The sequence below is a fragment of the Lolium perenne genome, chromosome 4 (genome assembly GCF_019359855.2).
Source record: "Lolium perenne isolate Kyuss_39 chromosome 4, Kyuss_2.0, whole genome shotgun sequence".
In the NCBI taxonomy this organism is placed as follows: domain Eukaryota; kingdom Viridiplantae; phylum Streptophyta; class Magnoliopsida; order Poales; family Poaceae; genus Lolium; species Lolium perenne.
This window is the reverse complement of record NC_067247.2, coordinates 285602222-285674310: the sequence shown is the minus strand read 5'-3', so window position 1 is coordinate 285674310 and position 72089 is coordinate 285602222. Positions and strand designations below refer to the sequence as shown.

At 43.6% G+C, this 72089-nt stretch overlaps 3 protein-coding genes and 2 long non-coding RNA genes across 12 annotated transcripts; 1 reads left to right on the top strand and 4 right to left on the bottom strand.

The window, feature by feature from the left end:
• Window positions 1-21140: 21140 nt before the first annotated feature.
• On the bottom strand, window positions 21141-21961 carry LOC127348950 (uncharacterized). The gene has a single exon (XM_051374798.2). It carries the CDS (start codon window positions 21895-21897, stop codon window positions 21343-21345), a length of 555 nt encoding a protein of 184 aa, XP_051230758.1. The 5' UTR covers window positions 21898-21961; the 3' UTR covers window positions 21141-21342.
• Window positions 21962-24259: 2298 nt separating this feature from the next.
• Window positions 24260-26161, top strand: LOC127347681 (uncharacterized). The gene is made up of 7 exons (XM_051373845.1): window positions 24260-24370; window positions 24458-24514; window positions 24610-24678; window positions 24794-25444; window positions 25537-25710; window positions 25795-25908; window positions 26003-26161. The coding sequence occupies exons 1-7, from the start codon at window positions 24260-24262 to the stop codon at window positions 26159-26161; spliced, it is 1335 nt and encodes a 444-aa protein (XP_051229805.1).
• Window positions 26162-33768: 7607 nt separating this feature from the next.
• On the bottom strand, window positions 33769-36331 carry LOC127295649 (protein FAR1-RELATED SEQUENCE 5-like). Its single transcript, XM_051325641.2, has 2 exons — window positions 36241-36331; window positions 33769-36139 (listed from the first exon to the last, which is right to left on the bottom strand). The coding sequence occupies exons 1-2, from the start codon at window positions 36253-36255 to the stop codon at window positions 34730-34732; spliced, it is 1425 nt and encodes a 474-aa protein (XP_051181601.1). The 5' UTR covers window positions 36256-36331; the 3' UTR covers window positions 33769-34729.
• An 88-nt stretch (window positions 36332-36419) lies between these two features.
• Window positions 36420-38987, bottom strand: LOC127295651 (uncharacterized). The gene is made up of 3 exons (XR_007847997.2): window positions 38505-38987; window positions 36566-36676; window positions 36420-36483 (listed from the first exon to the last, which is right to left on the bottom strand). It is a non-coding gene; the product is annotated as an uncharacterized lncRNA (long non-coding RNA).
• A 2211-nt stretch (window positions 38988-41198) lies between these two features.
• On the bottom strand, window positions 41199-44911 carry LOC127295648 (uncharacterized). Of its 8 annotated transcripts, XR_007847994.1 has the most exons (4): window positions 43792-44911; window positions 43458-43489; window positions 42222-43345; window positions 41199-41600 (listed from the first exon to the last, which is right to left on the bottom strand). It is a non-coding gene; the product is annotated as an uncharacterized lncRNA (long non-coding RNA). The 8 variants fall into 8 exon arrangements; XR_007847992.1 differs by having other exon boundaries at window positions 42222-42327; window positions 42615-44911; XR_007847990.1 differs by having other exon boundaries at window positions 42222-43112; window positions 43255-44911.
• Between the last annotated feature and the right edge of the window lie 27178 nt (window positions 44912-72089).

Below are 72089 nucleotides of genomic sequence, written 5' to 3'. Positions count from 1 at the left end.
ATCAACATGTTCTTCTTGGGCAACCAATGAAGCAAAAGGATCATTATTAGGATCAACATTAGATCTACCATTCACAAGCATAGACATGATAGCATCAATCTTATCACTCAAGGAGGAGGTTTCTTCAACAGAATTTACCTTCTTACCTTGTGGAGCTCTTTCCGTGTGCCATTCAGAGTAATTAATCATCATATTATCAAGAAGCTTTGTTGCGGCGCCTAGAGTGATGGACATAAAAGTACCTCCAGCTGCTGAATCCAATAAGTTCCGTGAAGAAAAATTCAGTCCTGCATAAAAGGTTTGGATGATCATCCAAGTAGTCAGTCCATGGGTTGGGCAATTTTTAATCAAAGATTTCATTCTTTCCCATGCTTGAGCAACATGCTCATTATCCAATTGCTTAAAATTCATTATGCTACTTCTCAAAGATATAATTTTAGCAGGAGGATAATATCTACCAATGAAAGCATCTTTACATTTAGACCATGAATCAATACTATTCTTAGGCAAAGATAGCAACCAATCTTTAGCTCTTCCTCTTAATGAGAAAGTAAAAAATTTTAATTTTATAATGTCACCATCTACATTCTTATACTTTTGCATCTCACAAAGTTCAACAAAATTATTAAGATGGGCAGCAGCACCATCAGAACTAACTGATGACCCACAAGTATAGGGGGTGTATCGTAGTATTTTCGATAAGTAAGAATGTCGATCCCAACGAGGAGCAGAAGGTGTTGACAAGCAGTTTTGATGAAGGATTCACTGTAAATGCTCACAGACAAGTATTCAGGGGGTTTTGATGTAGCAGATGAATAAAGTACGAGTGAGTAAAATGCGAGAGTAACAATTGCAGCGAGTGGCCCAATTCTTTTTAGCACAAAGGACAAGCCGGTTTGTTTACTTATAATGACCAAACGTTCTTGAGGACACACGGGAATTTAGTCTAATGTTTTTGCTTCATATAGCTAATTAAGCTTCATTGTTTTGATAAGTGTTGTGTGGGTGAACCTATGCTAATGCACTGCCCTTCCTAGGACTAATACATACTTGTGATTATACCCCTTGCAAGCATCCGCAACTACAAGAAAGTAATTAAGATAAATCTAACCACAGCCTTAAACTCTGAGATCATGCTATCCCTCCTGCATCGATATACCAACGGGGGTTTAGGTTTCTGTCACTCCGACAACCCCGCAATTGGCAAACGAATACAAGATGTATTCCCCTAGGCCCATAAAGGTGAAGTATCATGTAGTCGACGTTCACATGACACCACTAGAAGAATAACACCACAACTTAAATATCATAACATTGAATATTACTCAACCATAATTCACTACTAACATTTAGACTTCACCCATGTCCTCAAGAACTAAACGAACTACTCACGAGACATCATATGGAACATGATCAGAGGTGATATGATGATGAATAACAATCTGAACATAAACCTAGGTTCAATGGTTTCACTCAATAGCATCAATAACAAGTAGAAATCAATACCGGGAGAGTTTCCCCTATCAAACAATCAAGATCCAATCCAAATCGTTACAGTGGTGATGAGGTGCAGCGGTGGAGACTGCGGTGATGATGATGGAGATGATGGTGATGGCGATGGAGATGATGTCCAGCTCGATGACGGTGACGATGGCGTCGATTTCCCCCTCCGGGAGGGAATTTCCCCGGCGGATCTCAGCCTGCCGGAGAGCTCTTTTCTCTCTTGTGTTTTCCGCCCCGCAGAGGCGGCTGTGACTCTTCGCGACTATCCTCTGGAGCTTAGGTTTTCGGGACGAAGATGTACGCGAAGGAGAGGAGGCCAGAGGGGGCTGTGGGCCCCCTCCCCACAAGGCGGCGCGGCCAGGCCTTGGCCCGCGCCGGCCTGTGAGGTGGGCCCATGGCAGCCCTCCTCGGCTCCTCCTTTTGGCTCCCTTCGTCCTCTGGAAAAATAGGATTTTTCATATAATTTCCTTCAATTGTTGATCTTCCGAAATATTGCATTCTGACGGCGCTTTTTCCAGCAGAATCCTGACTCCGGTGCGCGATCCTCCAATAATCATGAAACATGCAAAATAGATGAAATAACATAAGTATCATCTCCAAATATGAAATATATCAATGAATAACATCAAATTATGATATAAAATAGTGATGCAAAATGGACGTATCAACTCCCCCAAGCTTAGACTTCGCTTGTCCCCAAGCGAAACTGAACTCGGTAAACAGGACCACATGTTTATGGAGTGAAGAGTCGATAAATAAAATACGGACAAGAAGCATCATATTCATTCACACAAGACATTCTAGTAAACAACTTCCTCATATAATTCAACTTGAAACAAGTATAAGGTAATCACGAATAAGGTGCATAAGAAATCATAATTGGCGATGGCAAACTTCGTTCTTGGTCAGAGAACAATTAACAGATTGTACTTATCTATCGAGTAGCGCTCTCATGTTAAAGTTTATATGGCACAACTTGCATACTCAATCATAATAATCTCCTCATAATCATTGATAACTTTCAAAGCTATATTCATTCGGATAAAACTTGTACCAAACAAGGAAGAGTAAAAGACATGATGAAGTAAATCACAATATAGATGGTTTGATCACAACAACTCAAATGCTTGCTTAAGATGGAGGGAAAATAGGTTTACTGACTCAACATAAAGTAAAAGACAGGCCCTTCGCAGAGGGAAGCAGGGATTAAATCATGTGCTAGAGCTTTTTCAGTTTTGAAATCATATAAAGAGAATAAAAGTAACATTTTGAGAGGTGTTTGTTGTTGTCAACGACTGGTAGCGGGTACTCTAACCCCCTTGCCAGACAAACTCTCGAAGAGCGGCTCCCATAAAGTTTTATTTTAGGTTGGCACTCCTCCCAACCTTTGCTTTCACAAACCATGGCTAACCGAATCCTCGGGTGCCTGATACGTCTCCAACGTATCGATAATTTCTTATGTTCCATGCCACATTATTGATAATATCTACATGTTTTATGCACACTTTATGTCATATTCGTGCATTTTCTGGAACTAACCTATTAACAAGATGCCGAAGTGCCGATTCTTTGTCACTGTTTTTGGTTTCAGAAATCCTAGTAAGGAAATATTCTCGGAATTGGATGAAATCAACGCCCAGGGTCCTATTTTGCCACGAAGCTTCCAGAAGACCGAAGAGGAGACGAAGTGGGGCCACGAGGTGGCCACACCCTAGGGCGGCGCGGCCCAAGCCCTGGCCGCGCCGACCTGTAGTGTGGGCCCCTCGTGTGGCCCCCTGACCTGCCCTTCCGCCTACAAATAGCCTTCATCGCGAAACCCCCAGTACCGAGAGCCACGATACGGAAAACCTTCCAGAGACGCCGCCGCCGCCAATCCCATCTCGGGGGATTCAGGAGATCGCCTCCGGCACCCTGCCGGAGAGGGGAATCATCTCCCGGAGGACTCTACGCCGCCATGGTCGCCTCCGGAGTGATGTGTGAGTAGTCTACCCCTTGACTATGGGTCCATAGCAGCAGCTAGATGGTTGTCTTCTCCCCATTGTGCTTAATTGTCGGGTCTTGTGAGCTGCCTACCATGATCAAGATCATCTATCTGTAATTCTATATGTTGCATTTGTTGGGATCCGATGAATAGAGAATACTATGTTATGTTGATTATCAATTCATGTCTATGTGTTGTTTAAGATCTTGCATGCTCTCCGTTACTAGTAGATGCTCTGGCCAAGTAGATGCTTGTAACTCCAAGAGGGGGTATTTATGCTCGATGGTGGGTTCATGTCTCCGTGAATCTGGGGAAGTGGCAGAAATCTCTAAGATTATGGATGTGCTGTTGCCACTAGGGATAAAACATTGGTGCTATGTTCGAGGATGTAGTTACTAATTACATTACGCGCAATACTTAATGCAATTGTCTGTTGTTAGCAACTTAATACTGGAGGGGGTTCGGATGATAACCTGAAGGTGGACTTTTTAGGCATAGATCCATGCTGGATAGCGGTCTATGTACTTTGTCGTAATGCCCAATTAAATCTCACAATACTCATCATAATATGTATGTGCATGGTCATGCCCTCTTTATTTGTCAATTGCCCAACTGTAATTTGTTCACCCAACATGATGTTTATCTTATGGGAGAGACACCTCTAGTGAACTGTGGACCCCGGTCCAATTCTCTATACTGAAATACAATCTACTGCAATACTGTTCTACTGTTTTCTGCAAACAATCATCATCCACACTATACATCTAATCCTTTGTTACAGCAAGCCGGTGAGATTGACAACCTCGCTGTTTCGTTGGGGCAAAGTACTTGGTTTGTGTTGTGCAGGTTCCACGTTGGCGCCGGAATCCCTGGTGTTGCGCCGCACTACATCTCGCCACCATCAACCTTCAACGTGCTTCTTGGCTCCTACTGGTTCGATTAAACCTTGGTTTCATACTGAGGGAAAACTTGCCGCTGTACGCATCACACCTTCCTCTTGGGGTTCCCAACGGACGCGTGCTGTACGCGTATCAGTGCCTGCCAACAATCTCATACCATGAAGGAGTGCCTTTTTATTTTAGTTTTATTTAGATGACACTCCTCCCCTCCTTTGCTTTCTCAAGCCATGGCTAACCGAATCCTCGGGTGCCTTCCAACAATCACATACCATGGAGGAATGTCTATTTTGTAAAATTATGAAGGTTAATTAATCGGGGCTGGGAACCCCATTGCCAGCTCTTTCTGCAAAATTATTGGATAAGTGGATGAAGCCACTAGTCCATTGGTGAAAGTTGCCCAACAAGATTGAAAGATAAAACACCACATACTTCCTCATGAGCTATAAAACATTGACACAAATAAAAGATAGTAAATTTTGAATTGTTTAAAGGTAGCACACGAAGTATTTACTTGGAATGGCAAGAAATACCATGTAGTAGGTAGTTATGGTGGACACAAATGGCATAGGTTTGTGTTAAGGTTTGGATGCACGAGAAGCATTCCCTCTCGGTACAGGTTTTTGGCTAGCAAGGTTAATTAGCAAGCATAAGAATCGAGGGAAACAAACAAATATACATGTGATAGAAACAATCATGCATCTTCCTTGTAAGCACAAACAATTTTAACTTCAGAATAATAAGCTAAGGAGCTAACAAGAAAGATAATGAAACAACATATCTACATGTATTTCTCTTTTCTACTTAAACCTCAAAGTGTTGTTGCTATTGACCAATGCTAAGTTTTCCAAAACCAAATAGATTTACTCAATGCTCCCAAAGTGATACCAATACTAATAACAAGATCAATCATATAATAGAGATTGCAAACTAAAATAAGATGTGCAATATGTAAATGATAAGACTTCTCATTAATATTTTATAACGATAACTCACACCAAGGGATACATAGACAACCAACTAAGGAGAGATACTTCCACACTGCAACCCATCTTATATGATAACTTCCCTACTCATGATATGACACTACTTAATAGTAAAAAGTAAAAGATAGTGATGATGTGATACCGCGGCACTCCCCCAAGCTTGGAACAAACCAAGGGGATGCCAATACCGATGATGAATTACTCCTTCGGCGGTGGTGATGATGAATTCTTGACAAGTTTCTCAACAAGCTCCTGAAGCTCATCAATTTTGTACATGAGGTTGCGAATCATCTCCGAATTGTGCTCCACGTGGCTAAGAAGTATGTCCGACGGTGAGTCCCAACTCTTGGAGTTATTTCCCCACTCTTCAGCTTCAGGCTTCATCCTTCCTGCAGTGTTAGAACGATCTATATCCCAATTGCTAGGCAATGCTGCCTTGGGAGTCCTTTCAATTTGACTATTGTAAATTAGATTGCGGAAGGGATGGTAAGTGCCTGAAGAAGACGTCTTTGGAGCTAAGTAGTGACGTGGAACCCTTCCTCCGGTGCGAATTCTTGCGCTCCTCCTGGCACTGAAAGGGTTTTCCACCACCTCGATGCTTGCGATGGCAGTACGCGGGTACGCACGCGAGTCTTCCTCCACTTCTTCTTCATCTTCTTCCTTGACGCTCTCGTCCACCTCTTTCCACTCGGGATCTTGAATATCTTCATCCGAAAGCCCCTTGCCCTTGTTGTTGGAGACCATGGTGCTTCTAGATTGAGAACAGATCCTGGCAGAAACAGCTTGAAACAAAACACGTCGAGAAAACGATATACGGACCTCCAGGGGTCCGGGGGATTATATAGCAAGAATTTTTACGACACAAGGAAAGTACCAGGTCGAACCAGAGTCGGAGAGGGGCAACGAGGTGGCCACCTCATAGGGCGGCGCGGCCAGGCTGGGGCCCGCGCCGGCCTATGGGGGCACGCCCTCGTGCGTCTCCTCCACTCCGTTTCGATCTCGTAATTTTTCATATTTACCAAAAACAGCAAAAACATTGTTCGGAAAGTAAATCGCGAACTTTTTATTACCAGTAATGTTACCTATTCAAAGTCAAATTCTGCCGAACTGTCAATTTGACCTTTGATGAAAGCTTCCGGAGTTTCCACTCGGATAACATCAACATCTTCATTATAAGAATCACCTGAGATATATTGCTTGAGTCTTTGTCCATTCACCACTTGTGAGGCATCGCCTTGGAGAGAACTAATTTTAATCGCCCCTTAGCGATATACCTCCTCAACGACATATGGTCCTTCCCATTTTGATAGTAATTTCCCTGCAAATAATCTGAGACGAGACCGATACAATAGGACTTTATCCCCAATATTAAATTCTCTTTTGATAATCCTTCTATCATGCCATTTCTTAACTTTCTCTTTAAAGAGTTTAGCATTTTCATAAGCTTCACTTCTCCATTCATCTAGAGAACTCAATTGTAGCAATCTCTTCTTACCGGCAAGTTTAGGATCTTTATTTAGTTCTCTTACAGCCCAATAAGCTTTGTGCTCTAGTTCTAAAGGTAAATGACAAGCTTTTCCATAAACCATCTTATACGGTGACATTCCCATGGGATTTTTATAAGCAATTCTATAAGCCCATAGTGCTTCCTTCAATTTACTAGCCCAATTCTTTCTAGTTTTATTAACAGTCTTTTGCAAGATAGATTTAATCTCTCTATTTGATAGTTCTACTTGCCCACTAGTTTGACGATGATAAGCAGAAGCAATTCTATGACTGATACCATATTTAGCAAGAGTTTTTCTAAAACCACCATGAATAAAATGAGAACCTCCATCAGTCATAATATATCTAGGAACTCCAAATCGAGGAAAAATAATATCTAAAAGCATTCTTAAAGAGGTCTCACCATCAGCACTTTTTGTGGGTATGGCTTCCACCCATTTAGTAACATAATCAACAGCGACAAGTATATGAGTGTTACCTTCTGAAGAGGGAAAAGGTCCCATGAAGTCAAATCCCCAACAATCAAATGGTTCAATAACAAGAGTATAATTCATAGGCATTTCATTGCGTCTGGATATATTACCAACCCTTTGACATTCATCACAAGATAAAATAAACTTCCTTGCATCCTTGAAGAGAGTTGGCCAATAAAAACCTGATTGTAGAACCTTTTGCGCGGTTCTATCTCCGGCGTGATGTCCTCCATAAGCACTACCATGACATTTACTCAATATCTCTTGTTGTTCATATTCGGTAACACATCTTCGTAGAATACCATCCACTCCTTATTTATATAAGTGTGGGTCATCCCAGAAATAATGCCTCAAGTCATAAAAGAATTTCCTCCTTTGCTGAGCTGAAAAGGTTGGAGGCAAGTACTTGGAAACAATAAAGTTAGCATAATCAGCATACCAAGGGCTATCTCGCGAGCTCACCTTTATTACAGCCAATTGTTCATTTGGAAAACTATGATTAACAGGAACAGGATCATAAGCAATATTTTCCAATCTAGACAAATTATCAGCAACAGGATTATCAGCACCTTTCCTATCTGCAATATGTAAATCAAATTCTTGCAACAGAAGCACCCATCTAATAAGCCTTGGCTTAGCATCTTTCTTTTGCATAAGGTATCTAATTGCAGCATGATCAGTATGAATTGTAACTTTTGAATCAACAATATAAGATCTAAACTTATCACAAGCAAAGACTACAACTAGCAATTCTTTCTCAGTTGTAGCATAATTTCTTTGAGCAGCATCAAGAGTTTTACTAGCATAATGAATAACATTCAATTTTTTATCTACTCGCTGTCCAAGAACAGCGCCTACAGCAAAATCACTAGCATCACACATAATTTCAAAAGGTAAGTTCCAATCAGGAGGTTCAACTATAGGTGCAGTTGTTAAGGCTTTCTTTAGAGTTTCAAAAGCTTCCTTACAATCATCATCAAAAACAAAAGTTACATCTTTTTGAAGAAGATTAGTAAGAGGTTTTGATATCTTAGAGAAATCTTTAATAAATCTCCTATAAAACCCAGCATGACCAAGAACACTACGAATACCTTTAACATCCCTGGGATAGGGCATCTTCTCAATTGCTTCAACTTTAGCTCTATCAACTTCAATACCTCTCTCGGAAATTTTATGTCCCAATACAATTCCTTCATTAACCATAAAGTGGCATTTCTCCCAATTAAGAACAAGGTTAGTTTCTTCACACCTCTGCAAAACTTTATCAAGGTTCCGCAAGCAATTATCAAAAGAATTCCCATAGACAGAAAAATCATCCATGAATACCTCTACAATATTCTCGCAAAAGCCATGAAAAATAGCAGACATGCATCTTTGAAAAGTAGCAGGAGCATTACATAAACCAAAAGGCATGCGTCTATAAGCATATGTTCCATAGGGACAAGTGAAAGTGGTTTTCTCTTGATCCTTAGTTTTAACAGCGATTTGTGAAAACCCAGAATAACCATCAAGAAAGGAAAAAATGAGTATTTTTGGATAACCTTTCTAACATTTGATCAATAAAAGGTAAAGGGTAATGATCTTTCTTAGTAACCTTATTAACTTTCCAATAATCAATGCACATTCTATACCCTACAACTACTCTTTGAGGGATGAGCTCATCATTATCATTAGGCACAACAATCATTCCTCCTTTCTTAGGAACACAATGCACAGGACTAACCCATCTACTATCAGCAATAGGATATATAATACCAGCTTCAAGAAGTTTTAATACCTCATTTCTTACCACATCCTTCATCTTAGGAATTAGACGACGCTGATGTTCAACAACAGGCTTTGCATCATCTTCCATATTAATGGCATGTTGGCAAATAGAGGGAGAAATCCCCTTCAAGTCATCAAGAGTGTAGCCAATAGCTCCTCGGTGCTTCTTCAATATTTCCAATAACCTTTCTTCTTCAAACTCTGAAAGCTTAGAACTAATAATAACATGGTATATTTTCTTATCATCAATATGAGCATATTTAAGATTATCAGGCAATGGTTTTAAATCAAAGACAGGATCTTTCTTTGGTGGTGGTGTTGTACCCAGATCTTCTACCGGTAAGTCATGCTTAAGAATAGGTTGACGAAGGAAAATTTCATCAAGCTCATTTCTTTCTTCCCTAAAAACTTCACTCTCACTATTCTCCAAATGTTGCTGCAAAGGATTATTAGGAGCAAGAGCAATAGATGCACACTGTTCAACCCTAAAATCATTATTAGGCGAATCAGCTTTATAAGGAGTTTTGGCAAATTTAGAGAAATTAAACTCATAAGATTCACCATCAAATTTAGTCAAAAATTTCTCTTTCTTGCAATCTATAACAGCTCCACAAGTATTTAGAAAAGGTCTACCAAAAATGATAGGACAATACTTACTAGCAGCAGAACCAAGTACCAAAAAGTCAGCAGGATATTTAATCTTACCGCATAGAACTTCCACATCTCGAACAATACCAATTGGAGAGATAGTTTCTCTATTAGCCAATCGAATAACCACATCAATATCTTCAAGTTCACAAGAACCAATTTCGTGCATAATCTCCGTGTAAAGCTCATAAGGAATAGCGCTAATACTTGCACCAATATCACATAAACCATAATAGCAATGATCACCAATTCTAAGAGATAGCATAGGAACACTAGTCTTTCTAGACTTATTAGGATGTGAAACAATATTAGAAGCATCTTCACAGAAAATAACAGCAGGTTCAACTTTTATTTGCTCTTCAGGTTCTATAGGTTTCTTTTCACTTTTATTAACCACACTATTTATAACAGAATACTCCTTCATCTTAGCAGGGAAAGGAGTTTTTTCAATATAAGCTTCAGGAATAACATGATCAACAGTTTCAATTACAACACATTTATTTATAGATGAATCAATTTTATATTTATACGGTTCATGATACTTATCAAAGTTCTTCTTAGGCAATTCATAATGAGAGGCAAAAGCTTTATAAAGATTTGCAACGACTTGAGAATCAAGACCATAAGTAGCACTAATATTACGAAATTTATCAGTATCCATAAAAGCTTCAATGCATTTATAATCATATTTTATACCTGACTCTCTATCTTTGTCGTTCTCCCATCCTTCAGTATTCTCCTGGATCCGATTAAGAAGGTCCCTTTTAAACTCTTCTTTGTTGCGTGTAAATGATCCAGAACAAGAAGTATCCAGCAAGGTCTTGTCTTGAAAAGAAAGTCTCGCATAGAAATTATCAATAATAATATTACCAGGAAGCTCATGAATGGGGCATTTGAGCATTAAAGACTTCAATCTCCCCCACGCTTGGGCAATACTCTCTCCATCATGATGCCAAAAATTATATATGCGGTTCCGATCCTTGTGAATTTCACTTGGAGGATAGAACTTAGAATAAAATCGGGCACAATATCATTCCATTCAAGAGAATCCCCATTATCCAGTAATTTATAGCAATGCACCGCTTTACCAGACAGCAACATAGAGAATAGCTTCTTCCTCACTTCATCCATAGCAATACCTGCACACTTGAATAAACCGCATAATTCATGTAAGAACAGTAAATGATCTCCTGGATGGACAGTTCCATCCCCTGTATAGCGGTTATCCACAACACGTTCAATAATTTTCATAGGTATTTTGTATGGTACTTCTTCCTCACCTGGCGCCTCATCCACTACCTTTGTAGTAGTAGTAGATTTTCCAAATAAAAATTCAAGAGAAGATCTCTCCATAATGAATTATAGCAGCATGCAGGAATAAAATCAGCAATAACAGTAAAAGTTTCCCTTACCAATTCCACTTACCAATAGCGCTTCACTCCCCGGCAACGGCGCCAGAAAATAGTCTTGATGACCCACAAGAATAGGGGGTGTATCGTACTATTTTCGATAAGTAAGAATGTCGATCCCAACGAGGAGCAGAAGGTGTTGACAAGCAGTTTTGATGAAGGATTCACTGTAAATGCTCACAGACAAGTATTCAGGGGGTTTTGATGTAGCAGATGAATAAAGTACGAGTGAGTAAAATGCGAGAGTAACAATTGCAGCGAGTGTCCCAATCCTTTTTAGCACAAAGGACAAGACGGTTTGTTTACTTATAATGACCAAACGTTCTTGAGGACACACGGGAATTTAGTCTAATGCTTTCGCTTCATATAGCTAATTAATCTTCATTGTTTTGATAAGTGTTGTGTGGGTGAACCTATGCTAATGCACCGCCCTTCCTAGGACTAATACATACTTGTGATTATACCCCTTGCAAGCATCCGCAACTACAAGAAAGTAATTAAGATAAATCTAACCACAGCCTTAAACTCTGAGATCCAGCTATCCCTCCTGCATCGATATACCAACGGGGGTTTAGGTTTCTGTCACTCCGGCAACCCCGCAATTGGCAAACGAATACAAGATGTATTCCCCTAGGCCCATAAAGGTGAAGTATCATGTAGTCGACGTTCACATGACACCACTAGAAGAATAACACCACAACTTAAATATCATAACATTGAATATTACTCAACCATAATTCACTACTAACATTTAGACTTCACCCATGTCCTCAAGAACTAAACGAACTACTCACGAGACATCATATGGAACATGATCAGAGGTGATGTGATGATGAATAACAATATGAACATAAACCTTGGTTCAATGGTTTCACTCAATAGCATCAATAACAAGTAGAAATCAATACCGGGAGAGTTTCCCCTATCAAACAATCAAGATCCAACCCAAATCGTTACAGCGGTGACGAGGTGCAGCGGTGGAGACGGCGGTGATGATGATGGAGATGATGGTGATGGCGATGGAGATGATGTCCAGCTCGATGACGGTGACGATGGCGTCGATTTCCCCCTCCGGGAGGGAATTTCCCCGGCGGATCTTAGCCTGCCGGAGAGCTCTTTTCTCTCCGGTGTTTTCCGCCCCGCAGAGGCGGCTGTGACTCTTCGCGACTATCCTCTAGAGCTTAGGTTTTCGGGACGAAGATGTACGCGAAGGAGAGGAGGCCAGAGGGGGCTGTGGGCCCCCTCCCCACAAGGCGGCGCGGCCAGGCCTTGGCCCGCGCCGGCCTGTGAGGTGGGCCCATGGCGGCCCTCCTCGGCTCCTCCTTTTGGCTCCCTTCGTCCTCTGAAAAAATAGGATTTTTCATATAATTTCCGTCAATTGTTGATCTTCCGAAATATTGCATTCTGACGGCGTTTTTTCCAGCAGAATCCTGACTCCGGTGCGCGATCCTCCAATAATCATGAAACATGCAAAATAGATGAAATAACATAAGTATCATCTCCAAATATGAAATATATCAATGAATAACATCAAATTATGATATAAAATAGTGATGCAAAATGGACGTATCACTAACACCAGAAAATTGCTCTCTCATAACAAGATTTAGTAAAGCAGGTTTAATTTCAAAGAATTCTGCTGTAGTAGCGGGTGGAGCAATAGGTGTGCATAAGAAATCATTATTATTTGTGCTAGTGAAGTCACACAACTTAGTATTTTCAGGAGTACCCATTTTAGCAATAGTAAATAAAGCAAACTAGATATAGTAAATGCAAGTAACTAATTTTTTTTCTGTTTTTAATATAGGGAACGCAAACAAGATAGTAAATAAAGTAAAGAAAGTAACTAATTTTTTTTGTATTTTGATATAATGCAGCAAAAAAATAGTAAATAAAAGTAAAGCAAGACAAAAACAAAGTAAAGAGATTGGAAGTGGAGACTCCCCTTGCAGCGTGTCTTGATCTTCCCGGCAACGGCGCTAGAAAAAGAGGCTTGATACGCGTACAACACGCGTCCGTTGGGAACCCCAAGAGGAAGGTATGATGCGTACAGCAGCAAGTTTTCCCTCGGTAAGAAACCAAGGTTTATCGAACCAGTAGGAGCCAAGAAGCACGTTGAAGGTTGATGGTGGCGGAGTGTAGTGCGGCGCAACACCAGGGATTCCGGCGCAAACGTGGAACCTACACAACACAACCAAAATACTTTGCCCCAACGTGACAGTGATGTTGTCAATCTCACCGGCTTGCTGTAACAAAGGATTAGATGTATAGTGTGGATGATGATGTTTGCAGAGAACAGTAAGAACAATGTTTGCAGTAGATTGTATTCGATGTAAAGGAATGGACTGGGGTCCACAGTTCACTAGTGGTGTCTCTCCGATAAGAAATACCACTCCTGGTCACCGCTGGGTTAGCCGCCTTCTACGTCTCCAACCGTCCCGACTTCGTCGCCCGTGCCATTGCCTCGTCCCCGTCTACACCACCTGCTACTCTACTCTGAGAACCGCAGGCAGCATCGGCATCTCTCCGTCGATCTGCGACCACGACGCTTCCGGAGGCCTCCTCTGCTAGTCCCTCTGACATGGCGACAAGTTCATGATGGTCCCTTGATACGCGTACAGCACGCGTCCGTTGGGAACCCCAAGAGGAAGGTGTGATGCGTACAGCAGCAAGTTTTCCCTTAGTAAGAAATCAAGGTTTATCGAACCAGTAGGAGCCAAGAAGCACGTTGAAGGTTGATGGTGGCGGAGTGTAGTGCGGCGCAACACCAGGGATTCCGGCGCCAACGTGGAACCTGCACAACACAACCAAAATACTTTGCCCCAACGTGACAATGAGGTTGTCAATCTCACCGGCTTGCTGTAACAAAGGATTAGATGTATAGTGTGGATGATGATGTTTGCAGAGAACAGTAAGAACAATGTTTGCAGTAGATTGTATTCGATGTAAAGGAATGGACTGGGGTCCACAGTTCACTAGTGGTGTCTCTCCGATAAGAAATAGCATGTTGGGTGAACAAATTACAGTTGGGCAATTGACAAATAAAAATGGCATGACAATGCACATACATATTATGATGAGTAGTGTGAGATTTAATTGGGCATTACGACAAAGTACATAGACCGCTATCCAGCATGCATCTATGCCTAAAAAGTCCACCTTCAGGTTAGCATCCGCACCCCTTCTAGTATTAAGTTGCAAACAACAGACAATTGCATTAAGTATGGTGCGTAATGTAATCAACACAAATATCCTTAGACAAAGCATTGATGTTTTATCCCTAGTGGCAACAGCATATCCACAACCTTAGAACTTTCTCACACGTCCCGCATTTAATGGAGTCATGAACCCACTATCGAGCATAAATACTCCCTCTTGGAGTTACAAGTAACGACTTGGCCAGAGCCTCTACTAGCAACGGAGAGCATGCAAGATCATAAACAACACATAGATGATAGATTGATAATCAACATAACATAGTATTCCATATTCATCGGATCCCAACAAACGCAACATGTAGCATTACAAATAGATGATCTTGATCATGTTAGGAAGCTCACAAGATCCGACAATGATAGCACAATGAGGAGAAGACAACCATCTAGCTACTGCTATGGACCCATAGTCCAGGGGTGAACTACTCACACATCACTCTGGAGGCGATCATGGCGATGAAGAGTCCTCCGGGAGATGATTCCCCTCTCCGGCAGGGTGCCGGAGGCGATCTCCTGAATCCCCCGAGATGGGATTGGCGGCGGCGGCGTCTCTGGAAGGTTTTCCGTATCGTGGCTCTCGGTACTGGGGTATTCGTGACGAAGGCTATATGTAGGCGGAAGGGTAGGTCAGGGGGCGTCACGAGGGGCCCACACGCCAGGGCGGCGCGGCCCTAGCCCTGGCCGCGTGGCCCTGCTGTGTCGCCGCCTCGTGGCCCCACTTCGTATCTCCTCCGGTCTTCTGGAAGCTTCGTGGAAAAATAAGACCCTGAGCGTTGATTTCGTCCAATTCCGAGAATATTTCCTTACTAGGATTTCTAAAACCAAAAACAGCAGAAAACAACAACTGGCTCTTCGGCATCTTGTTAATAGGTTAGTGTCGGAAAATGCATAAATATGACATAAAGTATGTATAAAACATGTGAGTATCATCATAAAAGTAGCATGGAACATAAGCAATTATAGATACGTTGGAGACGTATCATCCCTGCCCCTTGCATGCCCGGTACTGGCAACACCGGAAGTGCCTTCGTCCCCGACACGTTCCCGAATCTGGCAAACTCGCGTCGGACGTCTCGTCTTCATCGGCTTCGACAACGTCTTCTTCGGCATCACCTCTACGACTGCCTCGACCGCGTTACCGACTTCTATGTGTACTCGGTTCTGGCAAAACCGAAGTATGCCTTCGTCCCCGACGTGCGCCTGGTACTGGCACAACTAGGTCCGCACCTCGTCCTCGACGGCTCGGACTGCATCGACTTCGGCATCGACAACCTCCATGACTGCCTCGACGCGTCTCCGTCACTCTCCTCGCGCACTACGCGCTTGCGGCTATATCGACACCGGCACCCGCCCACGACATCGACCACGGCAATCCCTCGCGCGGCTCCCTCGACCAAAGGTTGCAGCACCCACGCTCATGGCTACCTCTACATCGGCACAAAGGGCTACCACCTCGCCTGAGACTCACCAGCTTCCTCTACAATCCAAGCTAGTGCGCCACGACACCGTCCACGAGGCAGCTCACTGGTTCTACTTCGGTTTCTCTCCAGTCTGACCGTCCGCGGCGTTCCAGTTGTTCACGACGCTACCGCTACGACTGCGGGGGGGGGGGGGGGGGGGATGTTAGAGTATATGTCGGTTAGGGATAGATTAGGTAGGGATAGATTTGTTTCTTGTCTTCTACTCCAAGTCGGTCCCTTGTACTCCTATATATACTCGCCCATGAGGCTCAATAATACATCCATCATATTCTGCATATCTCTCTCCCTCTCTATCCTTCTACACTTTTTAGTACCATGTTGGAGTGAAAAGTACCGTGGTATATTGATGCATGTAAAGTATATACATGAACTTTTAATTTTATTGTTACATATTTTCAATATTTTTCATCTTATACAATGTTATATCCATGTTTTACATTGATTTTTGGAGATTTATCAATGACCCTCTTTATTTGGATTATAACTCTCCAGGATAGGAAAAACGTGTTTTGCGTATATTTAACTTCTAGGGACCTAAGCGGAATCAAATAGACCTAAGATTTTTTGAGGATTATTTTTCATGAAGACAAGCACCTGGAGCACTGGAACCTCACTAGTGGAGCTAGGAGGCCCAAAAGATCCCAGGTGGCGCGGCCCAGGGCTTGGCCGTGCCACCCATGGTCGTTTCCTCCTCGAGCGTCCTCAGTCATCCATCTTCAATCCTAACCCTGAGTCCTGACCTAAGAACTTGTATAAAAAGGTCCCATGATGCGATCTCAGAAATGGCAGACCGGAAGCACAGAACCACCAAAACAGAGCTAGAACTAGCAAAGATTGGAAGGGGAAACATCCATCCCCGGATGGATCTCCACCATCATCATCACCGTCTCCATGATGAAGAGGGAAGTCCACATCTAGACTATGGGTTTGTGGAATTAGTTTGATTTGTCTCTCTTTTATGCTACCATTGTCTCCAACCATATGAGCCGCCTTAAATGATTATGGTCATATGTGTAATTTTTATTTGGTGGATCTTTGTTTTGTGAGATGATATTTGGGATTAGAATTTTACTATGTTTGAGTTGTATTGATAGATGCATATTATGTACCCCGGTCATAAGTGTTTGTTCTGATCAAACTTGTATGCAAGGGCGTGGGAGGGGAACGTGTGCATTAGATGGAGTAATATGGTGGTAGTGATTGCATATTGACAAAAAAATTCGAGATCCACTATGGTTTTTACCTTTTTTGTTACCTCACTAGGGATAAAGTGAATGCATGTGTTACAATCATCTAGTGATAACAAAGATAATCTTGTTTTCTCAAGGTATCACATTATCTATTCAAACATCATGTCAAAGTACCTAAGGGTATATTCTATTTATTCTTGATTCTAGATTGCATTGAGTTTTCCCTTTCTAGAGGAGTAACAGTGAGATGTGTTGCATCATCTTTATATTAGGACATGATGCCCATATGAATGATCATCGAAATCATCTTGAAGTTTCAGCAATATTATATTATTCCTGAGCTGCTTTATGTCTACCACACATTATGAGAGAGTAGATAAGTGAACTCATGAATCCTGGTCAACTTTTTATTATAAGAAATCACCTTTATTTGCTTTTACTGTCCTTTACATTTTCTGCAAGAATTAAATCCGAAAATACAAAAACACTTTTACTTTCTACAAGCATAAACAATTGCATACTCACATATATATTTCGACCGGTAGCATAATTTAGACATGGATTTATTATGTTTCATTGTCGAACGACAATTATATGTTGTCATGTTTTATGAAAAGTAACTCTTTTAAATCAACTTAATGTTGGAAGATCCTCCTACTATATTTCTGTTAACATAAGATATAGCTTGCGTCGTCAGTTTGTTAAACAAACAACTGCCTAGTCACCAAGATTTTCTAACAGACGTTCAGGTTTTATTTTGACATTGTGAATCATGATGATCTTTTTTTGTTCCTAGAAGGAAAGCTTTCGTCCGGCTTCAAATTAGTATAGGCCGAATTGGCTATCATCAATGCAACCATCCATCTTGCAGTGAAGGTACTAGAAAAAACACAAAAGAAAACCAAACAACAAAAGAAAATAATGACTAGAACTCGAAGTCAGTCGAATTGAACAATAATTTTCAACTGTCCAATGCAACAACTTCACATCGCCACCCGACATGAGCCAGCCGTGAGCAGCGAAGAACCAAAAGCCACCACAGGGCCTCCCGACTCCAAAGCGACGCCTCCAAGTGGGAAACAAAACTTTAGCACCGCCATTACCCGATCAACATGGATGGAGACAATAGGGTGCAGGGGTATAGGGTATATGGTAATGCCGCCATGGATGTAGACAACATCTAGGGGGTGTCGTTATTACCAACATTGGGCATGATTTCCATCTTGTGATGATCTTATTTTATCTATCTAGTTTTCCTAAACTTTCCATATGTTCAACTACCCTTTTATATTTTGGTATGTTACTGTTGTGTCACACCGAGCATATCATAGTTTAGCAATAGTAATTTGAACTTTACACATAAGTTTCCCTTCATTCAATTTTTACATCAATCCACAATGCTCAGACTTCTAACTAGTAAATCCTACAATTACACATGAGATTTTACTTGCATCTCATCAAATGCAAATTACATGTTTCGTTATAGATGTATTTGACGGACTTAGACGAGAAGCATTTTTGTGAATTAAAAAAGAAAAAAAACAAGGGATAAAAAATACTTACTAGATCCCTATGACAATTTAAAGAATCCTACTCGGCTCACCTTCTCTAGTCATCCATCGAAAAAAGGATTTACATCTTTCTTATGACCAAGCTTCTGATCATATCTTGCTCAACACTTAGTCTTCTTCACATCCATTATTGGCACCAACAAATGGTTCAAGTATGGACTAAGGATAAATCCTACAAATACAACTTAACACAAACATTAGTCTACATAGATTGTTATTAATTACGAAAACCACAATAGGTTCTCCATGCACTTCCCACCACATGATAGAGAGCGTATTGCGATGATCATACTCCCTCCATTCTAATGGATAAGGCTTATAAATTTAGTCAAAAGTCAACATCCTCTAACTTCGATCAATGTTATAGACAAACATATAGACATATACGATACCAAATGCGTTCTACTAGACTCACTTTAAAATATATTTTATTTTTATTGTGGATGTAAATATTTTATAGTCAAAAGCTTTGACTTTTGACTAAATTTATAACCCTTATTTATTGGAACAAAGGTAATATAAAATAATAAAATTAATGTATGCAAAAGTACTAGAAGCCATAATAATATTTTTTTTCATCGATGCTAACTGTAATCGATGTTATTTCAATAACAATTATAAAACACTAAATGTTGTCAACTTACTACTCAGCTCAATGTAAACTCTAAGGCACATTTGAGGGCAAGAAATTTCTAGAAGCTTTGCATCGATGCCAATGGTTCAATTATACGCTAGAAGTTTCTATCAATTATCTTTACCTTATCATATACCGTATAAAACTATTAAGATATTATTTAGGTTTTATGTTTTAGAATCTCTACCAATATGCTTGATAATATTTAATTAGAGAAGATATTCACTCAAAAATATACACAGAAACTATATAGTTCATCAATTGTAAAAAAATATAATTAAAGGAGGCATGTGTTTTCATCCTTTTTTCGTATTTAAGATGATTCTGTCTTAGTATAACTTTTATTACAAAGTGTGTTTTAAATTTAGCACAACTCATATGTGTTTTAACATATAATTAAGAACACGATAATTGATGTTTCGCAACTTTGTAGTGTGGTTATGAGTGTGAATTACTAAGTAATTACATTATACATTCAGGAATATCGCAGCATGATGACTTTTATAATTAAGCATAAAACTTTAGTGTAATTATTTTTTCTCTTAGTTGCATTGAAAGGCTCGAGATTGCTTAATAGTTGTCTTGTTCGTGTCCATTATTGTTTCCAAGAAGATACGTCTTCTTACAACAAACATAATCACAAAAGAAGAGAAGAATATCCAAGCAAGAAAAGATAGTTGTGACTAGAACTCGAAGCCAAGCCGAAATGAAAGGCAAGGATGTCCGCAGCTTGAGATCTTCATTGGCCATCCACATGACAGGACCACACAACAACATATGAATACCGTACCATCACCTAGATTCAAACGAGACGACCTACATGAATCGACTATAGACAGCCACAAACGAAAAGCCACTATAAGGCCACCAAACTCGAAGGCAACGTTTAGAAGTGTGAAACAATATTATAGCACCGCCGTCGCCAATGATCATGGATCTAGGTTTTCACTCGGAGATAGGAGAACAAGATCAAGTGAGATATGGTCTACGGGTAACATCAGCATGGAGGAAATCGACATCCACGGATGTGTCGTGATATTGACATCGTGTGCGCGACTTTCATCTTCCAATGATCTCATCTGTCTATCTAGATTTTCCATAAATTTTTCATATGCTTGACCATCCTTTTATATTTTGACCATCCTTTCATTTTAGCAACAGTAATCTGAACTTTACACATAAGCTTCGCTTCATTCAGTTTTTACATCGACCCACAACGCTCTGAAGTCTAACTACTCAATCCTACAATTACACGGGAAGGCTCTGATTGTTGAGAATGTACTGCACGAATTCAGACAGAGAAATCCTTTTTGGCTGTTGCTTGTAACATCGAGCGAGTGTTCCTAACAATGCAGAATCTGTGTGAAACTGATCGGCGAGATAAAAAAAATATTCAGGAAATATCAACAGGTAGGTACTAGCTTTTTTTTTTTTTGCTGAGTTACGTAATTGGTTCTTTGTAAGTGCATCTCAATCATACTTTTATCTATTATAAAAATATTGGCAACTTTTTACTTCTCTTCATTTTTTAGATTGAGTAGTTTCTACCTAGATTTTGTCGATGAATAATTGAAAACTGCAATCTAGCTTGAGACTACATAGTTCAATAAATACTCTGCATATCCTCGAGTATCTCATCAAAATGTGTTATATCCTCGAGTATCTCATCAAAATGTGTTATATCCTCGAGTATCTCATCAAAATGTGTTATCTTTGTTTGAAGTTATTGTGTCATTTCCTCTCTTTTATGTTTTAAAGGAGAGTTCATATTAACAAATCAACAGAAATATTTTATGAAGGATGAATGAGCACCAAATTGACGTAAGATAAATTTAAACTTTAATATTTTTGTTCCTGCGTTTTTCTCTCCCGATGCAACGCACGGGCATGTTTCCTAGTCTCATCAAATGCAAATTACATGTTTCGTTACGCATGCATTTGACGGACATAGACAACAAGCATTTTAGCGAAGAAAGAAAGAGAAAAGGAAGCAAGGGAAGAAAAAGATTACTAGATCCCGACGATGACAAGTCAAAGAAGCCTACTCGGCTCACCTTCTCCGGTCATCGATCGGACAGAAACTCAGAAGAGCCAATGGGAGACCTTCTTGGGCATGACTCGCTCTTCGATGGTGTTCAGGCTGGGCTTCCACCCCCTGCACGACAGCTCCCGGCTCAGGAACTCCGGCCGGTGCTCCTCGAACCCGTCCGTCTCCGTCGGCACCGGCTCCTCCCTCCTCTCCATTTCCGCCACGGCCGCGGCCGTCGCCGCCTCGTGTTTGGCTGGCTGATCCATCGGCGTCGCGGCTCTCCTGGACGACATCTTCCTCATCAGCCGGCCGGGCATTGACTTGGACCGCGCCTCGTCGGCGGACACCTTGCCGCGCGTGGCCGGCAGCAGGACGTACAGCCCGCCGGTGCCCAGCACGTGGTCGGCCGGCAGCGGCGCGACTTTTCTGGCCCCGCCGCCGGCGCCGCCCTTCCGATGCTGCAGCACCCGCGCGTCGACGACGAAGTGTCGCGGGTGGTCCATCATTAGCTCCGCCACGGACACGGGCTCAATGAGCGCCCGCATGCTCCCGTCCGCCATCACCACCTTCCCTCCGCTCGGTGCGGCCGCACCCGCGCCGGCCGACATAGATTAATGTTATTTCTTTTACACTTTTGCTGTTTATCACTCAGGTTGTTTTCTAATTTGCCATCACTCGAATTTTGTAGCGTGTATTTTTCATCTGGCAAAAGTCATGTTTTGGCTCACACATGGTTTGACCGGTTTTTCGTTTGCTGGTTTTTTTTTCGCTCGGGGGCCCACATCAGCTTCAACGGATCCTCATTCGCATCGAAGTCATTCCGACCCAAATCGAGGCGGGGAAGGGGAGAGAGCGGCGCGGAAGGGGAGAAATCGCCGCGGCCGTGGTCGGAGACGAGCCCGTCCGCCGCGGTCGGAGAAGTCCGTCCGCCGCGGTCGAGCGCAGGTCTCTGCGCCCTCCCGCAACCTGCGCGTGGGAGTGGGGGTTGCGGGGTCCTCGGTGCTGGGGCGCATCTCCATTGTTGTACGTCGAGCTCATCCTCAAGGTAAGCGTCGACCCAAAAATCCCTCGCTGTTTCTAGCCGTCAACGACTTCCGTGAGTGTGTAGGCGAGCTGCGTGTAGCATTTTCTAGTTGTCTGGGTGGCGGATTTGGTGCTTTTTGGTGGCGGATTTGGTGCTTTCGGTGTCGGATTTGGTGCTGTGGGGTGGCGGATTTGGTGGTGTGGGTGGCGGATTTTGGTGCTGTGGGTGGCGGATTTTTCCTGGATCTGTGGTTTTTTGTTCATGACGAGTCGATTTCGTCGGCGGGTTTCAGTCGATTTCGTGGAGATAGTGTGCAGGAGAACTGTATCGGAGTGGGGAAGTTCCTAGTATAGCTCTGTGTGGCGTAGTCCCATGTACTCTGTGTTGTGTGTGTGTTGAGTGATCTGGAGTTTCATAGCTTTTACCTAGAGGTAATTTGAAATGTAAATGCCTAAATGCTGTGTATATACATAGTGATTTTTGGTTGTAAATGCAGTGTGGGTGGAGTGTTTATTTGTGTATATATGCCCATGTGTATTGTAGTCATTGTAGTCACAAAGCCACGGTACTCCGACACCCTGCGTGGTTGAGAGAGATGGTCCATCTTCCTCCTACATTTCGCTCCTACCGTTCCTAGAAGCTCTACACGGTGCTATGTGCACATGCACCAGACGCATGTTTCTTTTTGGCATTCCCAAAGGTTGTCAGTTGTCACTAAGACAATCCCCATTTGAACTTATTTTCCTTTTTTGGTAGTCACAGAGGTTGTCACTCACACAGTTCGACGTTCCACGTTTGAACTGGACATTTCTTCAGTGGTCTTTCACCGAGCAAATCGACCCACTGCCAGATGGGTCCCAACGGGGCCGGCCCACTGGGTGGTCCTGGCCAGATGTCACTTGCTGTCTCACTCCCTTGTACCCGACAACCGCATACCACACGAGAGAGTCCTGTCTATATGCATTCCCTAGGGGAAAATTCAGTGTGTTGAATTGTTTTCTCTGTGGATTTGTTTTCTGTCTATGTGTAGTTTTCTGAACATTTTTACAGTTGGCATTTATACAATGTAGTGTATATGCAATGTAAATAGAGTATATATACAATCGTAGATACAAGTGTATGGATACAAGTGTATATGCAGTTTATATACAAGTGTATATGCAGTGTAGATACAATGTCCGGTAGGAGTAGATAAATTGTATATGCAGTGTAGATACAATTTGTATATGTAGTGTAATGAGAGGGATGGAGATGCAATTTGCAAAGATAGTGACCATATCACAATTCTACTTGTTGATTTGTTCCTGTTTGTTGATTCTTCCAATTCAAGCGATAGTTGAGGATCAGGTTTGATCAACTTTAGTTATTCTTGTCCTGCAAAGCTGGATCTATGGTTCGGTTGTTTTGAATGTCTGGTCCGCCGGTTGGTGTAGATAAATTGTATACCGTGACCATTGAATAAGTTTCTTCAAGTTCCTGCAATCGTGTGCGGGAAGGGTGTTTCCCGTGTGTCGCTTTTTTTGTGGAGTGTTGTGGATTGCTGGTGGTATTCTCTGTGTTGTGTGTGAAATGCATCGACGTGATGTAAATATAGCGCATATAAAGGTGTGTATATACTGTCGTAGATGCGGTGTATATATGCATTGTAAGCCTTATATGCATTGTAAATAGTGTATATGCAATGTAAATAGAGTATATGGGTATATGCAATGTAGTGTATATGCAATGTAAATAGAGTATATATACAATCGTAGATACAAGTGTATGGATACAAGTGTATATGCAGTGTATATACAAGTGTATATGCAGTGTAGATACAAGTGTATATGCCCGGTAGGAGTAGATAAGTTGTATATGCAGTGTAGATTCAATTTGTATATGTAGTGTAGATAAAGTATATATGCAGTGTATGTTCTGATATCTATTTATTTCAACTTATCATAGCTATGGGTAAACTTCACACAAACTTTGCAAGTAGAGACATAGTGGAAGATGATTTATTAGAAGATGATTCATCAGAAGACAATGAAGAAAGCTTCTGCAATCCTGTGTCTAAGGTTTTTTTTTGTGTATATGAATTTCATTTTACTTTGTACTCCCTCTGGTCAACTGCTCATGAATGTATTGTTTCTATTTTTGAACAGGACAATGTGAGAGATAGCAATTTTGATAAGGCACTCATTGAGTTTTACATGAAAAATGTTAGTTCTTCACACATGTGAAAGTTATATGTAAGTTATTCATTGAGATATAACTTATTTTTTTCGTGTACCTGTTTTTGTTTCTATTTTTGCAGAAAGTTAAGAGCCTTAAACGGAAAATAATGCAAAGCAACATCCGTGATAATCCAATACCTGCATATCAGGTGTGTCTCCAATTTTTTTATTAGTTCATTTTAAAGATATCAGCAGCATCTCTCAGCAACTAGATTCTGATTTCGGATAGTTTTTTTTAACTTTCAACATGTATTTAACTTGTAGTCTAAGAAGTCAAGGATGGAGACCGCAGACAGAAAAGTGTGTACAAGGTACTCCGGAAAATTGTTTTCAACAGTAATCAAAGCATTGACAGATAAGCAGGTTTATGTAATCAAACTCTATGGAATGGAATGCATGTTGAAATTTGAGAAAACAGATGTCCCGCTTAGATTTGTGAAATGGATAGCAAGTGTTTTTGACACCAATTCCTCAGAAATTCAGTTAACAAAGAAATTCATTCCTGTTAATAAGCAAACAATCCATAATATTTTGGATCTTCCTATTGGTGGAATTGAGCTTGTCCCTGATTGCGAAGCTGGTCGTGAATTTCTGTTATCTCATTTCAAAGTAACTTCCATTCCAAATGTCAACTTATTTGCCAACAAGCTAATCTCTGGGGAAGAGTTGTCAGATGAAGATATTTTCATTTGCTTCATGTTAGTTTGTTTCACAAGCTTCTTGTGTCCAAACTCAAGCCTCTTACCAAGCACACAGTACTTTCACATTTTCAAAGATTGTAAAAGTTTTGCGAGATATGATCTATCCAAGTTTGTATATGACTGGCTAATTACTAGCATACGAAGTTTCAAGCTGGCTACAAAGAAACTATCAAAACGTACAATCACTTTTGGAGGGTGCCACTATGCTCTAGCTGTGAGTGTTTTGTTCTGGTCCTTTAACATATAATAGCTTTCCTAGTTGTCAATTTTTAATGCACTAACTTCAATTTTGTTTTCTTTTCTTAGGTTTCATATCTTGATAGTGTTGAATTTGGATTAAATTCACTTCCCGATGAGTATCCACGAATACTTGTTTGGAAAGGTAACAGAATTAGGCAATACTCCGAGATGGATAAAAATAGCAGCAAATCATTTGGGAAAAGGCCATTAAAGCGATTGGTTCCTGCTTCAGTTTACCAGGTTCTCTAAATGTATTTTTACTTATTCTTTTTTCTGAAAATACCATGCTAGTGTTCTATATCTCACACACTTATTTTCTTCAAGGTCGAAAGGTCATTTGGAAAGGATTCATGCAAGAAGTTCTCAAAAACTTTTAGTTCTCCTTTCAACCTCAATGGCAAGCTTAAGGGTTTGTTTTCATCTTTCCTTACTAACGAGGTATTTGGTACTATTCTTTTTTATAAATTGTTTACCTATATATCCTTACTGGTACTAGTCTTTTTTCATTCTCCTTCCTTTTGTGTTTTAAAAGGTCATTGATGATATTGTACAAATCATACACACCAACAATATTGGCAAACCTAAAGATTTTGAAGCCTGGTCACATTCTTTAGTATGCGATGTGCTTAGCTGTTTGCAAAATTCCCAGCATGCTCCTCAGCCTTCATGCAGCAACAATTCAATAGGTTAGCCTTTTTGCATCTTTTTTATGCTTTCCGAATTATTTTTTTGTAAGGACTTTTGCTGCACAACCCTTCCTGTCAGCTATTTTATAAGAATTCCTTTGTCTCATCTTCTTGATTTTAATTTGTACGGGAAATCTTTTTCAATTTAAATTTCCTCACGGATTGCAAAACAATGGCACTGATAAGGCGACAAAAGTTCGCAATGAAGGTGTTTATTTTTCACTTGTGCATGTTTTTCACTTCTGCAAATGAAGGTGTTCATGCCATATATATTTAGTATGCCACATAAATATTTTTACATAGTTTTACATTAAATTTTGACTAGGGATTCATCAAGAACGAAACAAGCAACATAACATTTTTGAGACGGCAGACATCCCTGACTTAGATAGTGGTAAGTTTGTTACTCTCTTCTCTTTTTGTGTTTTCCGCAAATGTGTCTCTTTCTTTTCCAGCGCTCATGTGTGTTGCTTCATACTGACTTATATACTGTTTTATTTTTTCGGTTAACAAAGGTACTATAAGTAAAGGGAAGCTTGCATCCGGTAAATACCAACATTTGGCGAAGCTATTATCCAAACATAAAGGTCATGCACCGCTTGATAAATCTGGTACAAATTCCCTGTTTTTCCCATATCAATTTTCTTGTAAGTATAGTGTAAATACATCAATTTTTTTCATAAATCAAGTGTATATACAGTATACTGCATCCTAGCTGTGTGTATATGGAATGCATATGCATTCTTGGTGTCGTTTTGTAGTCATTGTGTATATATGAAATGCATATGCAATCTATAGAGCATGAGTACATATGGAGGAAGCTTTCTTTTCTATGAAGGAACCTTACAACTGTAAATAGAGAACGACATACCACTGTAAATCCCCATGTAAATCTAGAGTAAATACAACAATTTTGCATGAGTAGCTTACCACTCTAAATACAATGTAAATCTAATGTAAATACTTATGTAAATCAAGTGTATATGCAGTGTACATACTATATTTCTTTTCGATTTCCATATAAGAGTTTCTATCTAGTTTTGAGGGTTTATCTCTTATGACTCAGTATTGTAATTTTGTAATTACAGATATTCCGGAAACAGAAACAATTTCCAAACCACCCGTGGTAGATTCATTTCAAGAAAACAATGGTAATTTCTATAATACATTTCTAAGTGAATTTTTATACTACTTTGATTTTCACTTTCTCTAGGCTTTATCTCATGAATATTACAAATTTTCTTTTTCAGCAAAACCAGTTCCTATTTTGAATGAGGGCAATGGTTGTGTAGTAGATGTTAATGTTCAGGTTCAACCAGATGTTGCCATGAAAGTTCTTTCACCAATAGTTCCTATTAGACTATCAGATTTTTTTTCGATAAAGGATGTTTTATTACTTGAAGAAGCAATTACATCCAGCCTCTGCATAACCAGGATGCACACAGCCATTTGTTGTCTCAAGTGACCAAAGTTACAAAAAAACAAAAATAGGCGAAATACATATCGGAACGATGAATCATATAACGCCTAAGAGCTAGGTGGAGCAACTATCCGTAGACTATGCTGCCAATGTAGGGAAAAAGTATCCCTCGCCGTATCCTCCAACCGTGTACAGACCTCCGTAAATAGGTCTCGGTTCTCCACACGCTGAAGAGGTAACCACGAACGGAGAATACCTGTGCATCTGTAGATAACCTGCAACAAAGAGCAATTTTTATCGTTAAAGATCTTGTCATTTCTACATAGCCAGAGCGCCCAGATAACTGCTAGCGCCCCCATCCTAAGAAGCATTTTAAACCTTGAGCTGATACCATGAAGTCAATTGCCAAAGACATTAGCGACACTAGTCGGAGGATACAAGGTAGACGCTACTTGGATGACTGACCATATAGATCTCGCAAATTGGCACTGGAAGAATAAATGATTGATGGTTTCATCATGATGACAAAAAACACATCGTGTACTTCCGTGCCAATTCCGCTTAACAAGATTGTCTTTGGTGAGAATAACCCCTCGACGAAGATACCATCCAAAAATTTTAATTTTTAATGGTATCTTCATCTTCCAAATTTTCTTATTATTATCAACTGGTAAATCAGAAAGTAGCATCGCAATGTATAAAGATTTTACAGAAAAAGAACCATCTACGTGGAGGTTCCATCGAAATTCATCTGGCTCTGGCGATAACTGAATATCTCCAAGCCGCTGGATTAGGTTGTTCCATGCCACGAGCCTTTGTCCTAGTAAAACCCGTCTGAACGTCACATTCGGGGGTGAGGTAGCCATTACAGTTGCAATGGTATCACCTTGGCGACGCGCAATTCTATACAAAGCGGGATACTGTTCACATAGGGGTGCATTGTTGAGCCAAGCATCTTCCCAGAAACGTATCTGTGCTCCATTCTTAATGGAGAAAGTCCCATGGCGAAAAAAGACATTTTTTGTCGCCATAAGACCAGCCCAGAAGTGTGAATCCCCAGGTTTCCAAACCACCTGAGATAATGTCTTCGAGCCGATGTACTTTCTCCGAAGTATAGTTTGCCAAATCCCATCCTCAGTAAGTAGCTTAAAAAGCCATTTACCCAGAAGAGCTGAATTCTTGACCTCCAGGTCATGAACTCCAAGCCCTCCTTGATCTTTGGGACTACAAACTATACTCCATTTAACCAGCCGATATTTCTTTTTCTCGTTGTCCCCTTGCCAAAAGAATCTGGATCGATAATAATCGAGTTTATGCAGAATTCCTTTTGGTAGGATGAAGAATGATAACATATACAGTACCATATTAGTTAGTACTGAATTAATGAGTACCAATCTTCCACCCAGGGACAACAATTTACCTTTCCAACTACTGAGGCGTTTTTGTAATCTTTCTTCCACTAATTTCCATTCCGCAATTGTCAGTCTCCGATAGTGAATCGGAATACCCAAATAGCGAATCGGAAATTGGCCTTGCCCACAACCAAATAACTCTGTATACAGAGCTACGTCGGCTTGGACATCACCGAAGCAGAACAATTCACTTTTATGGAAGTTAATTTTCAATCCTGATAATTTCTCAAAAGCTGCTAAAATTAATTTCAGATTTCGAGCTTTTTCAAGATCATGATCCATAAAAAGAATTGTATCATCAGCCTATTGAAGGATAGATAAGCCACCATCAACCAGATGTGGAATCACACCTTCCATCTGACCATCGGACTTGGATCTCTCTATGAGTACCGCCAACATATCCGCTACGATGTTAAATAACATCGGAGATAGCGGATCTCCTTGGTGTAACCCTTTTCGTGTTTGGAAGTAGTGTCCGGTGTCATCATTAACCCGGATTGCAACACTACCTCCATACACGAAGTCATGAATTAGAGCTCGCCACTCAGGCGAAAAGCCTTTCATCCTGAGTGTCTGTTGAAGGAAAGACCATTTAACTTATCATACGCCTTCTCAAAATCAAGCTTTAAAATAACCCCATTTAATTTCTTAGAATGCATCTCATGTACCGTCTCATGCAAAACCGCCACTCCATCAAGGATATTATGTCCTTGCATAAAGGCTGTCTGCGATGGTAAAACAACATGATCTGCAACCATATTAAGTCTAATGGTGGCCACTTTCGTGAAAATCTTGAAACTTACATTTAATAGGCAAATGGGTCTATATTGTTGGATCCATTTTGCCTCATTAATTTTCGGTAACAAGATAACTTCACCAAAATTTAGACGAAATAATTCTAGTTGTCCAATGTGTAAATCACTGAACAAATCTAGAAGGTCCGATTTAATAGTATCCCAGAAAGTTTGATAAAACTCTGCTGGAAACCCATCTGGACCCGGTGCTTTGTTGCATTCCATTTGGAAAACTGCCTTCTTAACCTCTTCCTCGGTATAAGGTGCGGTTAGCAAGCCATTTTCTTCCAAAGAAACTTGGGGTATATCATCCGTTAAGTCCTCGTTAAGAGAGAAAGTACTTTCCTCCGGAGGACCAAACAAACCCTTATAATAATTAGTAATGTAAGACTTGAGTTGCTCATGGCCTTCAATCAACCCTTCATCTTGAATGAGAGAGTGAATACGTTTTTTTCGGTGTCTCCCATTAGCTAAGCCATGGAAATACCGCGTATTCGAGTCTCCTTCCAAGATGAATTGAGCTTTGGATCGTTGATACCATTTGAGCTCCTCTTCGCGAAGAAGACCCGCCATCTGTTCATTGGATTGATTTTTAAGCTCAATCTCATGTGTAGACAGGGGTCTAGTCTCCGCAACAGCCTCAAGCTCATCAATCACATTTGATAAGCGAGACTTTTTTTTAAAGAATACCAGCTGTATGGGCAGCCCAACCAGAGAGATGTTTGCGCATAGAACACATTTTATTATTCCATCTCAAAATGGGCGTACTCCCCCCGACTGGTCTATCCCACACCCTTTTAACCATATCATGAAATCCCTCTCGATATAACCAGCCAAGTTCAAATTTGAACGGCCGTTTACAAACACGTGTGGGATTCCCGGTGGTTAAAAGGATGAGAACGTGGTCAGACAGTTTTTCAATACGTTCTAGTGCGCGGACTGACACCAGAGGGTATTTATTTTCCCATTCGGTATCCATCAACACGCGATCTAGTTTCTCGTATGTGGGCTCCGGCAAGCTGTTCGCCCAAGTAAACTGTCTCGCAGGTCTCGCAGAATGATTTTGTAAATTTAGTGGTATTAAACTTCTGCAACTTTTTATGTAATTATTTTTTCTTTACATTTGCTCAACTTCTTTCTCACACTTTATATTCAATTTAAGGATTCCCCGACAACACCATTGGTGACAAATTCGAAGATACAAGCTGTTGCCACACACATAGCTAAGCAACTTATCGATCTTTCATCTCATGTTTGCGATCCTCAACTCATGATCATTGATGATGTAATGTCCATGACCATTTCATAATTTTTTTTGTATACTATAGATTGATTCATACTAAAAGGTTCATATTTGTTTTTTAACTTCTCTTTTTTTTGTTAATTTCTTCTTGTTTAGTCTGTAAGTCCAGAAGTAAAAATCATAGGAGATTGTAACTTCAAGGCTAAATATGAAGCTATGTCAAAGGAAACGGAGGAAGCTTACAACAAACTGAAGAAAATTGCAACAACAACAATTGAGGTACGAATTTTCATCTATTTTTTGCTTCATATTTTTCCCCATGTTCAATAAGTGTGGTATTTTCTATCTAATCTGAACCTCCAAACTTCAAACAGGAGCACAGTAATATCATATCCAACCATACTGACAACAACATATTCAAACACTCATCAAGCAACTCTATTCCATCTTCAAGCAAAAGTCAGCAAAATATTGTTCCCGGGAGATATGTTGCTCCATGTAAGAGGTACACTGACCCATTTGTGCCTTTTGTCACCAATGCTAGCCGTTTTCCATGCTTGCCATCCGAAAGAAGGTATTACAGTGCAATCTTAGCTATTGGGAAGGATCCAGAAATGCAAAGGTCAGTACATTTATATTTTCTCCATGATTTTAACAATTTTGTGTCAATGTACATGTGGTTTTCCATTAGATCTAATACCTAGGGTTTTTCCACAGTAATGAAGCTGTTAGATATGAGAAAGCATACTGCTCGTTTCAGTCACTTGCAACTTTGGAGCCTTATGGCCACATCGATAATTACCTTATACTATGCTATTGTCCCAAACTTTTCCATGACAAGCACCCAAGTATTTCCAAAAAGCATTTCTTCTTCCCCTATGTTGGGGTAAGTTTTTCAATTTTCATTTTCATTTAAAACACAAAATAAAATTGTTTTCATTCAAAGAAATTTTATATGATGACAACTTTTCTTCTAGGAAACTATCCTTAGGTACAATGGCAATAATGGAGACATTGTTCAAACTGCTTTTGAGGGCGCCAACTCTGCTTTTCGCCTATGGAAATCAGATCAGGTATTAATATCATTATAGATAATCCATAAACATTTTGTCAATGTTGTTTAAGTTTATATGTTCATCTAGGATTTAAGCAATTTATTTTACTTCTATTTTATTTGCAGATTCCATTCTCAATAGTTATAGCCAATCATTGGTTTCTGTTTGCTGTGTGCTTGAAGGCAAAAGTTTTTGCTTTCTGTGATTCGCTGTACGATGAAGGAGATCCTTTCCACAATGCCATTAGACAACCACTGGTTAAATTACAATTTTACTAACCTCTATTGTAGTCTTTATTATGTACCACATTTGAACTGATAATTGATCATCCCTTTTTCTTTTCATAATAGATTCAAAACTTCATTGCCCTGTGGAATATTCTTGTAACTCCTCACATGTCCTACCAAGTAGATTTTACTGAATTCCAAACAAGATATACAGCAGTCCCAAAGCAAGACAACAGGTGCACTTTTCTTTTTTAAAAAGTTTCAACAGGTGCACATATACATGATTCTTAACTTCTTGTTTTTATGTTCTCTCAAAAAAAACCAGTGACGATTGCGGTGTGTTCACAATGAAGTTCATGGACATCCATGATCCAAGAACTCAAATGCAGAACGCTTTTTCTCAAGCCGACATCATAAATCTGAGGATCAAATTCGCAAATCAAATTTACTTCAGCAAGTTCAACACATTAGACAAAACCGTTGTATTGGAATACTTTGGTGATGTATGTACCAATACTTTACCATTTTCTGCTTATGTATCTACCTGTTCTTTTTCTTCGGAATTTTAAATCTTAATTTTTTCTCCATAGGTTGGGATGTGAAGATGATATCTAAAATGACGAAACGCAATGACGGGAGATGGGGACTGCACTAGGACCTTTTGCTTATTTTTTTTCTTTTTCTCAATGCAAACTCAAGACCACAGACATTTTCACTTTTGTAAAGTTGGAACCAAAGATGGTTGGATTTTGAATGCAGTAGGGATTTGTTGCGTACTATGTGTTTTGTGTAATCGTCTGAGCTCAGATGTTGTTTTTGTACTAAACTTCTGTGGTTTCCCGTCTACTAAGATGTTGTCTATCCTGTTTTTGTCATATGTTACTCAGATTTTTATTCTTCAATCAATATTCTTCTATGAAATTTTTATGATTCCAGTTAATGTTGCTGACCCATATAATGTTTTCCAGTAAGCTCATTTTGCATAGCAGCGGAACACAATGAAGAAGCATAGCAGCGGAACACAAGGGCTCAAAATCTCAGAGTAAGCTTATTTTGCATTCAATGTCAAAGCAAACATAATGTTCATCATTTTCAGCAATCAAAATCTAGATTATTACATCATTTATTTGAACAAGATAAAACTGCCTTGTTATACACATCTGTTTCTGATTCTTTTTCTCCTGTTAACTCTTCTTGAACAACTCCTTCAACTACTTGCTCATTGCTACTGCTTGCATCTTGTTTGGAATTCTTCTTACTTGTGTTCTTAGGCTTACTGTTCTTGCTCTTCTTGCTTGCCTCACCTGCAAAACATAGGGAGAAGTAAGACATGATTCCTCTGTCTTATTTATGTACCAAAATTACCACCAACGACAATTAAAAACATGAGCAATTCCGTAGTGTTGCTCAAATACTAAAAATAAAGAACTACAGATGGTTCCTTACTCTTTTTCTGATTCATCGGGTTAGGCCTTGACCTCTTGCGCTTAGGTAGATCATAGTGCTTGTCCTTGTTTGTGCACTTCTTTATAGTGTGCTCATTAGAACCACAATGACTGCAACTGTAATTTTTTTTTGCTTGATTGCCTCTCTTATTGTAAGCATCCGAGGTCTTCCTTTTGTGTTAACAACATCTGGGTCTTGTAGCTCAATGTTAGCAGATGTAGCATCACCATCATTCCCTGAGCTAACATTTGTTACTGTCCTTGTAGTCATAGTTACTGCATCTGTTGATTGCGCATCCTCATTGTCCATGTCAATCATAACTTTCTCTATACTATCTATTTCTTGCAGAAGGTAACTATACTTTCTTTTCTTCTTTGAAGCAGTTGAAGCTGTTCGAACAAGCCTTTTCGACAGTACATTGAACATAAGCGCAGGGTTATCTCCATGTATCTCTGGCTCTTTGATCAACTGTACCTTTATCGACTTTTTCCTCCAACGATCAATGAAATACTTCTCTGGAATTTCAGGTATGTTCAAATGAACCATAACTTTCAAAATGTGTGAACACAGAATGCCATCTTTCAGAAATTTGCAACATATGCAAGAGTACTCTTGAGCAACTGTATCAACAAGCACAACAAAATTCCTTGGCTTGTGCTCTTTCAGAGGATAATTAGCTGCCTGGAAAACAACATAGATTTTATCCTTTTCTTGCTCGTGTAGCTGCAGCCTTGTAATATCTTGTAGAATCCATTGAAATTTCCAGAAGATACCAATGTTATAATAGTGATGTGCTTGTCTTTCAAAGTATAACTTAGACCAATATTTGTCCTGAGCAACTTTCTTGTTCCTTGATCTGTGATCGCATTCATCCTCTCTATCATGTATGGTGTCTAGAATCCTTTGATACTCCCTCATGAAACTTGTCACACTAAATTTTGCACCAACACCTCTTTTGAAGATAGCATTAGTACCTTCACTTCTGGCAGTTGTCTGAATAAATGGGAAAAACCTTGATTTGAAAAAAAACGGGTGCCCAGTACTGCCTGTTTTCCCAAAGTGTTCCAAAATATTCAATATGTTCAACTCCATGGTTCTGAATCATTTGCTGCCAAAGTGACTCAAATTCTTCTACTGTCAAAGAGTTGTCAATGATGTCTTGAAAATCTTCATACAATCCTTCATTGGCTTGAAACCCTGTAGTGATTTTCTCATCTGCTTTCTTCTTGATGTGAAAAAGACACCATCTGTGGAAAGCATTTGGAAAAACTTCCTCTATTGCAGCTTTCATAGCTCTGTCTCCATCTGTTATGATTGACACCGGTGGAACACCATGCATTGCTATCAAAAATTGCTCAAACAACCATTTGAAGGTGTCTGCTTTTTCATTGACAATGAAAGCCCATGCAAACAAATATGTGTTCCCATGAGGTGAAACTCCTACAAATGGCGCAAATGGAAGATTGCATTTGTTTGTAAGGAAAGTTGTGTCAAAACTAAGACAATCCCCACATTGCTCATAGTATAACCTTGATTTCTGATCAGACCAAAATATGCTTCTAACTTTGTTATCACTGTCCAGCTGGAATGAATAGTAGAAACCAGGACTATCTGCCTGTTTCTTGTTGAACATTTCTACTACTTCCATCATGTCAGTATTCTGTAGCTCTTTATTTATTTCAGTGCCATAATTGCTGACCATCTTCTTTGTGTATGGCAAACAACCAATTCCACCTCTCACATATGCTAAGATATCAACAATCTTGCCTGTAGGTGTGTTTGTGTACTTCAGTGTCCTTATGAGGTCTTTTTCTTCAGGTGACATGTACTTGTGAGACCGGAAGAACCTGCTATTTGGTGAAAGCTCATGGTTGTGTTCAAGATTTAACCGGGTAACTTCCCAAACTCCGTTCTTCTCCGTAATCCGCATTTCCACTTTGCAACCTGTCTTTGTTATGACTGTGCTTCTCCTTTGAGGTACCAATTGCTCTCTATCAACTTGTGCTGTCCTACCATGCTTGTTGCACTGCATAACAACTTTAGTTATCTCATTGTTGCGTTTCTTACTTGTTGTTCTATAACTGTTGACAACAGCAACAGAGAAACCAACAACACTGGAGTAGAAGTTGAAAATTTGCTGGCCTTCTTCTTTGGTACTGAACTTCATCCCCATACAAGGTTTCAAATCTTCTTCTATGCTGCTTTCAGTAACACATTCTATTTTCTTTCTTTCATTTTCAAAGAAATCTTCAATATCCTCTGATGAGAGCATTCCTATTTGATTTCCATCATTTGATTCAGCACTAGCATACATTGTAGCTTCTTCGTTAGCACTCTGTGAACTTCCAGTACTGGGAGCAGCAACTTGTGGTTCTTCACACACTACCTGTCAAGAAATAAGTAAGGTAAAAGAAATTTTCTTCATCTATGGAATTTTTCGCTTTTTAACACTGGAACAACACATGTCTTTTGAACTTGGTAGTTTACCTCTTCTATTGCCATGTTTTCAAACAAACCAACTCCCCATGGATTATCATCCAGAAGTCCAATGTCGGATTTTTTTTCCTTCAATGATGCAATATGCCTGAATGTTTAAACAATTATGAATTAGTCTAATACAATCAAACACTATGGTGTTTTGAAACATGTAGAGTGCAAACTTACATAGTCGCAACCATCAGCCAATCGAACACCATGGTGTGCATCCTGTGTGTCCGACATGATTTCATTCTGAAATAAAAACAACACACAAAATATTAAATTGGTTTTTGAAATATGCAATGTGTATTTACTTATTTCCCAAAACACACACCTAATTTGATGGACTCACACCAAGCAATTCCAAATATGACATGTTCTGTAAAGAAGGATCTCCTTGACTGCCAAGAAATATCATGTCCTGCATCAGCTGTGTATACTGACCCTGTAAATTTTCATTTTTCTCTGCCAGAATTCAGAATATTGGGAAGAACATCCAAGACAGTACTGAAAATAAACTTCATGAGACACCTGATGCTTACATTCTCTGTATGTAAATTTACATGAGGTGAGTATGTTGTTCAACCAAAGATGCTTACATTTTTTCAGCAATTTTTCCATATGGTGTATCATAAATTCATTTGCAAAATTCAAATATATGAAAAGCACTTTAGCATGCATTTACACTATAAGTAAAGATTAATTAGTGTATCATATGGAAGATCATACTCAGTAATAAACTAGTTAGGATTTTTCGTTCAATCTTGGATGTAACGATTGGACTAGTTTGATGTTTGTTCTGTGAGAAATGTTCTTATGTTAGTTTCATTGTTTGTTTAGGCGCAGCAGCCTCTAACACTAGTTTTCGTGGAGACGAGGTATTGGCCATACAACAAAGGTTTCCCCGCAACAGCAATTCATGTTGACAGAACACAAAAGGTATTGGCTATAGGACCAAGATTAAATTTCCATGATTCTTGCTTGAGTTACATATGTGTGCATCTCTTTGCTGACAATTTAACTAGTGTTGCCTGCCTATTGTGTTCACTTGCTTCATTTAGCTGTATAACTGAACAAATAATTTGTATCCGTCATTTACAGTATCAATGTTGACTATTTGTAGTTGATCCAGAATGTACTTCACTTTCTTTTTTACAAAGAGATACTTGATAAAAATTATCGGACCATATTTGCATGCCACAGTAGCACATGTAACTAAGACATGTACTTCCCAGACAGCTGCTAGTTGATTTCCATGTAACCATACAAATAGATTTTGTGTGACATAGTAATTCTTTGTCATTTTCTTTACTCTCGACCAGTACATATGTTAAGCAGCTTATATGTCTTACTATAGACTGATATTTGTATGCTTGTTATATGAAACAGATGGAAAGCGCATTGAGATCCTTCAAGTGTGGCTTGACTCCTAACATAGTTGCCACTGAATTAGTCGCCCGTGCCCTGGATGTTCCAAATGTTAGTCATGTGATCAACTCCTCCCCGCGACCTCCTAATGCACAACACACACACACACACTCACATTTTGTCCATTTTTTTGAATGGGTGCAAAATGGTTTGCATGCCATCTATGATGTTTCATCTCTTTAGCACTAACTCAAAATTATCTGCTCTGACTCAAAATTATCTGCAAACTGGTCTGTATTATCATTGTCACTGTTTTTCTTGTATATTTTGGCATGTCAGTGTATGCTAGTTTCTAGGAAAATCATATCCCCTGTGTATACTGTCAATGTTTTCTTGCATTTTTTTGGCATGTCAGTGTATGCTCGGTTTCTAGCTCAACACAGGTTATGACAAATCATTTTCTCCATATAACTAGCAGTACATTAACCACTTTCCCAGCATTGCTGTTAGTGTATGCTAGTTTCTAGCCAAAATATGTGACAACTGCTTTGCTTCATACAAGTAGCAGAACTAGCATGCATCTAGCACTACATGAACCGCTTTCTAGAATTCCTGTTAGTGTATGCTAATTTATAGCCAAAATATGTGACAAGTGCTTTTCTTCATACAAGTAGTAGAGCAGCAACCATTTTCATAGACTCTGCTGTCAGTGCAAGTAGTATCTAGACGAAATTAAATGACAAATCATTTTGTTCATAGAAGTAGTAGAACAGGAAGTCTACAACAGCAAGAAGAACAGGAAGAAGTAGAGTGAAACTTCTTACTGGTTTCTCATGGGAAATCAAATCTTTGTTCTTGCAGAAAAGGTAGAAGAACAGGCAAGGATCAGAAAAGAATAGACAAACCTGGCTGGCTTGCTGGTTCTCCAAACCGGGATCTGCATCAACAGCTTGAGTTTTTCCTCCATCACCATCATCTTCTTCCATCCTGTGCTCTTGTCCTCCTCTCGTACAAGAGATCTGGTAAGTACCCTGCTCTCCTCCTTCCCTCTGTTGACACTCTTCCTCGTCCAGATCTTGGGGGTAAAGTGGTTTCCCCTGTCCCGCTCGTCCAGATGTTTATTGTGTTCTTTTCACCTACCTTTTTTCGTCCAGATCTGCTGTAGTAGTTTCTAGAAGGTTTGTGTTGTTTTCTTGTGTTGCAAGAAGAGAAGCAGGCCAAAGATTTGTTAGCTTTTCAGCTTTGTCAGACAAAGGGCCGGACAGGCAAGGATCAGAGAACCAGAAAACAACTTTTTGGGTCTTTTTTGACTGCAGACAAACAGCTGTGACTGCAGACAAACAGCTGTAACCTGTTTGACAGCTGTCATGTTCTGATTGGTTTAATTTTTCGAGTGATGGCCAAAAGGAAAACACTCGGTTGTCAAATAGATAGTCCCTTTTTTTATGATGGTGTAGTAAATAGTAAGTGTGTAGTTTTTCTTTTTTAGTCGCTACTGCTTCTTGCTAAGAGCATGTCTAACAGGCCCCTTACTTTTCTGCCCCGTGTATCGCGATTATTTCGCCCCGTATAAAAAAAGTTCTCGTAGATACACCGTTCCGTCTAGCAGACCCCGTATTTCACCCCGTAAATTCGTAAATTTAAAACCCTGGGAAACTTGTTCATATTCATAGTTCGTCGATCATACATACGGATCAACGTATATACATACAAAATGCGCGATCCTAAATGGATCGCGACTTCTAGTCGAAGAGGTCGACGATGTACGAGTCCGCCTCCGCCTCCCGCAACTGCGCCTCCTTCACGACGGCGATGGCCGCCGCCTCCTCTTCCTCCTCCGCCCTCTTCCTCTCGGCGTCGTCCTTGAGGGACTCTTGTATCGCCTTCAAGAAGTCGGGGTCCTCCTCCTCCTTGCCGGCGAGCGGAGCTCCTCCGCCGCTGGTGCTCCCGATGCTCGCGTTCCAAGCCGCCTTCGCCCAGCATCGGCGCTCCCACTCGGCGCACCACTCGTCGAACTTGGGGCCGCTCATCGGCTTCATCGGCGGATCCTGGTTGTACCAGCGCCCACCCGCCGCGAACTCAACGAGCTTCGGGGGGACGTACGCGGCGCCGGCGTACCTGCAGGCAGCACTGCGGCTCCCGGTGGCGGATCTCTTGCATTGGAGACGCCATGCATCCTCCACGTTGTCCGGCGAGCGGGATCGCTTCGATCCGCCCGCCGGCGAGGCGGTACTGCGGCGACGTGCGTCCATGCAGAAGCTGGGGTGAAATGTGGAGCTAGGTAGTGAGGGATTGCTCGCCGGAGCAGGATGGAGGAGGCGGCGGCGCACGGCGGAGCTAGGGTTGGTATAAGTAGGGGGCGGCGGGGCCGATTTCCTGGCCCCGTATTCCGCCGAAACGGGCCGGCCCGAATACGGGGCCTGCTAGACGGCCCAAATCGCGCTTGCCCCGTATCCCGCCGGAATTTTACCGGGTGGGCGGGTTATAAGGGGCCTGTTAGACATGCTCTAACAAGTCACAACCAATTTACTTTTTTTTTAGAGGAACCAATTTACTTTCTGACACTATAAAAAGAAACGTAATATTTTCTCAGGTAAGTAGCAGCATCAAGCAAAATCAGCGAGCCACCCAAGGGCTGGCCCCCAGTAGACCTATTAGTAAGTACTAGCAAAGGCATGGCGCGGCGTCACGCCGCGCCCAAAATTCGGATCTGAGTTGGAGAGTAAAAAATTGCATTTTAAAAGTGTTTGCATAGTTTTGATTGAATGTAGTTCATGGCTTTCAGTATTCGATCTCGGTGCAAATTCCATTACACAATCAATGATAAATAGGATTGTACAATGGAGCAGGACACACACACTTGGTAACTTGAGCCAAAAAAAACATAGAACACCATCCTTGGACAATCTTCTTGACTATGTCTACTTGCAGGAAAGGGTATTTATGGAAATTAGTATTTAGGGAAGTCACATCTTTTCTTCATAGGAAAGAATGATGATTTCGATAACTTTGCCAACTGCGTTGAGGATCTCGACTGATAGGCTCTTTTTGGAAGTCTGGGCTTTCTCATCCTCTAGACAGCCGACATATAACCTTCCTTCTAATAGTAAACATAGATAACTTGGATGGTTTCAATGTTGAGTTCAGATTGAACAAACTTCGTAGTGGCACACCTGATATGTGCTTCTTCTTTGATCTTCAGCTAAACTAAAACCTAGACTTCATAAAATGAGTTTTAAATAACTGTTACCTCTGTTTTAATATATAAGCCTTTGTAGACAGCTAAATTAGCTTTCTAGAAAAGCTTACATTTAAGAACGTAGGTAGTACTTGGTAAGGTCATCCCATATATCACTGGATTTCCTATTTATTATAGAGTATCTATTATTCAAAGAGTTAACATAAGAAAGAACGAAGCAATTTTGGATTTCCAAGCTGACAGATGTGTGCACAAAAATGAAGGTTAAATATCTCGGAACAACAGTTAAGAAATGAGAATGTGAAATAGAAGAAAATAAATACATGTGAAGTCCAATGCTAGCTAGGAAATTTTTTTAAGTAGTTTTTAAAAATAAACCTACTGGTATTCACAAGTAAAGTAAACCGAACTATCCGCCATCCATATATCACACAACACTTTCCACGCTTATTAGATTGCACAGTTCACCATGTTAAGATACTTAAGAAGCCATACATTGCAATCACCACTTCTCAGACTTGATTGCAAAGTTCACCATGTTAGGAAACATAAGAAGCTGTACATTTCAATCGATGGATTTGTGCAGAACACAACGCACAATTGTCGAGCTGAGGCCTAGAGGAGGACAACGGTATGACACGCAAAGAAAATTTTCCTGGTCTTGGTAAGCATCAGCGTCATGTTCGTCATCTTCATCTTCAGAGTAATGGATTGGGCCGACTTGATCAATCGTAAGTGGCGCAGCTGATGTGTGCCATTTCTTCTGACAGCTCGCCATGAGCTGCACCTGCTTGGTTGTTATCTATAAAAAAAAGAATAGCCTCATGTAAGTTTTGGTATCTATAAAAAAGAATAGCCTCATGGAAGTTGGTAAAGCATCTGGGTCTATCAAATTTAAATCAAAAACTGTTATATGGCAGAAAGTGAAGTGTCCTATATATGGAAATGACAACTGTAACCATCATCAACTAATAAAGGTTCTGGTGAAACCCACATCATACATGATTAACAACTATATGGCTGTATTCAATGGCACGTAATATGTAGACTACATTTTGTTGAATTTTTTTCACTGGGTAAGATCACTTTAATCTCTTATCCGAAGTGAAACATCACACATAGGAATATCATCTTATAGAAGAAGTCAATTATACAATTTCAGCATGAGATTTTCTGCGCCAATGCTCCAAATTCTGAGAGAATGTACAATGGTACCACAAAAATTGTAAATGTAACATGGTTCCTTGTAATGCTGCCAGGTAAAAGTTCCGATCACCAACCATATAACAGTTCTTATAGCTCTATAACCATCTCTGTACATTGAAGTGGCAGATAACACTGTTTTATGACCCTGTTTTTTTTAATCTTTGAAGGGCATGCATATATGAATCTGAGGCAACTAAGTGGATATTGGTTAGATTACCCTGCAGTATGTATCCAGAAGGTACTCTCCCGGACTTCAAATTTACAGTCGTGGATGTCGTCCCAAAATTTTGATCCCTTTATACTCAACAGCTTCATGGATACCGCTAATCAAAATTACAGAAGTGAATAAAACAAAGAAACAAACTGGCTAGTTTAGAAAGATGCCCCAATCATTGGACCAATAAGTAGAAGTTTACCCTATTTCAAAAGAACTACAAAAATAATAATGCAGCGGGTTAGTAGGCATCGAGAGAGGTATACAGAGTGATAGATGCATCCTCAAAAAAATCTAACACGTGAGGAAAATTAGATTTACAACCAAACATAAAGCTAGAATAAAGAATATCAAACATATCAAAACAAATGTAGAGTAGGGAAAATAAAAACTCACTTCCAAGCATGCTATATGATGGCCTCAAACCTGAGTAACTTCTGATTCTCTTTTAGACATGAACATCTAAGATGCAAATTAAATAGCAAGGCTTTAGCAGCACAGATATATGAAAATCAAAGATGCAAATCTGAGAAACAAATCATTAGCAATTCAGTTTTGGTGGTTAAAAGGCACCTCTTTCACATGAAAATTTATTATCTAGAGTAAAACAAATTCGTCAACAGCTATTATCTGTGCAGAACACATTAGTATATCCTCAGCGGCTAGAAGAGGTCGATGAGACAAAGCCGGTTATGTAAAACAAATTTGTCCTATATATCAAATCTGAGTAGAAAACACATCCAAAAATAAGCAAATGATTAAGCTATTGATTTATTTGACATGGAATCCCATCTTTCTGAATTATGTTAATAGATTTTCTCCACCAAGAGGTTTGTTTTCCCAAGCTGTATGCGTTATGGTCTTCACCCTATTTATGTGGCCATGGAGCAATGCCTATTAATCCAGAGACAAATGGACACCTATTAGTTCAACACATCAGAAGATTGCTTCAACAATGGCCCAAAATCTAGAGCAACAACTACGAACAAAAGGGAAGGTTACACAGTATTGGATCCGAAATTCTTGCTATCCTTACCGTGGCTGTCTTCTTTCTTTGTGCTGAATCTTTGCCTGACAGAAGGTTTTGCATACACGAAAAATTACCACTCAACTCGAACATCGGGGATCTAATAGGAGATGAAATTAGTAAGCGGCATAAGCATCCATAGCACAAAGGGGAAAACAATGTTTGCATATGCAATTTAGATTCAAATCCAGAACATAGATTATAAATTTTACCTTCTATATAGTGGAGTCTAGGAAAGTGTGAGCTGCACAACCAAATAATGGATTACCTATGTGGTCTGCCCTCTAATTCTTTATACTTAACAAAATATGAGAATATCAGATTTTAGTGTATATCATGAATACTGGGCTTTGAGATGATACCAACGTGACTTGCATAGAAAAAGATTTCAATTAATATGAGGAAACAACTAAACATTATTGATAAACCATTGGTTTAGGCATGTATATACAGGTGCGTTGGAATGTAATTTAAAACAGAAGGCTGGATTTTTCTCGACGAACTCATTCGTGATAATAGGAGACTGGAGAGAGACAGAGCACATACCGGGAACCAGCTTTCTGTTTGGTCGAGAGGCCACTAATTATTGAAGCAATGATTGGTTAATCAATCGTGAAAGAGATTAGCGAGACTGCTGCTGCCAATTGGTCGCTAAATCCTGGATGAGTGACCTCTCAAAAAAAAAAAAAAATCCTGGATGAGTGGATCTCCCCACAACCCAAAGCATAAGCGGAGGCGGAGGATGCTGTCATTGCGTCGGCACTTCGTAACTTGGCCTCTCCTGTTGAAAGCAAACACCCTGCAGCAAATGATTGATCCGGCTGCCTCTTGTGCAAACTCGCGTGATACTGATACATCGCCTCGACGATCTTATATCCATCGTCCGCTTTTGCGGCTGGATCCCTAGAGATACGATTAGGGAGCGCATGGAAGCGAAGACCAAAAATTCGTCGGATCGGAGGCATAGAGCACCGAGGTGAGGAGATGCCGGAGCGACGCCATAGAAGCGTCAATGCACGGTAACGATGGGCAGAGCAGTGACCACCGGGGCGGCGGCCGCAAGCTTGGAAGCGGACAGACGCACCTGGAGGAGAGGAGCCGTGGGATTCATGGAGCGAGGTTGAGCGTACTTGGTGAGGAGGGCCGCGAGCAACTGGAGGCCGTCGCCCTCTCATCCATGGCGTCGGCGACAGACCAAACGAAGCAGCGGGGATGGAGAGAGACGCAAAGCTGTAGGTGTAAAAGTCAACCGCACTCACCGATGTCAACTGGAGCTCTCCGAGGTCCCCGTCAGCAACCGCCACCTCGAACAGCCCCACGAGGTCCAGGTCCCTCACGCCCGAGCCGAACCCCAGGGTGGCGACGCGGCGTCGTCCAGAAACCTCCTACATGGCCGGCTCGCCTGGGCGGGATCACTCGACGGTTTTGTCGGAGACCCGCGCCACTCCCACCGAGTCGCACGCCCGGGCGCGGAACTCGTAGCGCGCCATCGGCGTCGAGCGGCCAGACTCGGACCTGGGCGTCGGGGTCCCAGTTGTACTTGCCCGTGAGAGAGTCGATGACCTCCTGGAGGAAGGTGGGATCCAGGGCGGGGATTGATTCGCTCTACGGGAAGGTGGATGTGTGGAGGCGTTGGAGGAGACTGATAGGAGGGAGAGCAAGGCGGAGTGGGGAGGTGTTGTATAGTGATCCAAATCTATATACCTAATCTATATCTATACCTAATAATAGAGAAAATAAGGTTTCTTGTTCGTCCGTCCTTACTTTTACCGTTTTACCCTCTCACCAAACCACATAATACCACCAAATTAACACCATACCGTTTCACTTTTTTTTTCCATCGCTCTTCCTAGCTTAGCCCAAACATTGACTTCATTGGTTTGCCTTCGTCTCTCCGTCCTAGCACCTCACGAGTACGAACCGAACCAAAGTCCAAAACATCTATCCAATCCTCCTGCATATGTGCTCTGCCGAAGGAAACCAGACGACAACTCGCGTACGATTCCTACCGGCCTCGGCAATATAATCACCGGATCCTCCTCAGTCGATCGAGGGATGGGGGCAGAGGGCGCGGGAGGAGGTCTAGATGACGGATCTTAATGAGGCGAAACTCCACCGCCATGATGCACCGCTTCTGATCCGTCGCGAGCCCACGTTCACCTCTCCCGATCTGCGACGAGAGCCGACGCATAACCGCCATGCCGTTCTGTGGCTGCACGGGTCTGCAGCGAGGCAGCAGAGACCGGTACGATTGGCGACGGCGAGGCCCGCAGCTATGGCGCCTGGCATGGTTGGCCCGCATCCTCTGATCCTCGTGGAGGCATGTTCTCCGGCGCACTCGATCGGTCTCCCGGAGAGACCAGTGCGAAGGCCACGCGGCGATGCGGGCAGCCATGAGGAGCGTGCCTCTGGTCGAATTCTTCCTGGAGTATGTAGCGCTCCAATCCAATCCCATGAAAAGGCAAAACACGTCGGAGTGCAGCAGGAGGATGTTGTAATTGAGCTCTAATCAGACTTTTTTGTCCTCAAACGTACGACTTGGAAAAGCATTGCCTCCGCCGTTGGGTTTTTCCTAACCAATTTCTGGCTTTCAAATTTCAATTGCTGCTGATATTATTGGTGAATCTGCTAGCTACTGCGACGTCGATTAACTCTCTAAAAAATCTCAGTTGGTGTGCAAATCTGATAGCCCGGCAATATACTACAAAACAACATGATCTAAATCTGATGCGCTGTGGACAATTTCTGTTCATTGTGGTGCATATGGATGGGCTAACGTGAAGGATGGAGTGGTTCGTGTCCATGTATGCCAACGCCGCATCAGACACATCTGCACAGGGACCTCAACGGACACATCAAGAAGTACCAAATCACCTGCCATCAACCTCTTCGTGATCAACACACGGGGTTCATTGTTCTAGCAGGACAAGTGCTACTATGCATGTTAATTTGGTGTTTCTCTGGACGAACGTTGCCATGAAGCTGCTGCTGAATCGCGTCATCTGGGTTAGTGTTTGCGCTCTTCGCGATCACGTACTTGCCATGAAACTTCTACACGCTAAGTCTAGGCGGCTGCGCTAGGTGCAGCAACAAATGTGACAACTTATAGTTTAACTCTGGTCAGTTGGTTCAGTTTAGGCCACCAGCTCTCTACGCCCTGTGAAGCGTGACTAGAGCGCATCAGTCTGGATGACTAACTGTATCAGTGATGGTTGCTGATCGGCGATGCACACCTCAATTTCAGTTCATAGGTGTATGAACAGCAGAAAGACTCGTAACTTCATTTTTCGAGGAAGTCAGCCACGGCTCAGTTTTATATCTTATTGTGTTATTTTTCTATATGCAGAATTTTATTTCACACAACATATTGGATCTTTTTTTTTGTTAACGACAGGAAGCTATAAATTGTTAGGAATATGTTTTGTCATGATTAACGAGATTGAATTGCTTTGATAGATGGTTGGCACTGCATTGAAGAAAGTCTCTTTTTTAGCTATCGTCAACTCGATTTAAGTAATATTTAGAATACACGCATGGCCATAGCACTATATTTCTCTCAAAAAATCGTATGAGCAATCTGAATCAATAACCTAATATATGTCTACATATCACAAATTGGTAGACAATTTTAGCTATCGTCAATTTCAGTATGGCTGAATTAGTGATCACACAACAAGCCCTATTTCAATTTGTTCAAAATGAAAATCAATTCTAACATTTTATTTTCAAGGCTGTGAGAATTTTTTGATAAATTCTAAAGCCGTTACAACGCACGGGCATATTTTCTATACCTAATAATAAAAGCAAAAGTGTTTATGTGGTTTGGTTTGGTAAAATCGGTCCATCCGCCCATACATGATCGTCAAACCGCGTCCTTGCATGGTATAAGAAGTGCAGGCCATGGGCCAAACCCAGAAGGAATCGAATCAACGAGATCTGCATACTCAACCTGACCAAACCGTGTGTCACCTGGTCTCTGGTGTATATCATGTACAATCCTACCGCTATGCACGTTATCGCCGCGCATGTAACTATCTTTGTGTCTTCGATGGATTGACCAATCCAACAACGGTACCCAACCCTAGCTAGCTGGCCTCGGCGCGTTGTCCAATAGCCGCCAGCCATGTACTGGTACGTCGATCGCTACTCATGCTCCTCACCATATCCTTCGATGAGTTTTCCATCGGTAGCATCCTCTTCAACTCGGCTACTAAGAAGGAAGACGGGACATGAGCCCCTGATCAGGCTGGCGCTGCAGCCAGCCGCCAGCGGCATCAAGTTCGGACGTTGCTTCATGGGGTTCAAGGATGGCTCTTCGTCAGGTTCTGGCACGGCGCTTCGACCGAGGCTTACAAGGTGCTTCGTTTGGTCGACCAAGAAGCAGCAGCCGGCGTGCACATGAAGGAGACGGTGCAACTTGGTGGTGACCAAGAACATAAATCAAGGACGATACTCTTCATGCTAGGGAAGGAGGATGGAATATGGAATATATCTTCTATTTCGCTTTCCGCAGCAACGCGCGGGCATTGTCCTAGTCTATACCTAACAATAAAGGAGCTAACGTTTCCGTAGTTCGGTCCGTAGCTAATTTAAGTTTCGTCCGTCAGCTAGATATCCGTTTCGCCTACGATTCCAATTTGTCTTACGATGTACGGTCCATATACAAATACAAAAGCTGACCTAACACACAGAGACCTAAACACGCACGTCTGCATGCAGAGTCTGCTGCCGAATCCCTCACAAAATTCATATCGATCACGGGCCCTCGATCGCTCCTATAAAAGCCGCACAGCCGCACACGCCTCAAGCCGCCTCTGGCCTAGCACTCATCACCTGCGACGTCTTCTTATCGACTTTTCGAGTACAATAAGCAAGAACTACGGTAGCGATCCTGATGGACAAAGCAAAAGCAAATTCGACTAGACGAGGTCGTGGGTTAGGAGAGCTCTCAGACGAAAAGCGCCAGGCGGCGGAGCTCCGTTACTTTTATCCAGCGGGAATCAAGCCTTTGACGCAGAGCGATTCGATGAGATATCAAGGAAGAAAATACGGTGGTGATATGCCGTCGTTGAGACGAGGTCGTGAGCCTGTTTCCATCTCCTATATACATCGACCGAAGACCTACTATAGCGGTTCTGTGATACGCGGCCACATGTTCTCCAGCAAACGCAAAAGCAAACACCGATTACTAAGTCCGTCGTCCTCCGTGCAGCGACCCTCAAGATCCAGCGCCCCGGACGTCATCCTCTCGTGTAGCAGCGGCGGTCCTCCAGCTGCAGCGCTCTATCCGATTTCCACTTCTCGCGCGTTCCCCACTGTCAAGCGCTCCTTCCCTGAGCCGAGCATCCCGAATTCCCGATGAGTCCGTAAGATAAAAGTTTTAAATTGCTTGTTCGCGTGGGGCGTGAAGACGTGCAGTGTGCAGAACTGCTTACAAAAATACAAAAAACAATGCCTCGTGGGATCCAGAAACAAGGAAACGACAGCACAATCTTTAGTAAGCTCGGTTAGGCAGATTATACAACGAGATGTTGGCAGAGGTGGAAATTAAAAGACACAGTTTCATACCATCTCTTTTGGGAAGAAGTTTGGAGCAGCACGTCTGGTTCCATGGTTTATTCTTTCTCAAACTTGCCGAGTCGAGTAGGAGACGCAATCAATCTGGATTCGCTCTTCCCTAAGACTTACAACGTTCATTATTGGTTCCATAAAGTTCATTGCAGCCGCTCCACCAAATCCTAAAATCAAGTTAGTGTTCGATACAAATAACAGGAGAGAACTTGATTCGGCAGAACCACTTCGACGCATCACCTCCTGTCTGTCAGATCTCACACCCCTGTCCCATCGCATTGGCCGCAGTCAGAGCATGCTTATTCAGATAACGATCTGAAATTGGGGTCATCGCCGGATTCTCTGTTGTTTCGGTGGATTCAGCGGTTTAATATCTGGCAATCGGGTGAGCCCTGGCGGACTTGCCTCCTTCTATGAGAACACGAGATGTAGGAAGAGGACGCCCGGATATGAAAAATTGTCTCTGACGCTCTGAACGAACTGTGCTAGCCGACTTAAACTAGAACTACTTCAATTCTTCCTACTCCGTATTATTGAACATGTATCATCAGTGTAGTATTGCCCAGTCTGACGACAGTATCTCAGCCGCCGAAGATGCCGGCCAGCTCTATTCCAAGGGCAACTCTGGCCGAGACTCACATGTTATGCTGACCATGCTCTGATGCTTGTACGATCTGGGCTAAATCCTGTGTGATGAATCTGACGGGTAGATGAAAGAAAACAAGAAAAGAAGCATTGTAGAAACTTATGATGGAAATCAAGCCTAGCAAAACAAGGTGGTTAATGAACCAAAGACGACATATCCTATGCGAGGCAGGCAGTGCACTAACTAGATAAAAAAGTAGCCGAAAATGAGTTTCTCAAAGTTCACATGTAAAAATAGTATGCACCATCTTATTTCAATTCAGATTCAGTTCTAAAGACAGACCAGATGGTAACAGTACAGAAGTTGATATTTCTTTTCACACCCGATGCAACGCACGGGCAAATTTCCTAGTAATAAAGGAAGTAAGGTTTCTGCCAAAATTTTCGTCCAACTTTTCTATGGACGATTTTGCCCTCTCACCAAATCCCATATTACGACAAATTGCCAAGACCGGTTCGTTTGCTTTATTTCTCCCCTAGGCAGAGCTTTCTTCTCCCCACCCTAGCTAATCCTATCGTGGCGGCGACGCTAGATCGAGGATGATGATTGAGCTACAACCGCCCACCCACCGAGGACGACGGCGGTGGCGAACGATTAGGTACGTGGCTGGCCAAGATCGACGCTTCGGTGGGGAGGAGGACGTGCCTCGGCGCCGTTGGTGTCGCGCTCTCAGCTCCGCCCATCCCCAACGGAGCTCACCCCTGCCCTGCACAGCGCCCTGGATGCGCGCGGAACTTGGCTTGCAACCAACGGGCACGTCTTCCTGGTGACAAGGTATTAACTTGTCAATGCCTATGGATTGTAGGCTAGGGTTTAGTTGGAAGTAGAGGGCAAGTAGATCTCGAAGGTTTCAGCCGAAAAGTACTCGACGATTATGAAAACTAGGGTTTGTAAACAATGATTCGATGATTTCCGCGTCCCTCGACTCCCCCTTATATAGGAGACGGAGCCGAGGGATTCGTGCCGTACAAGTTACAGAGTCCGGGAAGGTTTATAACTCATCCCGCAAGATTACAAATAAGACTTTCTATTACAACTCTAGCTTTCCTTAATAATATCTTGGGCTTCCGAATCTTCTTATTCTTCGGGTAGTGGGCCTTCAGTAAATCCCGGGTACTATCTTCGGCAGGCCCATTTGGGATGCCCATGTCAGTAGCCCCCGAGATTTTGCTTGAATCGTAGGGTCAAGGAAAATCTCCACTGTTTATTTTTATTCGATAGCTTTGACTTTTCTATATTTCTTCTCATAAACATCTATATTGTACAGGGATAATGGTAGTTGGGGCTAGTTCATCTGACGGATCAGGTACTAGTTAACTGCTCTAGTGGCAATCCGCAAAAACCTACTTCAAGATCACGTCCCTGGACATGACCTCGGGATACCGGTGTAAACTTCGACAGGTGCCGCTTAAGGTCTTACCATTCTGTCGAGTCCCAGTAAAATTTATCGGGTACCTAACGCGTCCGTTAGGATTTTTCTTCGTATCTGTTGATACGGATAAAAGTAGCAGAGCGCAGTCTTCGGCGATGCCACGCCCAGCAGAACGGATCTGGGGTCTTACCTTCGCAAATTTGCGGCATTCAGAAATTGATCGCGACTTTGGCGTTCTGAGAATATATTGTCGAGTGCTTTTTCGGCTGTTGGAATGGCACATTTTATCGAGTCAAAGATGACTTATATTGCTCAACCGATGGGAGTATATGTAGAGTTAATTATAACTCGAAATATACTCTTTTGCTCTTCTATCTTTCTTTTTCTCTTTCTTTCTTTCTTTTTTATAATTCCATCGGGCACGCGAGCAGCGTTCCCGATGGGAGTAGCCCCCGAGGCTACATCCAAGGACTTGTACTTGGTTGTAGGCTCCACGCCTTATGCCGCTATATTTTCTTTTGTATCTCCCGAAGTTTTATAATTCCTCGGGTGCGCGAACAGCGCTCCCGATGGGAGTAGCCCCCGAGGCTATGAGCAAATATTTGTATTTGGTCATAGGCTCACGCCATTTCTATTTTGCCTTTCTGGATCTTTTTTCTTTTTTCCAAAGTAGCCCCCGAGCATTTGATCAAAAACTTGTATTTGATCAAAGGCTCAGCATTATTTTTCCATGTCGCCTTTTATGAAGCTGTTGAGTCGAATTTTTTCTTCTGCCAAGGTGACGTTATTGCTGACGATAGCCACGATTGCTAGTCAAAAATTTGCGACAGGTCTTCTCCCGCTGCCTTGCGGGCCCAATTGATCCACTATCTTGACACGTCGTGCAAGTGGGGGACACACGTCCTCCGCTTTTTCTGGCGCACGTACCGTAACTTCTCCAACGTTGAATTACTTTTTTACCCTTGTTTCCACGTGGCTATCATCTGCCACACATTTTCCTTATCCAACGGTCCGCCATTTCACCGCACCCCTATATAAGATCTTCTTCTTCTTCTTCCTCGAGCACTTCCGCTCGCGCCGTCCTCCTGCTCTCATCTGCAAACTTCCTCCTGCGACCCACAGCCACCTAAGCTCCTCATCTCCAAGCTGCGAACCTTGCGCCATTGTTGATGCCACCGCGTCGATTGACGAGGCACAGCACGCCGGAATCCTCCATGGCCGCCGTGGATCTGGGGACGGCGGAGTGGGAAAGATCGAAGATTTCCACCCAGGACATCAACATGTTGAAGAAGCTGGGGATCAGCAAGAAACCCAAGGCACTGTGCTTCCCCCGTGAGGAAAGCTACCCAACCCCTCCAATGGGGTACCGGGTAAGTTTTGTCGACCACCTCATCCGCGGTCTTTCCGCCCCCATTCATCCTTTTCTCCGTGGACTTCTTTTTATCTACGGTCTGCAACTCCACCACCTCACGCCAAACTCAATCCTTCATATTTCCATTTTCATCACTTTGTGCGAGGCCTTCCTTGGCGTCCAGCCTAACTGGGCGCTATGGAAGCGCATTTTCTTCTGCCGCCGTAATGGCTCGCCCAATGTCGCCTATAATATAGGCGGCGTTGTGATTTCTGTTCGGCCCACTGTCGACTACTTCGACGTCAAGCTTCCTGACTCAGTTCAAGGATTGCGCAAGAAGTGGTTGTACATTCAGGAGGAGAACCATGGATGTGCGGAGGACAACATCCCTCCTTTCGATGGCGCCGAAAAAATCTTTCGCCGCCGTTCCTGGGACGCGGAGGCCACCGAAGAAGAAAAAGCGTCGACAGAATCCTTGATGGCTCGTATCCACGAGTTGCAAAATACTCGCGGCAAAGAGTTATCGGGTATCCAAATCACTGCATACTTTCTTAGGACTAGAGTGCAGCCGCTTCAGGCTCGCAAATATCCTCTATGGAAATATGCTGGCGACGAGGATGTAGATCGGCTGTCGGTGGATTTGGAGGTCAAAGACTTGGAAAAGCTTGTCCGAAAAATTTCATCTCTCAGCAAAAAAGATCCTGTCCCTGCTTCTTGTCGTGTAAAACCATTCAGCGCCGCCAATCCACTCCCCCAGGTAATCTTTGTCTATTGTCTTGTTGTTGTTTTGTTAACTTTTTTGTAACTTCGTTTCTGACGTCTCTCCCTATTTTATTTTGCACAGAATCATCCAGACCTTATCTCGCTTCCTCCTCTTCCTGAAGGTGGAGAAGTCGAAGAAAGGGCCATTGTCACTGATGACAATCAAGAAGCTCCGTCTTTTGTGAATGAACCTGTGGATTCTCGAAAATCTGCGGGATCTTCCGAAGGCACTGCGTCGGCACTATCTCCTCCTCTCGCTGTTTCTCCAAAAGGCAAAAGGAAGAGGAATGACGTCGAAGATTCCGGCACTTCGAAAGCCGAAGAAGTTGATCCTTCACGTCAGAAGGCAGCTTATGATCCTTATCTTGAATCCCTCGTCAGCTCGTAAGTCATTTTTATTTCTCCTTATTTCTGTACTCGAAATTTTTGTCTTGTCTTGCTTTTTATGCTGTCGATTTTTAATCACAGCGATGATGAGGAAGAAGTACCAACTTTTGACGTGGCTCCTCGGACGAGCACGTCACATACTTTACTTGCCTCGGATACGCTAGTTGAAGGAGAAGAATCCTCGCCTCCTCAACAAAACGTCGTCACCACTACTCCGCCATCAAGCCCCCTTGCTCCTTCACCAAAAAGGACAAGGATTGAAACGATCATTGAGCCTGCCCCTCAATTGGGTAGCTCTTCTACGCCGCTCTTGGATGATGTAAGTTTTTTAATTTTCTTGCCAATATCTATATTTCCTCTATTTGCTTTTTTGCGCCTTCATTCTTTTTCCATACCGATGTTTCTCTCTCTTTGTTCTTCTTTGACAGCCCATGATCAAAGAGCTTATTCGCATCGGGTCCCAATTCATTGGGTACCGTGAGTATGCCAGCAGAACTGAAGGTAATAACTTTTTTGCTGTCGTTGTTTCTGACTTCTTGCTCCTGTTGTTTGTCGCAATTTTGACCTTTCTTTTTTATTTCGACAGAGAAACTTGCAGAGGCCAACAAGCTTGCCGACGCACTTGCTCAAAAACTGGAGCAAAGTGAAGCGGCCCGCAAGAAAGCCGAACTTGTTGCTAGCGAAGCCAAAGCAGAGGCTGATGAAGCCAAAGCAAAAGCTGCTAGTGTCGAGGAGCTGCAGAAGAGACTTGAGGATGCTGAAGCTGCATTAAATGAGCACAAAGCCGCACAGGCTGCTCGTGAAAAGGGAATCCTCAAGCGCCTGAATTCACAAAGTCGGCGCTTCAAAGGTAATTTTATCGATCCCTTCTATTTTTTATAGGACCTTCTTTTTCTTGCTTTTGACCAATGTTTATTTCCTGTGGCAGGCCAAACAAACCAAGAGTTTGATCTGGAGAATCCCGACAATGATCCTCTCCTTGACGCACTTTCTTATCTGGAGTTTCATGGATCCGAAATTCGTGAAGGCGTGGTGAATGCTGACGCAGGATTGTCGAAGCTATTCCCCTACTTCTTCCCGAAGAAAGAGGAGACCAAGACTTTCCTTGCCCATGCCCAGAGCTTCACTCCATCAGAGGACCTTGGACTGAAAATGCGCCAGGAGAACATGAAGATTGCTGTCGAGAGCACTGTTGCCTTGGTCGCTGATAGCCAACAAACTGTTGATTGGATGAAGGTTGGCGACAGCGAGCAGATAGAGCAAACAAAATGGCGGTCTTTGATCAAGGCAGCCAAGCCCAATACGAAGAAAATCCTAGCCTATCTCGGGATCAAGCCATCTTCAACTCCTAGCTCATCGAGGCCGGAGGTCTAGTTGCATGCCTCTTTTTTTTCTTTGCTTTCTCTCTCTTTTGTCCTTGTCGTCAATTTAGCTGTGGCGACAATTATCCTGGTAGTCCTTTTGGAGAAACTTCTTTTGTAATGTCTATGTAAATTTTTCTAGAAATCAATGAAATTCCTTCTGGCACTATCATTGATCCTGTCGCTTTCTTTTCCAGTTAATATTTGATAACTATTCGACCAATCCTTGCTCTGCCGATGTTTCACCTGCTTCTTCCTTCTCGAAGAAAATGCTAGTTGATAACGACCCCCTTGAAGGTTCTTCGAGCAAACATTTCTCGGAGGATTTGCAAGAACTTCGACAACAACTTCAATCCATGAAGAAACAAACTCTGGCAATGATGGAACAGTCTCGGAAAGCATCCGAACAAGAAAAACTTGCTCTCCAACAAGCCAAAGAGGCTATGGCTGCCAAGGATACTGTTGTATTGGAAGCAAAGGGAGCCACTACCCGAGAAAATAGCATGATCGAGCTAATGTTGGAGGCTAGCACAGATATGTTAGGTATGTTTTTCCAAACTCATAATGCTTCCTCTTTATTTTGCCGTGCCCCCTTTCAAATTTCTTGCCTTGTCGCTTAATAGGCTCGGTTCTTGATGCTGGCGCCGAAGATCGAAGAGTGAACGAGAGAACAAATCTTCTTGTCAATCTTTCCCTTAACCATGGATGTTTATTCTGGGCTTCCCCTGAACGAACCCAGCAAATTGTCAGGTTCCAAGATCGTGCTTGCCAAGTGCGCGAATTTCTCAATTTTTGCACGATAACATTAACCCTTGTTTACAAGACTTTGTTTCCTCGAAATGAAGTTCCCAAAACTCTTCCTGAATTGCTGGAGGTATTCAGAGATGCTCCCCGTATTCATAATTTTGTGCGAGCTCAATTGACTGCTGGAGCAAGGTTCGCCATGATTATGATAAATATTTGCCATCCAAAATTAGACCTGACGAAGATTGTTGCTGATTGCCTGGCCAAGAAATCGCGGCGAAAAAATGATATTGACACAATCAATGAGATGGTAACTCCTGTGGCCGAATCGATGATAGATGAGCTTCTTCGGATGGACTCAGAATTCTTCGTCAAGGGGTCCTATGCTGAACATAAAACAACCAGAGGCTTGTCCATAGATAGTATTTTAGGCTTTGACTGATTTGTACCATATTGGAAAACATTATGTCTGTATCTTTTTTGATTTTTTTTTTATTTCCGAAGAAATTTGTTGTATATTGTAAAGTGTTCTATATTGTTGGAGCCCCCGAGTCTTCCGGCTAGAGTTTGTACTGTTTTTTCCATCTCGGAGATTTTTCCTCTTGCCGTAAGAAGATATCACCAAATAGGTTGCAAGCCTCCGAGTACCTTTATGTCGAAGTTCTATATTTTTGTTGCGAGGTTCTTGGACCAAAGCAATAAGATTTTTGACGTGTACACTATATTTATAATTGTTAGCTTCCGATATTTGGCGAGGTATTTGTTGCTGTCAAAACCCACCGGCGGGCAGCGACGGGCAACACCGTAGAGCCGGGAACAACCTAGGGCTGCGGCTGGCCGAGGTCCCTCCGAGCGACGGCCCGCAAAGCCTTCTGGTCACACGTCCGATGCTGATTGCAAGGGCGTGCCACCTGACCTATACCTGGTCAGGAAGGTGATGGAGATGCCTCGCTTAGTTTCCTGCATGGCATACACGTAAACATTAAATACGAGCCTCGATCGGCTCTCAGGTTATCCTGTGAATCGGCTCAAGGAGCCGATCCACCCATGATTCGTACGAGGTGCACGAATATATGGTGGTCCTGCTTGATCAAGATAAAGATAATGAGATCTACGACGATTTAGGGTTTTCACCGCATAATCGGATCATCCTACTCAGGATTGGGCCTCACGGCCACGCACGGTGATCGTAAGCCGATCCTAGACAAGGCCTAAAAACCAACACGAGGTTGATCCCCGGAACATCCTGTCTAGGACTAGCAAACGACACCCTACGTGCCGCTGGATCCTCCAACCCTTTGTAAGGCCTAACTATTGCAGATATTAAACTAATCCTTGATGAACAAGGAGCAACCGTAACGGATCGGATCTACTAAATGATGATCAAGCGGGGTGCCGCCCCTACACCTAAGATAGGTGTAAGGCCGGCTAGATATGCAAGGGTTGCACTACGATAGCATGTTACGCGAAGAACTATGCTAACCCTAACACATCTATGATAACTACGTTGCTCGCCATCAAAAAGGCTTCAGTACGAGCAACGCATGAACAACATAAAGCTTGTGCTGCCTAGATCGCAAGATGCGATCTAGGCAGCATGTTGCTTACCGGTAGAAACCCTCAAGACGAAGGAGTTGGCGATGCGCCGAGATTGATTTGGTTGGTTGAACGTTGGTTGTTGTTTATTTCATAAACCCTAGATACATATTTATAGTCCAGGGGACTTTCTAACGTGGGAATAATCCCAACCGTGCACGAGACAAACTCTAACTTTTAATCTACGATGCAATCTACTATAATTAAAGATACACGGGCAATCTAGCCCAAACTCTTCGTGCGAGGCCGCTTCAGAGATCTTCCACGTGTAATCTTCCAAGCCCATCTCCCTTACGGCCAAAATCTGGTGATAACACATGCCCCCCTGGTTTTGGCAATGACAATTTCAAAACCACTATGTTTTTCCTTCGAAGGGTCATGTCGTGACAGAGCAGACCTGGCGCAGTATTCTTCATCATGATGACCTGTCTTTCCAGCTTCTCTGCAAAATTCGATAGCTTTGGCATCACTTCCTCGGAAACTGCAATGGCATTAAATTTCCACCAGGCTTCTCATTATTTAACTGTGCCGATTGATTAGCTCTCTTCATCCCCTTCCTCTATTCCAGCCATCGGCACCAAAAAACCCTCTTCTCCCTCAGCCATGTCTTCTTCTTCCTCCTCTTCCGTCTCTCTCCAATCCTCTTCCTCAAGCGAGTTGGTTCCAGAGCACGACCAGATGGAGGCGTACAACCGCCGGGCTCCCAAACATTGGGACAAGCGGGAGTGGGACTTCGACTTTGTGCCGGAGGGTGAGGACCTCGTCTGGTCAGATGGGGCCATGCCCCTAACCGACGGGGAAGATGACCTCCGGTACCTGGTTGACGGAGCACTGGAGGCGGAGAGCGACGACGACGACCCTCCCTTCCGGGGCAAATTCACCTCCGTCACCAAAGAAGAAGAGGACGACGAAGAAGAAGATGTCTCCTCCGACCTGAAGAAGGAACAGGAGGACGACACCTCCTCCGACGAACCACCACCAAAGCGTATCCGGGGCTGGGCTTGGTCAGATGAAGACGATGATGATGACGAGGAGGAGGCCTCTGCTGAAGGTCACAGTAGCAGCAACGAAGAACTCGCCGACAGCAGCAATGACGGCAGCTACCTCAGCGACGGCGACGACAGCAACAGCCCTTAGAGTAGGGATTTACTAGCATAGGGTTGGCAGTAGTAATCCGTTCCCTTTTGTTGAACAATCGGCTTCTCCTTGTAAGAAATTTTATTATCAATGAAAACTTCTTTTGACTTTGCCGATGTCCTGTATGTTGATTCAGCCGATTTTCCTTCATCTGACTTTGTCGACCGTTAGCCCAATCAATGTTCAATGACTGATGGCAACGCATCGGTTTCTCACGATAATCCGCGAGACAGGTCAATTCATTCATCCCTCCAAATTAGCCAGTCTTACCGATGATGATAGCACTGCCAATCGCCGTAAGCCGTGGGTTTAGTCTTGAGCAGGTGTCTTTACAAGGACCCTGGAACTGTCGCTGAATCAGCTTGGATGCTAAAGCTGATACCTCTGTAGCAAAAGCACCCCTTTTCAGAACAGTTGCGATGTAGAGCCAGCCGATTCCAACCAAATATGCTCTCCAGAGCCAAGAAACTTTCAGGCGAGTTGCCCCCCAAGCCTCACCCAAGGCGAGAATAGTGACGAATCAGCCGAACACGTTACCATTGGCTTCCAAGTTATTAATATGGAACCAGCCGATTCCAACGAAATCGGCTTTCCAAAACAAAGAATTTTAGGGCGAGCTGCCCCCCGAGCCTCAATCAAGGCGAGAATACCGGCATGGATGCACAGATCAAACAAAAGGGCTCTGACCTTAGGTAATCCGGTAATCCGAGATAGCCACCATGAAGAATCAGCCAGACTTGCCCCCATCGATCAGTTTCCTTCCACTGGGTGCATCGGCTTAACTGACTTGGCGACAATGTGAGCCCTGAGCACATAGCCAGTAGGTCTTGGTCTTGTGTGACTGTACTAGAGTCGATGGCTGCGCATCGGCTTCGCTTCTTAATTCTAAAGTCGATGCCCTTGCATCGGCTGTATGTTATGTAAAAAAAAAATTTTACTGGCCGATTTTTCCTAATCGGCTCCCAGTGTTTCTCTGCACACATGTTTACACATGTTTATCTGCACATGTTCATCTGACTATATGCCCCCCGAGCCGAATCTGCCAGGTGACTGCAGATATCGGCTTTGTGGTTAACCAAGGCACTATACTTGCACGTCGGCTCCGCGAGGATTCGTGCTGACTTTCATCCGCCGACGTGGCCGCTGCCCAGTAGATCGATGTTGAACACAAGCAGAACATGTGGTGAAGATAATTTTGGCCGATTGCTGGGATCGGCCTCCATAATGATTGAAGCGCTGACTGAAGGTTCTGTAATATCCCTTCATAGATTTTTGGGGCCGATCACAAGGATCAGCCTCGCCACGTTTGCTCATCGCTTTGCTTCAGCTACTCGGTCAGGCTGGTGGATAAAACCAGCCCAACCTCTGACTTGATGCGCTTGCTGTCATCCACCTTGAGTGCATCGTAGAATCGTGGAGCACTAAACTCCGTCGGGAGGACGAGCACCATGTTTGTGCCAGCCGATGTTTCATCATCGGCTTTCCTTTGCTTGGGACGCCACTCCATTTTCCGTGGACGACCCTCTTCGTCCAGGGTTCGCTGAACTTTCGCAGCCAGATCAGGTCGTGCTTTCCTTAGCGTATGCAAGTATAACCTTTCGGCTTCCTCCAGGCCGCGCAATCGCTGAACCCTGCGCTTTTGGGAACGGCTGAGTCCATCAGGGCACCACCTTGGACGGTGGTACCTGTCTTCTTCTTGTTCTTGTCCCTCGTCTTCTGAATCCTCGAAATCTACCCACCGAGGGGACTCAGCGCGTTTGCTTTGTGGCGGGAGAGGCCCTAAGCGCCTGAACACAGACACGTTGGCTGCCTCCTTCTTCTTCTGGTTGCATTCTGGGCAATTGCCGATTGTGGGCAATCGGCTCATTCCTGAATCCCAGCAGTGTCTGAAGAAGGGGCAGTCCCGATACTGTCGTTGTCGTCTTGCTCCCTTGATTCTTCTTTGGCACGGCGCTCGTGCTCCTCCTCATCGCGATCATGCCGACGATATCTTCTGGCTTCTCTAGCCAGACGATCTCTTTCATCATCATAGCTGGACCGTCGGTGTTGGTCATACTGGCTTACATACTTGTTGAGGAGGTGATCAGAGAGGGGTCGCTGATATCTTATGTTCTTCACTTCTCCCTCTGTGACGTAGCGCTTGCCATCATGATGGAGCCGATCGCGTGGAGCGGCTTCCTCTGTGTCCTTGCTACGAGAGCAGCTGCCCTCGTCTACATCTTTGCCAGAGTGGTGCCCAGGTCCTACCATGTATATGCTGAACGAGGATCCTGGCTGGCAACCTTCAGGGTAAGTGCATTCTACCATGTTAACGGCGGGGAAGGGCTGGGTGTCGACCTTCATGGCGTACTGGTTGAAAATCAGACGCCCTTTTTCAATCGCCGCTTGGATGTGCTGACGCCACACCCTGCAGTCGTTGGTGGCATGGGAGAGCGAGTTATGCCATTTGCAGTATGGCTTTCCGTTCAGCTCTTGCACCGTGGGAAATTTGAGACCTTCGGGAATCGTCAACTGCTTCTCCTTGAGCAGGAGGTCGAAGATTTGCTCAGTTTTGGTCACGTCAAAATCAAACCCCCTGGGCGGGCCTGGTGGCTTTACCCATTTGCAGGACACGGGGGTTCCCCCCCGAGTCCATTCAGCCACTGCTACCTCTTGATCTCCCGCAGAAACTTCGTCTTCCTCGGCATCGACCAGGAGTAGTGCACGCTTGTATTTGTCCTGGTACTGGTCCGGGTGGCGCTGTTCATATACCGACAGTTCTGAACCATGTGCGCCGGTGAGGGATAATCTGCTTGGGAGGCCATGTCCTTGAGCGGTGTTGCGAGGCCCGCTACTGCCAACTCGACTGCTTCCTTTTCAGTTATACGAACCGAATAACATCGGTTCCTAAGATTCCTGAAGCGCTGGATGTATTCTATCATAGTTTCTCCACGCTTCTGACGTAATTGTGCTAGATCGGCAATGCCGGACTCGGAAGCCTCTGAATGGTACTGCATATGGAACTGTTCTTCCAACTGCTTCCAAGTCCGGATGGAGTCTGGTGGCAACGAGGTGTACCACCCGAAAGCCGATCCCGTGAGGGACTGTGAGAAGAGCCTCACGCGTAGTTGATCCGACACTGAAGCCGGTCCTAGTTGTGCCAAATATCGGCCTACGTGCTCGATGGAGCTGGAACCATCTGATCCACTGAATTTGGAGAAATCAGGGAGCCGATATTTAGGTGGTAGCGGGATCATCTCGTATTTGTCGGGGTACGGCTTGGAATAGCCGATTGCCCTCCTTTTCGGCACCATGCCGAACTGATCTCTCAGTATGGTACTGATCTGATCCGCCGTGCTGGCTGCAGGAGTTGAACTCTGAAGATTCGCCGGGGTGGCGTACTTAGCCAGCCATGTTTGCTTTTCCAGCTCTGAGCCAACTGCAGGAGCTGAGCTCTGGAGGTTCGTCGGGGTGGCGTACTTAGTTAGCCACGTCTGCTTCTCAAGATCTGTTGCTGACGTCCCTCCCGTTTTCCCAAGTCCCCGATGTTGTGGCCTGGTTTGTGAGCGCCCGATTACACGCAACCGGCACATACGTGCACGTGTACCCGTGAGGGATCTCCTTAGGCGCCTCAAGCAAGAACTGGTAGTCACTAGGGTCACCACCGATCTTGTAGACGACGAATGCCGGTGAAGTCGGCACTTCTGGTGCTGCCAACGCAAATGGCAGCGGTGGACGGGACTGGAGTGGCAACTCTCCTTGATGCGTCCCGAGAGCTGGTCCTGACGGCGAATACTGGTGCCTCATGATCTCCTGGATCACGCGAAGAGCAACACGCTCCAACGTGTTGACCAGGTTCTCAGAGTGGCGGTGTAGCGAGTGAGCCACCAAGTAGTTGATCTCCTGCCGCAGGGACCTGGTGCGTTCTTCCGACGGGCGCAGAGGTCTATCCCATCTAGTGCACCATTAGGCGAGAACCCCTTCCACCTGATGCCATGTGAACGGGTTCTGTGGAAAGAGCCGATGAGGTCGGCTTCGAGGATGACTTTGATCTCGTCATACTTCTTCTTGAGCTCGTCAGTCAGATCCTCGTACGTGACTGGCGTGCCGTCCGCCATCTGAGATGTAGATGGCGAGGTGGTTGATGTAGAAGCTGGTCCCACCGGGCGTGCCAGAATGTGTTGCTGTCAAAACCCACCGGCGGGCAGCGACGGGCAACACCGTAGAGCCGGGAACAACCTAGGGCTACGGCTGGCCGAGGTCCCTCCGAGCGACGGCCCGCAAAGCCTTCTGGTCACACGTCCGATGCTGATTGCAAGGGCGTGCCACCTGACCTATACCTGGTCAGGAAGGTGATGGAGATGCCTCGCTTAGTTTCCTGCATGGCATACACGTAAACATTAAATACGAGCCTCGATCGGCTCTCGGTTATCTCGTGAATCGGCTCAAGGAGCCGATCCACCCATGATTCGTACGAGGTGCACGAATATATGGTGGTCCTGCTTGATCAAGATAAAGCTAATGAGATCTACGACGATTTAGGGTTTTCACCGCATAATCGGATCATCCTACTCAGGATTGGGCCTCGCGGCCACGCACGGTGATCGTAAGCCGATCCTAGACAAGGCCTAAAAACCAACACGAGGTTGATCCCCGGAACATCCTGTCTAGGACTAGCAAACGACACCCTACGTGCCGCTGGATCCTCCAACCCTTTGTAAGGCCTAACTATTGCAGATATTAAACTAATCCTTGATGAACAAGGAGCAACCGTAACAGATCGGATCTACTAAATGATGATCAAGCGGGGTGCCGCCCCTACACCTAAGATAGGTGTAAGGGCGGCTAGATATGCAAGGGTTGCACTATGATAGCATGTTACGCAAAGAACTATGCTAACCCTAACACATCTATGATAACTACGTTGCTCGCCATCAAAAAGGCTTCAGTACGAGCAACGCATGAACAACATAAAGCTTGTGCTGCCTAGATCGCAAGATGCGATCTAGGCAGCATGTTGCTTACCGGTAGAAACCCTCGAGACGAAGGAGTTGGCGATGCGCCGAGATTGATTTGGTTGGTTGAACGTTGGTTGTTGTTTATTTCATAAACCCTAGATACATATTTATAGTCCAGGGGACTTTCTAACGTGGGAATAATCCCAACCGTGCACGAGACAAACTCTAACTTTTAATCTACGATGCAATCTACTATAATTAAAGATACACGGGCAATCTAGCCCAAACTCTTCGTGCGAGGCCGCTTCAGAGATCTTCCACGTGTAATCTTCCAAGCCCATCTCCCTTACGGCCAAAATCTGGTGATAACAGTATTTAGTGTACCAAGGCGAAATATTTTGGTAAGTCTAGTTTGTCTATATTGTGCGTATTTTGAGACTTGAAGGCGTTTAGCCCCCGAGCGTGTCGAAGAATAAGAAATATATCTCCACTATCTTTATTATATTGCAGCACCGCGAGCCCGCCTCATTAAAAATCTTTCCGGCCCCACTCGGTGCCCCGAAAAGGAAAAGAGTGCGTCTGAAAACTCGCGGGCGTTTCAGTACATTGTATTTTTACAGAGAAGGACTATATTTCAACTCTAGGCGTAGAACCGCCTGAGCTGCGCTACGTTCCAGGGGTTTTTCTCGGGAGCCCCTGTCTTCTTGTCCTTGATCCTGTATGCGCCTCCGTCGATGACTTCCGTGATAACGTAAGGCCCCAACCATGGTGATTCGAGCTTTTCAGTACTTTTCTGATTTAACCGCAAGACCAAATCCCCAACTTGAAAAGATCTTGGTCTTAACCGTCGACTGTGGTACTTTTTGAGGTCTTGCTGGTATTTGGTGACTCGTGAAAGTACTTCATCGCGAGCTTCGTCGAGTGCGTCCATATCATCCTCCCGAGCTTTTTGTGATGTTTCTTCGTCATACTCTGTTACCCTTGGAGAATCATGCTCTATTTCAATTGGTAGTACTGCTTCGGCTCCGTGGACGAGAAAAAATGGAGTTTCTTGTGTCGCCGTATTTGGTGTTGTTCGGATGCTCCACAAAACACTTGGCAATTCCTCTGGCCAAGTATGTCGAGCTTTTTCGAGCGGTCCTAGCAGGCGCTTTTTGAGGCCATTGCAGATGATACCATTGGCTTTCTCGACTTGTCCGTTAGTTTGCGGGTGCCCAACTGACGCAAAGTGCAATTTAATGCCTACTTCTGCGCAGTATTCCTTGAATTCCTTGGATGTGAAGTTTGAACCATTATCTGTAACAATGCTATGAGGCACCCCAAACCGAAAAACGAGGCCTTTCACAAACTTTATTGCCGACGCTGCATCTGGTGAATTTATTGGCTTCGCTTCTACCCACTTGGTGAATTTGTCGACAGCGACCAGCAAGTACTCATACCCTCCAGGCGAAGCTTTGTGCAACTTGCCCACCATATCGAGTCCCCATTGGGCAAAGGGCCATGACAATGGTATTGGTGTTAATTCTGCCGCTGGAGAGTGAGGTTTTGCAGCAAACCTTTGACACGCGTCGCAGGTTCGTACTATTTCCTTGGCATCCTCGATTGCTGTCAACCAATAGAATCCTACCCGAAAAACCTTGGCTGCAATAGCTCGACTACTTGCGTGGTGGCCACATATTCCTTCGTGTACATCCTTCAGAATTATTCTTCCTTCTTCGGGTGTGACACACCTTTGCAGGACGCCTGAAATACTTCGCTTGTATAATTCCCTTTTGATCACTGTGAAAGCTTTGGATCGTCGAATAACTCGCATTGCCTCAACTGGATCGTCAGGTATTTCTTTCCTGAGGATATATGATATATATGCTTCCATCCAAGGAACTTCTACCATCATCACAAGCTCTTGGTCCTCTTCGTCCTCCGTGGTTTCTTTGAGGGGCGCCGAAGTTTTCTCTTCTTTTGCTTTTTTCTGCACCTTTTTCGGCTTCGTGGATCTCTCCGCTATTTCTTCCCAAAATACTCCTGGCGGGATTGGGAGGCACTGCGACCCGATGTTTGCGAGAACGTCGGCTTCATCATTGCTCAATCTACTGATGTGATTTACCTCGCATCCATCAAACAGCTTCTCGAGCTCATTGTACACTTCCTTGTATGCCATCATGCTATCATTGACTGCGTCACATTGGTTCATAACTTGCTGAGCCACCAATTGTGAGTCGCCAAAGATTTTTAGTCGAGTTGCACCGCAAGCTTTCGCCATCTTCATCCCATGTATGAGGGCTTCATATTCTGCTTCATTGTTGGATGCGTTAGGGAACGTCATCCGAAGGACGTATTTCAACTTGTCGCCTTCAGGTGATATAAGTACTACTCCTGCGCCAGCTCCTTCTACTCTCTTGGACCCATCGAAGTTCATGATCCAAGTTCTCGACAAATCTGGGGGTCCCGTGTTTTGTAGCTCCATCCACTCTGCAATGAAATCTGGCAGAACTTGCGACTTGATTGCCTTTCTTTTTTCATACGTGATGTCCCGAGGGGAAAGTTCTATTCCCCAAAGGGAGACACGCCCTGTAGCTTCTGGATTGTTCAGTATATTTGAAAGAGGTGCTTCGTTGACTACTATTATCGGGTGTGCCGAAAAATAGTGGCGCAACTTCCTTGCCATTGCGATTACTCCATATGCTAGTTTCTGGTACTGCGGGTACCGCTGTTTGGAAGGCGATAGAACTGCACTGATGAAATATACTGGCCTTTGCACTCCATGGAGTTTTCCTTCTTCTTCTCTTTCAACAACTAGCACCGTGCTAACCACTTGGGGCGTGGCTGCAATATACAGCAGGAGAGGTTCCTTTTCCTTCGGCGCCACCAAGATTGGTGGTGTCGAGATTGTGCGCTTCAAATCCTCGAAAGCTCTGTCGGCCTCTTCGTTCCACTGGAATTTCTCTCCTTGCTTTATCAGAGCGTAAAATGGTAACGCATTTTCTCCCAGCCTGGCGACGAATCTGCTCAAAGCTGCGACTCGCCCAGTTAGCTGCTGTATTTCTTTCAATTTTGTTGGCTTCCTCATTGTTACGATAGCTTGTATTTTGTCGGGATTTGCTTCAATCCCTCTTGCTGAAACTAGAAACCCCAGAAGTTCTCCTGCTGGAACGCCAAAAGAACACTTCGTCGGGTTCAGCTTGAGACAGAATTTGTCGAGGTTATCAAAGGTTTCCTTGAGATCCTCGATCAGCGTTGCCCCCTTTTTTGATGTTATGACGACATCGTCGATGTATACTTGCACGTTTTTCCCAATCTGTGTCGCCAAACACTTCTGCATCATCCTCTGATATGTTGCTCCCGCGTTTTTTAGACCAAAGGGCATTGTTCTGTAGCAAAACACGCCGTAAAGTGTTATGAACGCTGTTTTGGCCTCATCGTCTTCTTTTAGTCTGATCTGGTTATAACCAGAGTATGCGTCCAAGAAGGAAAGACGTTCACATCCTGCCGTGGAGTCGATGATTTGATCGATCCTTGGGAGGGGAAAGTGATCCTTAGGACAATGTTTATTGAGACACGTAAAGTCGACGCACATGCGAAGGACTGTCGTGTGTTTCTTCGGCACCATCACTTGGTTAGCTACCCATGTGGCTTCTGTAGATATCTCTTTGATAAAACCAGCATCCTTAAGTCGATCTATTTCTGATAGCATAGCTTTGCGGTTTGGTTCCGAAAAACGCTGCAAGGGTTGTTTGATTGGTCTCGCGAGAGGATCCAAGTTGAGGTGGTGCTCGGCAAGTTCCCTGGGTACTCCTGGCATGTCAGCTGGACACCATGCGAAGATTTTCCAATGCGCACGGAGGAACTTGACGAGCGCGCTTTCCTATGCGAGATCCATATTTGTTGCAATGGATGTCGTCTTTTTCGGGTCTGTCGGGTGAATTTGTACCTCCTTAGAATTTTTCTCGGTATTGAAAGTTGATTCTTTATTTGGCCTTCCAACGTCTGGCAGCACGTCGTAGTCAGTCATACTTCTTGACGCCAAATACTCAGCTTGCATCCCGAAAGTTTCGGATATCCGATGAAAATCCTTATCGCATTTATCGGCTAAGGTGAAGCTTCCTTTGACTGTGATTGGTCCCTTCGGTCCAGGCATCCTCCACAACAGGTATGTATAGTGTGGCACCGCCATAAATCTAGCATATGCTGGTCGTCCCAACAGAGCGTGGTACTGCGACGGAAATCCACAACTTCAAATTCCAGCCTCTCGATTCTATAATTCTCTCGGGTTCCAAACTGAACGTCGAGATTGATCTTCCCCAATGGATAACTTGGTTTCTCTGGTGTGATACCATGGAACCTTGTGTCTGTTGGCTTCAAGTTTGCTAGGGATATGTTCATCTTCCTCAATGTATCTGCATACATAAGGTTTAGGCTGCTGCCGCCGTCTATGAACACTCGGGAGACATCAAATCCCGCAATAACTGCTGGTAAAATAAGTGCTGACTGCCCTGGTCGAGGAACTTGCTGCGGATGATCTGCTATGGTGAAGCCAATATCTTGCCCTGACCAATTAAGATACTCGACTGTTGGTGGAGGCATTTTTTCTGCCATGAACACCTGTCGTGAGATTACTTTCTGAGCTCTATTGGATGGCCTTCCCTTCTGAATCATCGACATCGCTCTGTTGGAGTTAGGATCAACGTAAGGTGGTGGTGGAGGTGCTGCCGCTATTCTGAGCTGATGTCGATTGTCTTCTGTAATCGCGGGGGGAGGTGGCAAGTGAATCTCGCTCCTGGGTTCTCGAGGGTTTCTCTGTGCTGCCCGAGCGTTAGCGTGCTCTGCCCACCTTAACATTGCCTGGAAAATGCGACAATCTTTCTGTCCTGACTGTCTTTTTCCGTTGCTGTCGAGGAAAAAGTGCATCTGACACGGCCCATTCATCATCTCTTCGGGAGACACGAAAGGCCTCGGGAACCTAGGCCCGTTATTTTGCCTGTTATTTCGAGAATCGTCTCTATTATCGCCTCGCTGCTCATTGCTTCTCTGATAATCATCTCTGTTGTTTCCTCCTGTGTTTGCCCGAAAACCTGCCGAAATTTGTCCTGGAGCATCATAGTTCGGGTACTGCCGAGGAAATCGTCGCCTCGGTTGATAATTTCGACCACGGTCCTCCTCTGGCGACCTGTGCCGTTTGTTGTGGACAGTATCTTCTCCATCTGCCCATCTGTTTGCTATTTCCATTAACGCGGATACTGTCTTTGGGTTGGTCCTTCCCAAGTCTTCGACAAAATCTCCACGCCTGATTTCTGCGACAAACGCATCTATCGCTCTCTCGTCAGATATATTTTCTGCCGAGTTTTTGATGATGTTCCACCTTTGGATATATTTTCTCATTGGCTCGTCTGGCTTTTGTCGACATGCTCTCAACTCCTCTAACGACGCAGGTTTTTTGCATGTGGACCGGAAGTTCTTGACGAACACATCCTTGAAGCTTTCCCAGCTGTCGATAGATCCTGGAGGAAGTTTCTTTATCCAAGATCGTGCGGCTCCACTCAAATGCACCTGGATGCTTTGCATAGCTGTTGCCCTGGTTCCTCCTGTGAGCTTCACCGTCTCGAGATAATCAAGTAGCCAATCCTCTGGATCTTGAAGGCCGTCGAATTTCTTGAAGTTGTCAGGTAACTTGAATCCTGAAGGGACTCGAGTTTTTCGGACTCTCCTCGTGAAGCACGGCAAGCCACACATATCCTCGTCGTTAAGCTCTGGGGATTGCCGATGTTCCCTTCTGCTTTGCCGCGCTCTGTCGACCCTTGCTTGTGCTGACGTGTCTCTTGCTCCACTTGGTCCTTCAGGGGCTGCCGCTGTTGCTGCTGCAGGTCGTGGACTATTTTGCCTTGCCGCTCCTTCGGGAGGCGTTGATACAAACGCTGTCCCCATAGCTCCAACTCCTGCTATCGCCATATTGTATAGTGTTTCCCTTGGATCTCCTGGAGGTGGTTTAGATGCGAGGATAAAGGCATGTGTCGCCATATACCCAGCCTCTGGTGTCTTAGGGATGATGTTTCCTCTTGTATCTATCGACATAAAGGACATGTCGAGGTTTTGGACCAAGTGCTCTCTTTCTGCTTCGGGTATGTGTTGTAACCTTGATCTTGCTCTGTTCCGAGCCTCCCTGTGGCTATCACCCGAAGTTCTAGATTGTCGACTCAGATCTGCCCTTCTCCTGCTGGAAGCAGAAGCTGCCTCCTTTCTTCTGTTTAACTCAGCTGTCTGTTTTTCCAATTCTCTTGCAGCTCGTGCGAGCCTATATTGATATGCTTGCAATTCCTCTGGCGTGGCTGTGGTGGCCATTGGTTCTGAGCCGTCCATAGCTCTCGCGGCTCTATCCCACGCTGCTTGCGGGAGTTGAACTCTGTGTCGCGGCTGTGGCCCAACGTACTTATTGCCCAGGCCTCGTCGCAGATCGGAGGGATCGACGTATGGATTTCCCAGATCGTCGAAAGCCTCAGATGTTTCCTCTTGGTCATTGCTTGGCTCTCCAATGACATAAATCTGATGATATTTTGTGTTCAGATCTATGTTGGGTTTGGTGACACCATCATTGAGATTGGTGAAGACCTTGCCCACTGTAGTAGATTTGTCGATGAAGTCGTAACTGTCGACACTGCTTGAGCCATCGCTTATATATGAGTCCGCAGACGACTCAAACGACATGTCGCTGAAGATCTTGGCGAGTTTCTCTCTTGCCCTGATGCTGACGTAGCGTGTCGACGAAGTTTCTTCTTCTCCTGATTCGGTTGACGATGTATAGCTTGAAAAATCGGAATCGACCGCCGACGATCCCGACGAAATCGGAATTTCGACACGATACGATCCTTCCTTCTCGACGCGAAAGCGAAACCTTCCGAACGCCATCTCCATAGGCTCCGCCAGATACGCATATGCATCCAAACGGGAGGGTGGGTGAGGAACAAAATCGACAGGACCAGCAGCGATCTGTTTACCTCGATCCATTGCGTTGCTTGCGGTTGATGATGTCGAAGATCTTGAACATGCCATCGAGATCAGATCCTTACGCCTCTAGTCCCCACAGACGGCGCCAATTGACAAGGTATTAACTTGTCAATGCCTATGGATTGTAGGCTAGGGTTTAGTTAGAAGTAGAGGGCAAGTAGATCTCGAAGGTTTCAGCCGAAAAGTACTCGACGATTATGAAAACTAGGGTTTGTAAACAATGATTCGATGATTTCCGCGTCCCTCGACTCCCCCTTATATAGGAGGCGGAGCCGAGGGATTCGTGCCGTACAAGTTACAGAGTCCGGGAAGGTTTATAACTCATCCCGCAAGATTACAAATAAGACTTTCTATTACAACTCTAGCTTTCCTTAATAATATCTTGGGCTTCCGAATCTTCTTATTCTTCGGGTAGTGGGCCTTCAGTAAACCCCGGGTACTATCTTCGGCAGGCCCATTTGGGATGCCCATGTCACCTGACGAGAGTGACCTCCATAGCGCATGACCTCCCGACGGCATCCAACGCATCTTGACGGTGGTGTCAAAGCACCCCTCCTGGCTCCCGGTGGCGCACCCTTCGCCGGCTCGTGGCAACAATCGATACGGAGAACTCCGATCTGGAATCGCATGGGTAAATAACCGCCAACTACGAAACACGAGCGATTTGTTTTCGTATCTATCCCGACTACAAGATCAGATGGATGCAGTCTCCTCCCTTGGATCCCGATTCACGATAGATCTGTTTCTCTTTCCCGAGGTTCGCGTTTGGTCTCGGGAGCTCCAAGTCGTCGCCAAGGAGGCCAGGACGTCGTCTCGGTTGAACTCGAGGGCAGGCTGCGTGGCGTGATGGCTGGCCGGAGCTCGTGCAGATGCGCGGAGGGCGGCACACGCACGGAGGGAAACGAGCATGGACGGCCACCAGGGCGCCCGACAAAGAATCAGAGAGTGGAAAATAGGCGACGGCGGCATGAACAACAGTGGCGCGATGGCCATCTCTCCACGATCAGATCTCCCGACGTTTCTTCCACCAAAGACGCGGAGGAGCACTACCGCGCCTAGGTCGCCCGACATACTTCAGAGCCATGGCGAGTTCCTCTCCCTGCAACTTTTAACCAGAAATTCGTCGTGGTAGGTGGGCTTGCGGACTCAGGGGCGGCATCTTGTAGCCAGCATGCAGGGAAGCACTCTGCTCGGCCCTTCTCTCCACCGACAGTCGAAGCGGCCGACGATGCCCTCCGCCGTCGCCGGCACAAGGCGGTGTAGCGGAGGTGGCCAGTGGAAGACACTCTGGCGCGGATACACCGATGGCTAAAGTACCGGACCAATCTCTCGAAATAAGCTTCCGCCTCTCATCACAAACCTTGTGACACGGCACGGGCATGCAACCTTTGTTTTCACAGTCATCCACGACCTTCGCCTTCGAGATGGGACGGCGCTGTCGCGGCTGGCTTCCAGTGGACGTGCAACAAACACAGGCGTAGACTTGGTACTACTATTTACATTGGATACATGATTTAAAAATAAGATTAATGCAGTCAATTCAGAATCACATCCAGAGGCGCGAACAAAATGTCATCAAGTTAATACAGACCATCAGGTTCACTGGCAAATATGATGTTTGCTCTAATGATTTACATTGGACAGAAGTCTCAGATTTCTGGTGTGCTTTGTTGCAAAACAGAGTCGTAGCTGTTCAGAACGTTTGCAAAACAAAGTTGCAGCTCTTCAGTAGCCTCCCATGAAGAGGCTTTCCGTGCTCACCTTGTCATAATCATTACTAGGGGTACTGTTGCTGCTTATTTGCAAGTTATGTACTGTATGTCAAAGAGTATATGTTTTGTTTTTTGATCCTATCAAACTTCCCGTAGAAACTTCTTTCTGATGCTTGTTTATGGTTTTAAAAATTACTTCTAAGTTTTATGAAGCAAAACCGAGCACTGGACTTTGTGTATCACTTAGTTTACTCCATGATGCAAATGTTTCA

Bases quoted from the DNA above. Each gene is read 5' to 3' on its own strand.
- LOC127348950 (XM_051374798.2), bottom strand. From the start codon at position 21,897: ATGTCGGCCGGCGCGGGTGCGGCCGCACCGAGCGGAGGGAAGGTGGTG.
- LOC127347681 (XM_051373845.1), top strand. From the start codon at position 24,260: ATGGGTAAACTTCACACAAACTTTGCAAGTAGAGACATAGTGGAAGAT. The intron at 24,371-24,457 runs GTTTTTTTTTGT...ATTTTTGAACAG, and splicing joins TCTGCAATCCTGTGTCTAAG to GACAATGTGAGAGATAGCAA. The intron at 25,445-25,536 runs GTGAGTGTTTTG...TTCTTTTCTTAG, and splicing joins GGTGCCACTATGCTCTAGCT to GTTTCATATCTTGATAGTGT.